The 72089-nt window shown below is 42.0% G+C and overlaps 2 protein-coding genes across 2 annotated transcripts in view; both read right to left on the reverse strand.

The window, feature by feature from the left end:
* Positions 1–11089: 11089 nt before the first annotated feature.
* On the reverse strand, positions 11090–52392 carry EFNB2 (ephrin B2). Its single transcript, XM_055335827.1, has 5 exons — positions 52113–52392; positions 29758–30041; positions 13988–14080; positions 13139–13252; positions 11090–11807 (listed from the first exon to the last, which is right to left on the reverse strand). The coding sequence occupies exons 1-5, from the start codon at positions 52232–52234 to the stop codon at positions 11419–11421; spliced, it is 1002 nt and encodes a 333-aa protein (XP_055191802.1). The 5' UTR covers positions 52235–52392; the 3' UTR covers positions 11090–11418.
* A 7303-nt stretch (positions 52393–59695) lies between these two features.
* Positions 59696–72089, reverse strand: part of ARGLU1 (arginine and glutamate rich 1) — a 24954-nt gene continuing 12560 nt past the window's right edge. The window contains exon 4 of the mRNA XM_055335910.1: positions 59696–60552. Coding sequence (XP_055191885.1) covers positions 60388–60552 — 165 coding nt within the window. The 3' untranslated portion in view covers positions 59696–60387. The remainder of the gene's footprint in view (positions 60553–72089) is intronic.

The raw sequence follows: 72089 nt of genomic DNA on the forward strand, positions 1-72089 counted from the left end.
CAGGCTGCAATTGCTCCTTCAATAGAAGCTTTATCTTCGGTGCTTTCCATTTCACCCTCCAAGCTTCTAGAACGTTTTAGGCAAATGAGGAGTCATTTGGGGGGGAGTCGCTCAGGAAGGAAAGCCCATGTCTTGCAATTTTTCCGTAGAACCATTAACACAATCTCAGACTGGTTCTGGATCCCAGTCCACCTGCCCAAAGTAAGAACAAAGACAGAAGGAACAAAGTAATTCACGAGGGAATTACTGCCTAAGTCTTACTAGTTGAAGGTTATATTAGGTCCTGGATACTTAGTACAGTTGCATTAGCAAGGTAACTGACTGTTAGTACCTTGGAGTGTATAATAACAAGGCCTCTTCTCCACTGGGAGTGAAATGTAAGTCTGTAGCATGATCTCAGCTCAAGACCACAAGTCTGGATGCATGCAGACACACTGGGACCCCATAGTAGTATTGAATACACTAATGAACATTGACACACACACACACACACACACACACACACACACACATATAGGGGCCCCTGGGTGGCTCAGTGGTTGAGCATCTGCCTTTGGTTCAGGTCATGATCCTGGGGTCCTGGGATTGAGCCCCGTGTCAGGCTCCCTACACATAACTTGCTTCTCCCTCCACCTATGTCTCTGCGTCTCTCTGTGTGTCTTTCATGAATAAATAAATAAAATCTTCAAAAATATTTTGATATTTTTAATATTTATCTATCTATCATCTATCCATCTAGATGAGCGTGTGTATATAAATAAACATTTTTAATTGGCACCAAAGCAATATAGTGTCTTAACAATTGTTGCTTAAAGAGATGGTACTTTTAATATAGTAAATCACACAAACAAAAGCTCCTGTTGCTATTAATCTTTCTCATCCCATTTGCCTCTTGTAGGTTTTAAGGGCATCACAGAATACAAATGCAAACAAACTGGAGAAAAGAGGCAGTGGAATGGAGTTGGAAATTATATATTTAAACTAGAAAAAAAAAAGGAAAGAGAAAATCGGAAGGTAATCCAGTAGTGTCTGTCCAAACTCCAGAGTGCACTCCCTTTTATACAGTGACTCTACCACCAGGAATTTACCTAATGGATACACTTGGAAAAATACTGTAAGATATCAAGGCACATGCCGTGGTAACAGACAATCCTCCCAATCTTCTGTCTTAACATGTAAATTTGAGTTCTCGTGCAAAGAGCACAGGAAGTGGTACAGGTCAGCACGGGGGTGGGGGGTGCTCTGCTTCATTCAGTTCCTCAGGGACCCAGGCTGATGGAGCCCCGCTGTCTTTGAGCTGCACCCTTTGAAACCTAGTTGCAAGTGAGGCTGAGAAAAATAGGAGAGTATGTAAATTATCTGATGAGCTCCACTGTCTCTGCCACTAATCACAAGATACTCAAGATGTATTGTGTGTAGGAGCTTAAAAACCAGACTTTGCTAGTGTGTGATGATTTAAAAGAACTGTGGCATATTACATGGTTGTTAAAAAAAAAAAAGGTAAATCTGAATGTACCAATGAAGAAAGATCTCCAAGATGCAGTATTTATTTAAAAAACATAATATAGAATAAGGGGTACAGCACAATCTCTGTAGAGATTACTTTTTAAAAATACATGCAGTTATATGCAAGACTATGTGTAGAGTATTTTTCTGAACAGACAGACAAGATTCTGTTTTTCATTATTTGAGGGATGGAGGAGAGGCTGGGAAAGTAAACATACATATATATATATTTTTCTTAAATTTTTAATTTATTATATTTTAAGGAAACATAATTTTTACCAGGTGTAGGTATGGTACTATTTTTGTCCAAAATAAAAAACCTGAAAAGATAAATTTAACAGACTGATTTTATCATGAAATCTTGTTAATTTTCTCAAGATTGATAATAGCATTATGGGTACACGAGGGGGATTCATTTTTCTCAGGTGCTAAGATGTGGGAAGGGTCATGAAGTCTGTGACTACTTTTCCAATGCTCAGCTAAAGAATTATGTGATGGAGTGTGTATGTGTGTGCATGTGTGTGCATACATGCAAGTTTGTTGCTCTGGTCTTTCAATTTTTCTGTATATCTGAAAATTCCCCAAGCATGAAGCGAAGGAAAATAAAAGGAAACAGAGTGACCAAAAGCATACTACTTAAGAGCAGAGAGGCTCAGAGATCTCCCGTCTTTCTACCTTGGGATTGATGTAGATGGAGTCCAGAGGCAGCCATATGAAAATGTCAGAAATCAGACTTCAAAATCTGAAATCAAGACACATCACAGAAAACAGTGGTGACAATGGTCTGTCCTAGAATGAGTTCTCCAAAAGGATTTCTGTTCAGGCCCATACAAAGCTGGGCGGTGTTACTAAGCAGAACCAGACTCTTCCACCTGCTTAATGACCATCATCATCCCAGTACCTGTTTGGCTGATGATGTCACTTAAAAAAATCCTGCTGCTGTATTTGAAGCACTTTTCCAAAATCTGAGTGAAAGCATCGATGATACCCTTAATAACAGTGCAACAAGGGGGCTGAAAAGCCATCTGACTTGACTCCATTTTCTCGTGAGTCTTGAGGTGGTGGTGACTCAAAAAGTGTGTCCCTACAGGTCATTCTTCAGGAGGTGAGGTATGCTGCTGTTCTGGCTACAGCCACCTGTCCCTGGGTCGTGAATGGTCACTACACACAGAGCTTTATAAGTCCTGCTCAGGGCTTTATGCGCAGTCTCTGATCGGTTTCCCACACTTGCCAGTTCCTGCAACCCAAGCCCAGGCCCCATGCTGCACAGAGGAAGCTTGAGAGAAGGAGCCACAAGGTGTACTTCCCACTGTCTGATGGAGTACATCACAGCTTCCCCTCCGGAGATGGTGAACAGTGCTTCAGCCACGTCTAGGAGACGTTTTTAATACACCAGCATGCGACTACTACATCAGTGTGAACCTCTGACATCACAGCTGCTCCTGGAAAATGGGGTGTTCTAGTCTCTTCCTGACCCTTGGCCAACAGCATGGAGGAATAAATTTGGTGACGTTAAAGTGAGATTAACACAGTCATTATTTTTATCTAAAATATTTAAGGGAGTTGGTAGGAGCTCCTTATCTTCCCTCTCCCCTCTGCAAGCACGACACTTGAAAGGCAGAGAGCAGGGTTTCTGCAGGAGCAGCCCCGCATCTGCTCGGCTGAGACGCTTATGTTGCACGTAACTTGTAGGACATTCTGGCAAACATCCCAGATGCTCAGACTTCTTTTTTTTCCTGCGTTCTTTGAGCTCAGTGCTAACTGCTGTTCGCAGACAGAAAGCCTGCTGCAATTCTTTCCTCAGAACTGGCTACAAGAAACCTACCAATTATAGCCAAGAAACAGTCTTTCAAATACACATACACATTGTAATGTGGGCTGGTAACCAATTGGAAATGTTTTGATTTGCCCTTTAAGGCCAGAGGCAGGCACTTAAAGCAAACCCCTTGGATGTTTGGAAGAGCAGTTATACTAAATTTAGCATCCTAACCAGCCAGTTGGCATGTATGTAGTGAAAGATTTAAAAGGGAAGAAATTCAACCAGCGGGAACAGAAGAGGCAGGTGGATGAAAAGAAGCCTACTAACAGACTAATAATACTTTTTTAAAGAAGATGCTCCAGGAATAAAACCTACAATGGTTAGAATCGTTATTCCTTCCTTTCCTATAGGGATGTGAGATGTGTCATCGCTATTCATGAAAGATTAGGGCTGCTTGCTGGAGCATGAGCTCCCCATAATGAGGGGTCTTGTCTTCCACATCACCACTATCCCCCGTACTTAGCACACTGCCATGCTAAGAGACGCATGTGAGATACATGAACAAATCATGTGTGTGTTCACTGGACAGAAGCTTCTGGGCCGATAGATAAGCACGAGTCTGTTTGCACGTGCTACTGCTCAGTGTCTTGCCTAGTCTGATGAAAAGGCTCCCGCTGAGGATGGTGGACACCATGCTCTTCCTGCCTCGACGTCCTTTCCCTCTCCAACCTGTGTGTGTTCACTGCTGAAGACCTACAGACACACTATTTTCTGACTTAGGGTGTTTTATAAGCTGTACCTCAAAACTAGGCACGTATAAGTGAGTTAAAGCACAGGGAGTCCCCACATTGTGACAACCTCAATGGAGGGGCAGCTGTGCGGTTGGCCTGGGGTCCTGCAAGAGCTGGGAGTTCCGGACCGAGGTGTCCCAGCTGCCACGGGTTGTAGGCTTCCTCTCAGAGTCAATGACACTTCATCAGAAGGAAGTAAAAGGATCCAAACTGTGCTAAAGTATACACATAAAACATAGAAACCTGAAGTTATGTTTATTGAAACCTCTCACATCGTTCTCAGCATCTTGAGTAATATGCAGATTAGCCAGATGATAAAGAACCAAGACACCAGATACTTAGGGACCCAAGTGAAAGGTGTATCAAGCTAGGAGCTCCTCCTGTAGCATTTTGTTTTGTTTCATTTTTTAAAAAGATTTTATTTCTTCATTTGAGAGGGAGAGAGCACAAGCAGGGGGAGATGCAGAGGCTGGGCAGGGAGTCCCATATGGGGCTCAATCGCAGGACCCTGAAATCTTGACCTGAGCTGAAGGCAGACGCCTAACTGACTGAGCCACCCAGGCACCTTATGTTTCATTTCATTTTTATTTTCTCCACTTGCTGAATCTTAGATCTAGACATGACTTTCTACCACTTTTTTTTAAGTCTTCCTATAAGGTTGCATTATGGAAACCATTGCACACAAATGATACACCTGAAGAGCAATCTTGTTGGGTTTTGCTTACAATTTCAGTGAATTTTAAGCAATTGTCTTTGATGACATTTATCTCCCCTACTGTTCTTGGACTTTTTAAGATAGGGTCACCATGGCTTTAAAAACAAAGCACACACACACAAACTCCAGTCATTATATTAAGTATGAATGGCACTTGGGAAATAATAGCCCTATTATCAAGTAAAAGATGCTTCTTCAGCCATCCAATTCTTTGCCACAGACAGAAGCAGAAGTGTAAGTAATAAAGGCGGCATGCATAACAAGGATGTCTTCCAGATACCAGCATGGAAAGAATCAAGTGCTACGTGAGCGAGTCTCAAGTCTGTGAGGGAGGAAGACGAAGTGAAGGTGGGCTCCGTTAGCTGGTGGAAGAGACTGCCACCCTTACCCACTGCTTGGCCTGTGGTGGCTTCCTTCAAAGTATTGAAATAGAAGTTGGGGGCCTGCTGCCAGTGACCTGAAAATGTCTATAAATAAAGAAAAAAGATCTACTTGACAATTATGAATAAAGGCTGAAAACGCAAGAGCACGGCTCCCAGTTCTACCAGTACGTATACATTGCTAGTGATTGGATCTTTTTGGATTTTCTTTCCATGCCAGGAAGGGGTAGGGAGCAGCAGAGCCCAGAGCCCCACGTGGGATCTTGTTGGAGGCGGTGGGTAGACAGTCAAGTGCAGCCCCAGGGGGGTGGGGTGTGCCTGTGAACCCCCACAGGTCTTCAGAGCTCAGCCCCCTGGGAAGCCAGGATAAAGAGCAGCTTGCATCAAGGCACTTCTGTACAGCTGAAAGGCTGGCGGCTTTGCTTCAAATCCTGCTGAAGTTAAAAGTGACCTTCTGTGTGTTGGAGGCCCACCCTCTCCCTTTACAGGTGAGGCTGCTGAGGCACAGAACGCAATGGGATGTGCGGAAAGACCAGAGAGTCTGCGGGAGCAGAAACAGCCGCGGGCGAGGTCTCTCACCTTTCCTGCATTTAACACATTGAGCAGCGATCTATGGTCATGCACTGTGTTGGTGTGACTTTCCTTGTGCCGTATGTGTATATATATATATACACACATATATGAGCTTTTTATTGGCTTTTGAGGGCGTTAGTTGTCTTGAAAAATATAATTAACTCCACATAGATAATTACTTAAGAGACTTCATTAATCAATGTATCACAGCATAAAAATCTTGAGGTGAATATATCTTTAGCTTCTGGGGCAGTGTAATCACTAAACAGTTGATTCCTCTACCTGATGTGTTTTATTACGAACAAACATATTATTTAATATCTTCCCCGTCACTGATAAATGCCTTTCTACCTAGAGAAGCGAGTAGAATAGGCAAGACTCTTCTGTTACAACACTGAAAATGTGTCTTCAAGTGCATCTATAGTGTAAATGCCACAAATACCATAATCCCAAATCAACTGGAAACAAAAAAGCAGCAGAACATGCAGGTTAGTATCCTTTGCACAGTAGTAATTATGTCTCCTTTTGAGCCACTTGAAGACCTACTTGCCACCCAAGCAAACAGTAGGGTAATCATCACTTTGTACACCCGCTCGGAGGGGACTTTTACTCCCCTGGGTTGTTTTTGCCTTTGATCCTTTTCTGGGTGAGATCCAGAGAGACAGCAAGGTGCACGACTGTTAGCTAGCACTGATATTTTTATTTTTTCTCCTTCCCGCTGGGAACCTTTCTCCCAGTGTTTGAGCAGCAAGTGTTTTACCAACAAGGAAAGTTTCATTACGGCGGAGTGGACCATGGCAGTCTGGGGAGAGCACAGTGGCGCAGGGCAATGACTCTGCAGGGGTGGGTTTATCTTTCAGGCAAAGCATCTGAGCGTGACAACCTCGGCCATAAGTTTCTAGAAGTTTCCTTCTCACCAGTTATAAAAAGTAACAACAAGATGAATTTTCTGTCTTTTGTGCAGCATGGCCTACCTAATTTAGGGAACTGAGTTTCAAACACAAGGTGGGAACAGTGACGATGTCTATGGTCATTTAAATTGTAACAAAGGCCACGGTGTCAGTTGAAAAATGCCATACTTGTCTGTTGCTCTCTTGTTTCAGCCCAGACTGCTCATTAGTGATATCAGTGTGGAGGGAGGCACATCCCGCTTAGTCACTGGGCTGGAAACTGCTCTGAAACTTGGACTTGCAGTGATGGGCCAGTTAGAGGCCTCAGAGTAAAAAGATGTAGTGGATGAAATTATCATTCTAGCATCACCTGAAATTGTAGGGCTCCGGGGTTTTTTTCTTTCTTTCTTTCTTTTCTTTTTATTTTTTTGAAGGAAATCATTTATTCCACAAACATTTCTTTAGGACAGTATGCCAGGAAGATGTTGCCTAGACTCCTGCTTCACAAACCAGCTTTTCATGGGGACCTCTGGGGGAAGGGCTGAACATAGAGTCTTCCCTTGCCTGGGGCTGTGATCAGCGGCTGGTCAGCCTGGCCTGGAACACCTGGCTCCTTGGCTCAGGGGCCTTTCTCATCACCCATCCCCAAAGTACCTCCCTCCCAAGGTAAGGATTAGCCCGAGGTAATAATGCAGCCAGCGCTCTGAGCACTCAGTTACCAGTAGCTGTTTCCGCCTCGACTGCGGCTTTACACTCAGTACCTGCAGATGAAGACCTCCCCCAAGGGTGGGATGTCAGGCAAGGGGAAAACACAACACAACCAGTCTTAGCAAGAGCAAGGAGACACCATTCCCCACCCTCAGGGCGCCAGGGGAACCTTCCCCAGGAAGACCAGCATTAAAAATGTGGTTCAAGTCCCCACTGGCCTCTGGCTTGCTTCAATCTGGTTATCACAAAACACGGTTTCATCAGTGATGAAGTTTTACAGAGAACATTTGACTTCTTCCTTTCTCTTGGGATTATTCCGGGAAGAACAATGAAGCTGCCTACAGCTAAAGGCTTGGCTTGAATGGAAACTGGATCAATCTAGAATTAAGTGTTGAGATAACACAAGAGCATCTCCTTCCTTCTCTCTCAACTGAATTGGTCACTGCTCAGAAGGTGTGATCTGGGTGAAACTAGAGACCTTTTCTGGTCAGGATGGCCAGGACTTTCTGAAACTGGACAATAAAATATTACTTGTGAAATGTGAGTTGAAGTTCTACAGGGAAACCAACAGGTTCATGGCCCTTTGCAAGACTAACAATTGCATTACGTGCATGTGCCGATTTGAAAAATGGGCACACAAACACCCATGGGCTGAAGGCTCCAGATAACTGTCACTATAGAGAAATGGAGTAGAAAGCAAATGAAAATAACAAGCGAAAAAGAAAAAGGAAAAGAAAAAAAAGAGGAAAAGACTTTGAAGGCGCTTTTTCCATAGGAAAAAAATATTTTATTTTTTTAAGAACAAATTCAGTTTTGAAACAGACGTGGAATGTGACCTCACGGATTTTGTTTCTGGGAGCTGACTGCAATGTGGAAGTAAAGCATACTGAAAACCTATGACAGGCTATTAAAATAAAACGAAGAAAAGAAAAAAAATATTTATAACTCAAGCATAATACTGTGTTACTTACAAATTGGACAACGAAATTTTAAATAAATATCCATGGTACATAATTACGGCACAAATATGCAGCAATTTGGCAACCTTTTATACCATTTTTTCCTCATTACAGTGCAAAGGGGGAATGACACTGCCGTTTAACAAGCTGTAGCTAAATACATTGCAAAATTCAGATTTTATACAAAACATCTTGCTTAGACTTTATAAAAAACCAACATTGCTCTATGTACACAATCTGGGTAAGAAAAGCCATTTCTGTCTTGTTTTCATGTGTATTTTTATTAAAAAGGTGAATAAGGCTACTGTAACACCCCAAATCCATATACAGTAAAATCTGAACCTATTTACAGCATCTTCACTTAAACATTATGGTGCAAATTCCAAAGTCAGGTGACTAGGGATGATAATACAAGCAAGGCATTTACAGTAACTTTCCAAAGCTGAACCAACTTCAAATAAAGGGACAGTTGGTAGATTGTCATATTCTGCACCAGACACAAAACAGACGCACAGAACACTTTCCAACTGGTTGCAGGTAACTCTTCATCAAATCATCTGATTTTTCACAGTTTAGCGTATAACCAAAATGTAGCCAACCGATGAGACACACATTTGATTTCATTAAAATCAGACTATTTCCCATATTTCCCCTTCTTGCCCCTCTCTCCCCCATCCTCAAGGTTACTTTTTGATGGCTTACAAGAAAATCTTGTATGGATGCACGGAAAGGAGAGGGTAGGGTGATGGAAAGAATCACATATGTACTGTGGCTGGTCGCCATGGCAACCCTCCACAGAACTATGATATAGATATATATAATATATATTGTAGATATATATTATACATATATGTACACATGTATACCACTCACCCACTCATACAGACACACACGCACTTTGGACCAACATCATTTTCAGGTTCAGGAAATAGAGAAGGAATGATTTCTGTGACAACTCATTTTTGCAGGTACTCACTGGAGGTTTGAGAACCTTAAAATGCTGTTGCTACATTTTTTTTCCTCCCAATTCAGAAAGCAAAGTGTTACCATGGTAACGGGACTATGTTAAAGATGTCTATTTTGCATAGCACATAAAAAGTAGGTTTCCTGTTTACTCGTTTTGTTTCCCAGAAGGGAGGGGGTGGGGAAAGGAAGAGGGAGAGGGGGCTGGAACCAGACTGGCCACCACAGCCCCTGCTCCCCCTGCTCCCCGGGACCTGGTGGGTTTCAGCGAACACTTCAGCCAGTAAGGCAAGGGGAAAACACAACACAGACACGAAATGCCGGGACATCCTGCCACGGTTCAATATGTGGTGCGGTCACATCCATTTCCTGGTGTTTGGGGCTTGCATTTCCTAGTCTAGGTTCCGTGAGATGCCTTCAGAGGACTGGGTTATTTTTGCATTTACTCTCGTTATTGTTATTTTGGGAGGGATGCTGTTTTTCCCAGAAGTAGCTGTCCAATTTTTCTTTTTTAAGCATGGAGCACTGGGACCACGTAGTTGCCACGAGTGAATTTCACATCCTCTGGCGTGATTTGTGTGCAATCTTAAAATATATATTAGTAAAAATCTTTTGCTTTCTATCCCTTGTGTTCTATATACCTATTATAAATACGTGCTATCTTCCTTTTCCCCCTTGACATCATCATTTCTTTCCGTTTTAAGGACTTGAAGAGGTTCGCCATGTGCTTCACCTAGACACAGAGCAGCTGCGCTGGGGCCGCGCTCAGTACCACCCCCCGGCCCGCGCAGCCAGGACAAGGACAGCACCACCATAAACCCAAGTGTTAGGGGGCTTGATGGGGGAGGGGCGGGGAATCTGACCTACCTTTTATATAAGAGAATGCCTCAATAACATCAATGATGATGGACTTACAGCCTGTTTGACCTTTGGCTTTTCAACTTCTAGGTCAGATTTGGCTCTCTGCTTGCTATTCTCCTAAATGCTTTCCCTGTGTTTAATAAAATGTGATCAGTATAGCAGCTGAGTCTGCTTTAAACATCATCCAAAGCAGACCGACTCTCCCACAGCCTCAAAGCTGTACGTCTTATTGCCAGTACCACAACAGTCCTGCCCAAATCTGTCATCAGTGGCCCACTTGTCCCCTCCCTCCAGGCCTGTTCCTCTACCAACAATGACCCTTTGTTCTCCCCATTGAAGAGGGACTGTTTTGCCTGCACATTGCCATTTGATCAGAGCGGATTCCTTCAAAGGCACCCTACCCCACTGCGTGTGTTGTTGTGTCTCCTACTCGCCTCCTAAAATCTCAGCCAAACCAAAGTGCTGTGCTACCTAATTGGGTCTACACCCCCTCCTCCGGACTCTCTGTTTCAGAGGCAGTGGCGGCTTACTGCATTTGCAGACAGCTCTTTCCCCCTGGCCCACCCCCGGCCACGAACTCCTTGTCTTCCAGGGCTCACAGCCCAGCCTGGCGTCTGGTTGGGAGGCTCCTTGTTAGCAAACACAATTTCTAGAAGTGTGTTACTGATTCCACTGTAGCTGTGGTTGCAGGTGAGGGGGGCAAGAGACCCCAAACATGAGTGTTCCAGCGGTGATGCAGGGTGTGGAGGGCCAGGGGCTCCCCTGCCAAGTGTGGCAGGGCAGCAGGGGTGGGCCGCAGCGTGGGCTGGAAGCCTCCCCCAGCCAGAGGTCTGTGTAACAAGTCCGGGCACTCCTCAGGAGGGGCACCCCAGGCCAAGGACAGCACTTCTGGGCGTGGCAGGGCCCCAGGGACACCTGTCTGCCCCCCACCCAGGCTCACCCACCCACCACTCGGCCCCCACCCCCCTACCTGGCCCCCCAACCCTCCCGCACCAGCTCCCCCCCGGCCTGAGTGACTGCAGCGCATGGCTTGGAGGTGGAGGGGTGGGAGGCGAGCTCCTGCAGTCCCGGCGGCAGGGGCACCTTCTCTGCCCGGCTCCCAGCGGCCCGGGAGCGTCCGTCTCCACCGCAGCGGCTGGGGCGCTACACACCAGGTAAGCTGTCCAACTCAACAGGGCTCTTCCGAGGAGACGCGGCGTCCCCCCCACCCCTGCTGCACTCCAGTCCAGGCGAGGCACGGGGGTCCTCACGCCCTCCTCGGGCAACAGCGGGACGGCAGGTTTCCTCCGGGAAAGCCAAGGCACCGCCGAGTCTCAGACCTTGTAGTAAATGTTGGCTGGGCTCTGGGGAGGCATCTCCTGGACTATGTACACTGGGTGCCCGTAGTCCCCGCTGACCTTCTCGTAGTGGGGACAGAACACACTGTCCGCAGTCCGCAGCGGGATGATAATGTCACTGGGCTCGGAGCCATTGTTGTTGCCACCGCGCTTGGGCGTGGCCAGCGTGCTGAGTGACAGGGTGGCCGTGTGCTGCGGTGAGTGCTTCCGGTGTCTCCGCCGGTACTTGAGCAGGAGCACTACCAGCGTGATGATGATGACGATGAAGATGATGCATCCTGAAGCAATCCCTGCGAATAAGGCCACTTCGGAACCCAGGATATTGTTCCCGGAATGTCCGGCACTGCTGCCGTCGGTGCTGGAACCTGGCGGGCAGGGAGAGACAGGAGCAGAGTGGTGACTGGCGGCCCTGAGCAAGGCCACACCACAGGTGCCAGCGGCTGCCAGACCCCAACAACACCCGGGACCGGTGGCAGAAGGCAACCCCGGGTCGTGTGCCGGCTGCTCCCGACCACATGGGTTATTGGTCATCCACTGCAGAGACGGGGCTGTGACGTTGCCTGGGGCCTTGTCTTGGGGCCCAGGACACAGGGACCACATCAGTGACACAGGAAGGCAGTGGTGGCAGTCTCCCCCCAGCACTGGCTTCGTGGGAATCTCAAACTGCCTGTTTTCTAAAGACAAGCCCTGCCCACTGGCACCCCGGCCCAGGAACGCCGAGGGGAGTGCTGGGGCCTGGGAAGACGTTCAACTCGTAACTCGTTTGTATTATTTGATTTACACCTAAAATATATTTGGAAGGCAGCAGAAACGCTCACACTGAACAGGCTGCCAACCCAAATGTTAAGCATGAAAAAATTGCCTGGCATCATTATATTATCCATTTATCAGTTTGTCACAAGAATTTGACACATCTTGTCACTGAAAGTTAGAAATAACAACTCCCCTCCTTGACGCTTGGGAAGAGGGGGATATATCGCTGCAGATGCTAAATTCACACGACGACCAACCGGGCGCACAGATCCCTGATATAAAACTGCTGACGTCTGCCCGGCAACCACCCCATAAAAATTTCATTAGCATGGAAACAAATACATAGCTATCTGCTCAAGGACTGTTAAGAAAATGAAGTTCGACGACAGCCAACTCTATCTGGTATTCTCTAAACTTTGGCCAAGGGATCCGTCTGGTGTTTTATTTTACACCGAAAAGGTGAAAAAAATTTCAATGATAACCACCTGAAAAACACGGCATGATGCAATATTTTAAGATGCTGCCACCTAAAATGTAGGAGAGGATCAATTGGGTTCTTTCGGGATTAGATATAATTAGATGAGGGATTAGGACATTAATTATATATACATTAACATTGGCTTTAAGCTAGTGTTGCAACCAGCACGATTAAGCGTCACCAATAAAAGTAACTTTGGTCTCAATGAGTGGTGCTCATAATTGGCACTGACATCTAATGAATTCTACTCTTCTGAATGCCAACCTTTCATGGGAATGAGTTATTCTGTTCTTACTGAGTAGTTAATAACAACTTACTAACAACTAACTGAGAACAAAGATTACCGACTTTGGAAACTACAAGTTAATCCCACTGGCATCCAAGTGTTCAGACGCTGTCCTTCCTCTTAAGACATGAGGCGCAGGGGACACCCAGACCTATCCACACACACTCATGCTGCTATACCTGGATTTGGTTTGACAAAGGGACTTGTTGTTGAACTTCTTCCATTTGTACCGGCTTCTAGTTCTGGGCGTCGTGTTGGATCATTATGCCTGGCTGACCCAGCGGAACTTGCATCTATATGAGAAAGAATAGATTACTTACAGCCCAGGGACATCTAATGAGATCTAGCTCTAAGAGCTGCTGGATATAGATATCAAGAGGCATAAATAGCAATGAACGTAAGATTCTTTATGCAAAGTACTGTGACATACAAGAATATAATTTTCCTTTTAAAACAAAACGGTTATACTAGTTATTTCAGAGGTTTAGATTGTGAGGCCATCTGTGCAAACTATAGGGATTCTTGCATTTGGCAGGCAGAGCATTGCAGATGACATTTCAATTTAAACGAGCAAGTTGATTGACTACTATACCAATTTCTAATTAGAAGAATAATTCTGCACAATAGGTTATCTGTATGTGAAAAGGCTCTGTGGACTAAAGTCTTCTGTAGTCAAGACGCAAAAATGGGCAAAATGGCAGAAACTTAGCTTTCATTCTGGATATCTTAATTGTTGAACCAAAGAGATGTTTCACTTTTAAGAAGAAAAAAAAGTGTATATATACAGATATACATATAAGCAATGGACATCGTACCTAGCTGACCTTAGTTTTTAGAGGAATCTCCAATAAAAGAAGTTTGTTACACTGACTTGAGGCAATCTGTCAGTGGCTCAAGGTACAGAGAGAGGTCTGCTTTCAAAACTAAGCTACGAGTGAGTGAAGGCAGGCATTAACAGCATTGGTGCCACACTCGCTGGGGGCTGAACCAGATTACAGTGGCTTCATGAAGCAGCAGATGGTCTTTACCTTGTCCAACTTTCATGAGGATCTTCATGGCTCTTGTCTGGCACACCCCTCCCTCCTGGTTATCCAGGCCCTCCAAAGACCCATTTGATGTAGCTGATTAAAAATAAAATGGACAAAACAAAAAAATAAAGAAAAATCAGGAAATCAATAAGCCAAGTTTACATGAACATGAAATGTCTGAAAACAATTTGAAAAATAAGAATTCACTCTTAGTCACAAGTTTTCTGAAAGTATGGAATGCTGAAAGCCAAACATAAAAAAAAAAAACAAAAGAAAGAAAAATGGGTATTGTCAACACTGCTGCACATATGCTATCTGGTTTCAAGTTCACTTCAGTGCTTTCTCCTTCCTTCAGAACCCACTGATTTAGTATTAGTCCGTACATAAAAGGGACGGCATCTTCCAAAAAGCTTACTATTTCGGAGTCCAAGTCAGAAGAGCAAAACAGTTAACACAGTCACTTTAAAATGTAATAATCATCCCACAACACCTGTTTCCTCGACTACAGATTTCCTGCTTCAAGAACAATTAGCTCGATCCAAGTTCGGTAAACACTAAAAGAGGAGACTCCCCTACTTCCCCCTTCCTTCTTTCCCCAGCCTGTCTCGAGATGAAGAAGTATGCTAGTATTCAGGTCTTCAAATTCTGAAGTTTTCCTCCATTCTTCTGTACTCGACCAGAAATAGCGAGTGTGTTCTTATTACCAAGATGGACCTTGGTCAATCTCTCAAGCAGGCCATCCGTTGCAGAACAACGTGGTGGACCCAGGGGACTGCACACATCCTCTGCTCCGTCAGGGCCTGGTGACAACCTGGGGTATGTGGGGAGGATGTCCCGCAGCCACCTGCCTCCTGTTCAGCTTGATCGGCTTCCCACTTCAAGGGGATGGGGGCGGGGGCAAGGAGGAGGAGGAGGAGGAGGAAGGACAGAGCATTGACCACTTTTAGTACTTTCTGAAAAACAGAGTATGCTCTGCTCTACTTAAACACGCTGCTGTTCTGTCTCCTTAGGACAGTGCGTCCTCTGAATGGTAACTAAAGCTGTAAAAAGACAGGCTGAGGAAGAGGATTTGAGTTATGGCTCAAGTTCCAGAAGAGAAAAGAAGGTGGAGAGTGCTAGACATTTTCATTCCTCCAAAGTTCAAGGGGCAAGGAACAGAAGTGTTTCATATACATTTCTGCAGTGTAAGTCATTTTCTGCTTTGATTATCAAAGGTCTGTCTACTAACACTGTACTTTTCAAGGCACAGAAACAAGGACAGAATTTCTGGTAAAAATAAATCCAAGACATTCTTTTAATGGGCTGTTTTCCAAATGGCAAACAAGGACTACATGCACACAGAGGAATATGCATGCTCCAGATAATTATATTAGCTGCAAAATAAGGCACTTACTTGTCTTTGTATTCTTGAGTTACCAACTTTTACTTTCACTGTTTTCCTTCAAAAACAATGGCTGCTGGTTGTGCGTATAAATATCTCTTTGCTTATCTGAGTGTTTCCTTAGAAGTGTATAGTCTTACAACCATACCTCACTTCTGCTGATGCTGGCACTGCTTCTCTGGGAAAATAGGCAGCATTTGCCATAGTAATTTCTTGGGTAAAAAGTAGACAGTATCTTCTGGTAGACTGTTGAGAAAACGTCTGGACAAGGAGTGAAATACCTAAAAACTTCATATGCCTCAGCGAATCTAATAAAAAGCAAAAAACTTTTCTTCTTCTCCGTTTCTCCCTCTGCTTTCCCTATAGTTTCCTCTCCTCCTAAAGGCAGAAAACAGTGTGGCTATCTAGGACCAGGCACTATTTTGGGAGCAGTGACAGAGTCCTGCTATAATCTTCACTTAATTATTTAAAGTTTTCTCAGTTGATCTGTCTCAGAAATGAGGATATGTTTTCATGCAGAAAAACACAGAAAGCTGAGGTCTTTATTTGGCCCATGGCTTCAAAAGTTTCATCTACCTAATTCAAATGGAATCTCAATGTTTTCTAAGTCATATGCACATCAATGTGCCCAGATGCAAAAGTGCCCTCAAATACACAGTTATAGGACTTAACTTTTTCTGGCAACAGCTTAAAAAGAGGTTATAAATAAGATCTGAAGGGTGGTGCACAGAAAAAGGGGAGGGTTCAGGTTTATCTTAACCTGGAGATAATAAGGTCAAAGACTAAGATCTAAAAGGAAAATAAAGAATGCATGAGTATCAGAACAGAGCAGACATGGTAAAGAACAGTCACCTGGGAATAGAATTCAAAAGTGCTGACTGACTGCTTCTCCTTCGTCAGTTTAGAAGCAAGCACAAGAGGTGCATGTCATTTGGGTGATTTTTTTTTCTTTTCATTTTAATTGGTAGGTCAATGCCCTTTCTGAGTAGCAATTCTTCCACATAGAACTCCTTTTGGTTTACCGTAAGTGCTGTCCAAATGACCCCCAAACATAAAGAGCTCCCAAGTATTCAAATTAAATTGCAATCTATTAATTTAGCACCCAGAGACTATGAGATGGTAGGAGGGAAATTGTGTAGCAGAATGAACCTGCTTTGCATCTTTAACAGGTGAAACATTTTTATTCCTGGGGGTAGGGGTGGGGGGAAGCCTTCTGGCCCTGAGTTGCACAGAGAAAAATGGAAGGCTATGCCTTTGCAGGGTTCTTGGACTACAGAGGCCACTGCTGGTTGGGAGGGAGATGGGGGTGGTGGGAGGAGGGCAGGCCAAGAGGCAGGAGGCTGTGATGTGCATTCCAGACTCTGCTTCATTCCCCCTTTAAATCAGCTTGGGAGCGGCAAAGGTTACTGGAAGATATTGAAAAATTCATAATGTTCACATAGCATCCCCAATACCTGGTTAAGAAGGGGATAAACTATAAAATACAGCTAGATGTTCTGTCATGAAAGATTTTTGCCCTGCCCTCCATTAGGATGACCTGAGCGGTCACAGAAAACCCCCGCTTTGAGATGTCAGCAACCAAAGGAAACTCCCACAAGTAAACTTCATAGCAAGCACAAAACAACTGAGAGTGACTTGAACTTCTTTTATTTTTGATCCCATAATGAAAATTAACCTCACTCTTCCCTCTTAATCTCCTCATCAGGGAGTGTGGTTCTCATCCTGGAGGTCTCCCTGTCCCTGCCTTGAGCAAGGACGCTGACAAGTGTCCCATCCTGACTGCAACTCCTTATGACAGTGAGCTTTGAAACAAAGCCACAAGATGAACACTCTGATTTCTGCCATAACACCCAGTCGCCAAGAAGCTTTAAAAAAGGCTTAGCAGCTGACTTTGAAACACAACAAGGAATTGCTAATGCTTGAGGATAAAAATCTATTTCCATTTCAAAAAAACAATGTTGCAGTATTTTTATTGTTGATTAAATATATTAGGAATTTTTAATTTAGAGAAAGAGTAAAAATAGTTACACCTCATTATACTTAGTTTTTCTTTTTATCTACCAGCATTATCTAATGCTGCCACAATTACAGTATTACAAATGGATGAGATTGCATTTATTTAGAAACAGAAAAACATAACACTGTTATACCTAAGCTTTTAGTGCCCAGACATTTATCCCCCTTTGGCCTAGAGGAAAAAAAAAAAGACTTTGTAAAATTAAAAATTACTAGAGAAGTTTCTCCATCTAGTTAGAAAATAGCTTTAATAAAGATACATGGGCATTTTATGGCTTGCTTTTAAAAGCTTCTGCTTTGGGGATCTAATTGCATGTAGTAAGTATACTGAAATCACTAGATTGCTCCCCTGGGGCCTGATTTCCAGTGGCTGGAGATCATTGCTCAGCAAAAAAGTACCCTGAGTTCACACTGCCTAAAAGTTCTTCACGTCTGCAAACGGCACCAGCCAACATCTGTGGTTTCCCATGAATTTGCGGGTCTGACTCACTGACATTTGTATGCTGGTTATTGGAGTAGGAAAAAGAGAACCAGTGAATAAAACTGACTAAAGGGGCAAGAATCTTCTGGCTGTGTTTTCTAGACTGTGCCCACAGAGAGGAAGTAATAGTACATTTTAACATGGCTTCATCTGATGGCTATTGCCCTGCACCCCAGGGGGCTGCACAGCAGCATCAGATTCCGCCTGTTTTGGGTCTATCACATCGGTAACACTGTGATCAGATAGAGAACTTGCTGCTGGGTTTGTGCCGATATATGAGCTTCATTCACAAAGAGGTCAGGAATGAGGGCAGCCCAAAGAAATTCTCCAGGATAATATAGAGCATCACACTATAAAGGAAAATTCTTGGTTATGCTAGAAAGGATGAAAGACATACTCATGCTATGGAGGATTATTTCAAATTATTTTACAATGTAGCTTATTGGATGGGACTGGCAGGTGCCCGCCCCCCCCCCCCCAGGATGGGGTAGATGATTGACACTCAAAAGCAAGTATTTTTTATCTATTTCATCAAAGCAGTCGACCAAAGACAGACAGGTAATAAGCATATAGGTCAGGAAAGCCAGAGTTCAGTTACCTAATAAGTATAAAAACCATAATTTATAATTTTGATTTCTTAGGGCCAGTCTTCCTATACATCTCTCCTCTTAAAGCTCAACAGACTCAGAAGAACCAGAAGCTTACTATTTGACAAACAGAGGAACTAAAGGAAGCAGAATCAAGTGAAAAACATGGAAAGTGAAGCCATGACATTCAAATAAATACGGCACACAAACCAGGTTACTGCTTTCTACCAGGGCTAGCAACTCTCTGAGTGTCTAAAGGAAAAAAAAAAAAAAAAAGGTGGAATGAGATCTGTAAGCTGGAAAACAAGGAGCCTGATAAAAATATCATCAGTTACTGTGAACATACAACCCAGGAAACTACCATCTATCTACTTAACACCATGACATCAATTCAGATTCACAATGTGTACCTTGGAAATAGGGATCCAATCTCTAGATCTCAATGCAGATTTTAATGCCTCAAGTCTGATGAGCATCCTTTCAGATACTGAGGAGAAAGATTCCAAACATGGAGATGATAATGTTCACTGAACGCCAAAAATGATTGCCTTTTTTCTGTAATTAATAAAACTTCTGAAACAGAAACAGTTGTATAATGTGCCAGAAGGAGGAAGAAAAATTCACTTCTTCTAACTTCTTTTTATGTATTTTTCTTTAGGATTTATAGTGTAAGAGATGAGGAATGTGTCATTGTGAGTTTCCAAGGGCCTTGTTATTTTCGTTTGGCAGAATGTTCAAAAAAATTCAGCATTATTTCAAAGCACGTGGCATCTCATCCCATAATACAAAATTTGCCTTATCTTTGCTATATAAACACTTCTTAAAATGGCCTCCATTTGAAAAAGGAAAAATGCAAAGGAAGATATTTTCAAAGTGAAATATATATCCACAAAAGCGTTTTGTTTTTGATTTGTTTTAATCTCTACTTGACGAGATAGCTCTCGCTGGCATTTGATTAACTGATTTTAGTGTGTGGGGAACAGGCCACAGTTAAAATACCGTCTAAGTGAGTGGGGAGGTAGGATGTGTGTATTTCTCACCCAAGGAAACATTTCTCCAGTATCATAAGAAGAATCACTTGAATTAAAACCACATAACTATGATTGTGTTTTGAAATTTTAAAGCAGTAAATCATGCATTAAGAATTAATAACTGGCTTAGCCCCAGTGACTTCTACACAACACAATTAATTAGTTTCTCTGCTAGACAGAACGATTTGGAAAAATGATTTTAAAAATAGAGTCAAAATTTAGACCTTCTCTGTTGCATTCTGCCTTTAAAATATGAATAAAGATACCAGGTATCAAATATAAATGGATGCTCTTGAATAAAATAGTATAATTTTATTTCCTCTGTTTCAAATGGTCATCATGAACAATGATAGGATATTCTCTTGTCAGCTCAGAAATAAGAGGAGGTTTAACAACCTTGAACAGTTTTAGTCAACTGTCTTTGTGCATTTGCTAAAAGACTTAAGGATACGTATTGCTTTGCCACATTTTATATTAATTTTGGGGGGAGACAGGGAGATAAAAGAGGATACTATGTGGAAGTGCCAGTATATTCACTATATCTCGTATTTCATAGGTCACATGAGACTTGGACATCCAGGGAGGCCAGCCTATTGAGAGAATAGTAACAATATAAAGTCATAGTCACCACATCTAGAACATAAATTCTCTCACTCCTTCCTCATAAAATCTTTTAACCATTAAGAACTATATACAAAGATCAAGTTAGTGACAATCATTAAAGATGCTGAGAGCCCATAGTTACCTTTGATAACACAGTCATTAAGAGTCACTGATTACATACAACCAGACTGAAAAGGATGAAGGGAGAAGCAGTGACTGAGTGTGTGTGTGTGTGTTGGGGGGGGGGCGTGTGTGTGCGTGTACACATGGGGGGGTGTGTATCAATGAAAGAAATACCCTCCAGGCTCTAGCAGTGCACTGACATTTTTCTGAGAGAGATCAAACAGTCCTAGCAATAAATTACCAGTCCCTCTTTTCTTTTGCTAGAGGCACGCTAACCACATGAGATTGATTATGGAGTGGTTTACTCTATTTCCCCTGAAAATATTGCTTGCAACACCTTAGTGTCCTGATTTTTAATGAATTCTGCGGAGGGAAAACATCCCTTTCTAAGTCTAAGATCTCACGGCTAAAAGTTAGGATGATTTATGCAGGTGGAATCTTTTATCAGGTAAAAAAATTTTCAATAAGATCTCATAAAAAAAGTTTTCATCTACTATGCTTTAAGGGAATTTATCTTATTGTCACAGCAATGCAGACAAAATTAACATCCTGAGGATGCACTAGGCAACAGTAAAGGAACAATTACCTTTATGCATGAAACTCAACCCTACTATGGGCTAAAATATACTAAAAGGAATTCTGTTTTTAAAAAAATAGGTGGCCAGATGACCACTTCAATAGAATGACCAATCTCATGTTAAAAAAAAAATCATGGCAAGAATGATGTAAGAGTTCTAAAGATAAAGCGTTATTCTCTATTGTAATCAGCCTTACGTAAGCATTCAGATTTGGAAAACTGAGACTTCCTGGTCAAGGGAGGGTGATACGATCTCATGGAAACATTTTGAATCATGAAGAAGCATGAATTGGAGTGAATTATTTCTAGCACACAATCCACCACCCACTCTCCCTGGTTTTTAACAGTCCTAATCATTAAAGTATCTGTGAGGAGACATGGAAATGTCTAGATAGCAAAGGGTCGGAGTAAAAAGCTCATGGCGGTGAGGGCGTCCATCGCACAACTTATTGCTCATTCCACTGTCACTAATCGCATGCAATGATATAAATGGCCCAGTAATTGGAAGTCGGCAGTACCGAAGTGGAAAACAGCCATCTGAGGCAGAGTTCATCTCTGGGTGGTAAGACTTCACTAGTGACTGAATTAATGTTTGCTGACAGTTTCGAATATAACACTGGGAAGGAGAAAATGCTCCACTCTCCATGGCATAAGAGTTTAGATGGACGTGATGTTATTTGCTTTGACCATCCAGAGACCAGTGGTAACCCCAATAAAATGCCCTGTCTGAATTTGCCCTACACATGAACCTTATTCCATTCAGGGGACATGTTCTATACTCTAGGAATCCAGAGCAATTTTCCACATGTTTGCTTCAATAAAAGAATACCTTCATCTCCTGGTTGAACATCAGGAACAATGAAATTGGGCTACTTCACTAATGCAAAAGCCATTTTCAAAGCAGAAGTCTCATTAGTAACACACAGCCTGGTTCCCTCTGTAACGTCATGAATTATGATCCTGCCAGAGGTGCTGTCTGCCCGCCCATCCACCCATCCACCTACCCGCCTGCCCATCCATCCATCCATCCATCCATCCATCCATCCATCCATCTCAACTGTAGCACTTGTATTTGAGACTAAGGAAATCTGAATTCTCATTGCCTCAGTTTGTATATTTGAGAAATTTACAATTTTTTTTAATTTTACTATTTAGTAACTTACCATGGAGGGGCTTGAAAGGATAACATTTTTAGAACCCCAGTAGCGTAGTCTCATGGAGAAATGGAATTGATGAAAAGATTTAACAATAAAGAGGAAGTGTGGAAGACCTGACACACTGTTTACAACCACTTTTCCCCAGTGGCCTTTTCTCCTTTCTTCCTGCTCTGTAGGATTTTTTTTTCTTTCTTTTTTAAAAAAGTATTTTACTTATTTATTCATGAGAGACACACATAGAGAGGCAGAGACATAGGCAGAGAAGCAGGCTTCCTGTGGCGAGCCTGATGCGGGACTTGACCACAGGACCCTGGGATCACGACCTGAACCGAAGGCAGATGCTCAACCACTGAGCCACCCAGATGCCCCTCCATAGGATTTTCTTAATTCAACTCTGGGGCCAACGTCTGAAGTTAGTTCTAGGTTACACGATATAAAACAGGGCGCAGGCCCAACATGTTTGAACAAGCACAGAGATCACTGGGTGTCTCAGTCATGTGGGCTTCTGTGTACTGCTGTGTATGTGCTGTGTGTACACGTAACACTCTGCTGTCACTGTGTACAAAGCATCCATGCCTGCCAACTCCCTCGAGGTACTATACCAGCCACGCGATGGAACACATATGTTTGATCTTTTGTCTCACCAGGTATGCATCTGCATGCTTGCTGACCCCGGAGCACTGTCACAGACTAAAGATGCTGCTCTAACGGTCTCATAGCTCTGGCTGGAGTCTTGACTCCTGCATTTATTTCATGGCTGTGTGAACCAGACGTACATGTAGGAACCACTCAGACTTTCTAAGTTCTTGTTTTCTTCACATTGACAAAAATTTCTCTACCACCCATTCTTGAGGCTGGAAAGTGACACACAGTATGTGAGGCCATAGCACTTCCCTTTAAGTGATACCTAGCCTGGGAGCTCAGAATTTTAGGAACAAATGTGTGACTCTTAAGGATCACACAAATAAGTTTTCTCACAGTGATCTTTTTATGTCTGTCTCATGCCTTTTGGCTATTTTTTTATAGTGCTTTATTTTGCTTAAGTTTTGATCTTCAAGGTGAATATTTAAAGGCTCTTAAGAAAGAAACTTGCTCTTTCTCATTCTCCAGAATTACTTGATTATTTATAAGGCTAAATGAACTTTTAAAAGGCTATAAATATGGGCACTAGTGATATGAACATGTATGTTATGTAATTCTAAGGGTAGTTTATTCTGGGAAATTCCTAAAGAATACCTTTTTTCCTCCCCTAAGTAATCTATCTTCATGTCTCATCTCCTCTTGCTTTGCTATTATTTGGTCCAGGTTTTAAGTCTTTCCTCTCCTTTGTCTTCCCTTTAAGAATTAGTCCTCTTATTCTTTCCTCAGTGATTTTGAGGAATAAGGAAGAATGTTCACAGGACTCTGTGTCTCACTTTAAGTGAAGTAAGCTGTCACTACTGCCTGGGTGACACCACTGGATGTGAAGAGAGTCTCATTCTATGAGAGCCACATCCTTATATAGCCAGTGACCGATCAGGGATAGATATCCCAATGGCCATGACCCCATCAGGATTGTGAGCTAGACGTTTCTCATTTCTTACTACAATCTCCAATTAAGCAGAAGCCGAGACTTTAAAACTTCTGTGTAAAGAATGTGAGCTCTATTCATAGGACATTCAACCAGGAATCTTATCGATACACTCTGGAAGAGCCTTCAGTACAGAGGAGGATTTCACATTATGTTAAAAAATAATAGAAACAACGCTTTTAATGATCAGACTAATGAAAGGTTCTTTCCCAGCTAGTCTCAGTGACAAGGCAACCCTGACACACTTTTCTCCACTACATTAGGATGATGCTGAAATTATCAATAAAAATACAGTGTTTCCTTTGTGTGCTGGGGAAGTGAGAAAAAGCCCTGGCAAGGTTGGGGAAATGACAAGTGGGGAAGTGATTATATGTACACAACACTCTTCCCGATCTGTCTCTTTTGGGTCTTAAAGAGGATCTGTTAACAAGCTCAGGCAATTCCACCAACAAAAAGATACATAAATGCATGTTTCTTGGTAAAGGAAGCCCAAGGACAAAAGAACTTTTATAACACTCCAAGAAGACAAAGAGATCTTATAATTAAGTTATGCAGCATTACTGAAACTTGTAAACTCTCTCGAGTTTCATTTTATGGACTGTTCGCAAATAAATTATGCTTTGCGAGTACATCATCCCCGCCCGCTAGCTTGCAGGAAGGCATTGCTTTGCCCTTGGTCTTTTGCATCGCACACTCTGCTCCAAGGAGACCCCTTGGGTGTACTAATTAGGAGCCAACCTTGGAAATGAGCACTTTACATGTATCACCCATTTAAACTCCTATCAACCTACAAAAGCAGGGAATGTCACCATCCCCAGTTTACAGATGAAGAGATCAAGGCAGAGACCGGTAAAGTTACTTTTGAAGGGCATTCAAGAAACCCAGATCTTTTGGACTCCAGACGCCCACCTACCACACTGATTTGTTGCTCTAAGTGTTGTGTATAGATAATCCTCCAAACACCCAAGTCTCTGATGGATGTTTTATTAAAGATGACAGCTGTAGGTTGGATATAAAAATGTGTTTAAACACTGGAATTTGGCAATCATATACAAGGTATAAGACATAAATCCTCACCTCAAAGTCAGGGATATAACTGACAGTCTGATATTGTCATATCACTAAACTTAATGGAAATGTAGCTTTTGCTACATTTATCACATAAATTCAGAAAGGGGGCACCTGGGTGGTTCAGTGGTTAAGCGTCTGCCTTTGGCTAGCTTGTGATCCTGGGGTCCTGGGATCAAGTTCTGCATCAGGCTCCCCGCAGGGAGCCTACTTCTCTCTCTGCCTGTGTCTCACTGTCTCACCTCTCTCTGTGTGTCTCTCATGAATAAATAAATAAAATCTCAAAAATAAATAAAGTAATTCATGAAAGAAAACCCATAATCATTACACAGGCCACACATTCTTATATACCTGAGAAGAAATCTACATGTAAAAGGATATTTGAAAGCTCCCACAACTATTTTTCCTGGGGAAAGGTTACAAGTTGTCAGTATATTTTATTAATGCCAGGTGCCATACCTACTCTCCAAAAGTAAGTAAATCAGAAACACAAAATGAACATAAACATAATCAAATAAATATAAATTAAAAAATATATACACACACATATATATTTGACAAAAATGCAGGGAATGGAATCTCTTCCTGTTTTGATTCTTCAAGAATAGTGTTTTGTTATATTTGTATGAAAGCATTTTAATTTATTTTGCAATTTTGCTCAGAAGTGAAGTTTATGCCTAAGAAACAGCAAGCAAGGCTGACTATGGAGCCTTCCAATTTCATATGCTTTGGTTTTTTAAATATTGTTTTAGAGAACTAAGCCAATGGCCTAGGAAATTGTGACTCATTCAAATTCGTCTGGTGCTCCTCAAGGAAGACTTTCCCAAGGCAAAGAATGGGAGGGGCAGCTTGGAAAGGACCCCTGGGAATATGGCAGGGGGTACATTCAAGGACAACCTTTCACCAAACAATTGTTAGAAATGATGACTTTCAGAGGCACCTGGGTGGCTGGCTCAGTGGTTGAGTGTCTATTTCAGCTCAGGGTGTGATCCTGGGGTCCTGGGATGGAGTCCCACATTGGGCTCCCCATGGGAGCCTGCTTCTCCCTCTGCCTGTGTCTTTGCCGCTCTCTCTCATGAATAAATAAAAAAAAAATTAAAAAAATGGTAACTTTCAGATTATTACTATTCCACAAGTCCAAGTCTTGGCTATAGACTTGAAGGAAAATATTGTAGATATTGTATTGCATAAAGCTGACTTGGGAGGGGCCCTGTGCTTGTGACCTTCTTTGTCACAGTCTGGCTGTGGCCACTGTTCACTTAAAAAGTATTAACATAATGGCACCCATTTTTCATCCATCTCAGACTCACATAATTTTGATGGAGTGACAAAAACCTCTCTGTAGGTATTTTGCAAGGTTCTGTGCTGAGGTTGGATAACCAACCTGCAGAATCTTCATCAGGTTGGATGTTGCAAAGAGCCAGCACACCAAGATTGCCGATTCATTCAGTGCTGGGTTATCAGCTCTAAAGAGAAACTGTAAACCATGCACAGAAAGGGTCTAACAAATAAAGTCTATGACACAGATATGGATGAAGGCTGGGAACACAGTTAAGAATGCAATCCTCCCATTAACTGGAGGGTTTACTAAGGTAGACCTTCCCTTGCAAATGGGCACTTGAGAACAGATAGTTATTTCATAAGCTTTTAAACATTTTAAAGACAATAAAAATAACTATAGGTTATACAGAATGCTTACTATGCTTTTAGGACAATTAAGAGTCTGAATGTCATAAAGAACAGCTGGGGGGGGGGCAGTTTCAGAGGAAATGGCACTAATATCCCTACGTTTGGATCATTTAAGATTAGGAGGTTTGATGATACAAATCAGGCCTAAGGTTAATTACTGAAATAGGTCACTTGAACAAGTCAATTCTAAACATTAAGAAAACCTATATATATCATTTTGCCACATGTCAAAGCAAATAATCATTTATGAGAAGAACTAATGAGGAAGCATATCATTTTGTCATGTCATTTTCTAAAGGAATTTAGTGGATACTTGGTAGGTTTAAAAATACACTTCCAATTAAAAATTAATATTTACTTCCCAAACTCCAAAGTATGATGGCTATATTCTAAAAATCTAGTAACCCTGTAAATCAAATTAAATGTCTTAAAGAATTCATAGCAGACCCTGTCCATTTCAATTGGCGAAGAGACACACTAATAAGGGATCCTACCCGGGATGTAAATACCCAACCATAAAAAGGTTTGGAACTGCAGACCACTATCACTGGCTATAACATCAACAGTGATAAAAGAATGTTCTAGAAAAAAATTCAAAGAGCTATAAAGTGACTTTCTCCTCAAGTACCAGCAACAGGACTAGACCTCAGGTCTCTAGGCAGCCGGCCAGAGCTCCCGGAATCAGTTTACCTAGGAAATTATCCAATACCTGGGGAGTCCATTGGAAAACCAGACTGTGCCCCTTGGGCATAGCACTACTCCACACCATCCTGTCTGTTTCCTTCCCATGACAAGGAATCAGCACACAGTGATGAAGGTGTTAATACTCATACTCCTAGCACTGCAGGTGCTTAGACAGTAAGATTCAGAGTTGAACACATGTTGTATTCTAGCATCTCCCATAGCGACATTATTCATGGTCTCAAAGTGAACTGATGACCTGAAGCGTTAAAAATAACATTTGTAAATCTGAGTATTCTCCACTATGCTATCTTGAATCGTACTATTTTAAGTCAAGTGTGACTTTTGCTTGGATGTATGTGAGGGATCATTTGATGTGGAAATCAGTTACTTTTAAAAATCTTGGAATTCTTGAAGAAGCAATGGAAAGACTCTTTAAACTATTTTAAAATGTTTTCTGCTCGTCTCTCATCTTCTTTCCAGGGAAAGCTGTCTATCAATGAGCTCTACTGGCTGGGGGCGGGAGTGAGCAATAAGCTTCTGGCCTTTCCCCGGTATCTGTGGTATCTTCCTCTGTCTGTGACACGACAGGATTTCTCAGCGGTCTGTTGAGAGTCTCCCAGTTCCTTGGCCAGCCCCTCAATCCCTGGACACTCCCCCCACCAGCAGTGTTCCAATAGCCTCTCACCATTTCACACTTGAAACTCTTGGCTCTATTTTCAGAAAGATTCTTTTGTCCCAGGCTACCACGAGGTTTTACAATAGGATTTAATAAATCCTAACTCTGAGGGCCAGTTCTGGAGGCCAACTGAGCTCAGCTACCTGCTACTGAAATAATGAGTTTTTACAAGAAGAAATCTAAGAGATGTCATTACTGTATAGGTTAATGTAAATTAAATCATGCTTCTAAATACATACCTGTCACATACTAATGCCATGTAGTTACTAAATGCTCACTTTGTTGAACACACAGATGTTAACATCAAGCACATGCAGTATCTGCATTCCTGAGTCCTACCTCAGATTGAAGCTAAACCCACCACATTTACTGCACCACCACCTGCACTGGGGGGGACGCAGAATGTGTGAAGCCGTCTTCATGAAGTCATAAATGGAAAGAAGAGGACAGAATCTATGTCTATTGCTTTATCTCCACGCAAGCCAGCTTGTGGACTTGGGTAGTACACACAGTTCTAGTAATAGGACACCAAGCACCGCAGGAGAAGTGGGTGCCCTAGGGCGTCCCCCCCACCCAGGCACAATGTGTGCTCTCTCTCCACCTACCCAGGGGGACACAGTTGTCCGTGTGGATTCATCGGGTCCCAACACTATACATCAGTGTCCCTGGTAAACAGTCTAACTTAAAGAAAGTCTTTCAAAGAAATAAGTAAACCACTAGGTTTCCAAAAGCTCCATTTATTTCACCTAATAACTATTTTATATTTTCAAAGATTTCTCTATTATTTTGTATACTTTACCACCCCATCTGCTTGGTTCATCCCTCAGAATACTTTCACTTTCATTTTATGATACTTATTCCTTTAAGTCCATAATTTACCACTTTCTGTTTCTTTGTTGTACATACTCTTGCTAAGGTACTCTGTCAAACTGGCTTCAAAACAGGTTTTCAGGCTCTGGTGTTCCAGGTTTGCAGCAAGGACAGGATAATTAGACCACTATGGACATCTCTGTTTTCATAGCTAATGCAGTAAAGAAACAGTGTATTATTGGGTACTAAATAAGTATTTAGTGAATTGCTGACTTTGTACTCTGAAGAGCGGCCACTAAACTGAGAAAGGCAGTTTCCACTGGGTCGCCAAGAGATGGGATAGCGTGCCCAAAGGACGGCAGTTCTGCATTCCCTGGTGAACTGAAGCCCATGGTAACAAACAAGTGGACACTCTGACCCAGTTATGAGCAGTTTTAAACCAAAGAAACTGAGAACAAAATATTTCACTGCTTGAGTGATGTAATCAGTCACCCAGACTGCACTCTGACAAAACCCTGGCCCTGGAACAATTGTACCTTTGTGCCAACCTGCTTTTTGCTATCCTAGTAGGCATGTGCTTGGATGTGTGCACCATCTATCTGACTTCACAGCTTTATGAAGTGGGTTGGCTCTGATATGACCTGTAGGACATACAGTATCAGTTTCCTGCAACAATGTGTCATATTATTATGTAGATTAAAAAAAATGGTAATTCACTGAACAAACCCAAGTTTTTGTCTTATTCTTCTAAATCTGGTTTTAACACATGCCAGTGTGTAATTGTGGGTTGCCGGTAACCCCCCTATCCTTTGGATCTATGAACTCCACAAGGAAAGGATACCATTACACTACCTTGCTCACTGTTGAATCTCTAGCACTTACACACAGTTTCTGGCACAGAGTAAATACTAAATTTCTAAATGCGTGAATGAACAGATGGACAGATGGATGGATGGATGGATGGATGGATGGATGAAGAGAAAAGTCATCGCACAAGATTTACCTACAAGATCTCACCAATGGTCCTTAAAAATGTTTTTGTCAGTAGAGATGCTGAGTATATTCATATATATATATGTATATATATATGTAGTATAAAAGTATAAAACTCTAGGAGGTTTCTTCCTCTTTGGGTATTTATATTATTGAGTACTATTGGTACAGGGTCCCTCATTCAATTAAGGTTTCATAAAAAAAAAAAATCAATTTTCAGCAAAGATTCTCACCAAATTATTTGCCACAGTAATAATTTAAAAAATTGATACAAACCTATTTAGCTTATCCTAATTTCTATAAGATAAATAAAATTATACTTACATATAATGTAATAATCTCTGTTCTTCTGAAATTCTAAACCCCAGAGGTTAGGGCTGAACTCTTGAAACTTGATAGTGAATTTTACATCTTGGTCTGGTCTGGCACAGTTGAGAAGAGGGGTGTTTTCTTTCTTAATAGTACATCGGTCTGCTTGGTCTTTATCAACCATATAAACTTTATAATATTCATACTGGCCAACAGTTTTAGAGTCCACTTTGGGGCAAATAATATCCAATTTGTCTCCTATCTGTGGGTATAGTACCAGTCCTTGTCCAGGTAGAAATCTAAAAGCATAAAAAAAAAAAAAGCCATTGAGTCGATTAACAATGAACAGTTTTAATTAATGATAATTACAATATAGCCAGACAACATCAATCATTGCAAAGTACAATTTTATAAATCCACATTTGTATTTGCCACGAGTATCTCAGTTCAGATCAGCATGGGATGAATGTATTTAGGAATCACGCTTTAAAGAAAAAAAAAAAAAAAGAGAAAGACAGGAACCACTCTCCTTACTCTATGCAGTAGGATCAGTCAACCTCCTGACACTTCTTTCTACCACCCCCTTGCTTGTAATATTTCAGTACTCCTTTGTATAAGTTCACAATAACTTTTCCTAGGTGGTGAGTCAGACCTTCACACCTGTTTGTTATTTTTTTTTTTTAACCATCGGCAGCTTTAGTTTATTGGGCATATTGCAGAAAGACGGCGTCAATGCCAGAGAAGAGTGGGTGCACTCACACTTCGCTGTCCTGTTAGTTTCCATTTGCTGCTGATGTTAATTAACAGACAAGTTTCATCAAGAATGTTTCAAATTACTTATCATAATTAGTCAGCCACTGATCAGACAATGGGTTTTTTATTACACCGAACAAAAGAAATGTCTTACAAACCCATAAAAGATAACCAGAAATAATTCCCTGTAGTATTGATTCAGCTGCACGATGAAGAGCCCCCAAGTGCAAGGACAGCAACTATCATCCCTGCTCCACAAACCTTTTTTTCTGCCTTGTGATGTGTTTGCTCCAATTAATTCTCAGAAGCAAATCTTTAGAACTAGGATGACTGATACAATATCCCCTTAATACTTTACAGCTAAAAGCTTCCCTCTCTCTTTTCTCTCTCTTGCTTGCCATGCTGCTGAAAGATCTTTCCTAATGGGGAGTTTCTTTGAGAAACTGAAACAAGAGCTTTCTAATGAACATCCATCTACAAGCGCTAACACTAACAACACACTCAGAAACCCAATCTCGGTCCTCCCTCTGTGAGCAGCCAAGCCTGCAGGCTCATTAAAATATTAAAGCCCAAGAACAAAGCATCACGTCTGAATCTTTCCAATCCTATCCCTTTATTTAACCAGGGAAGCCCACCAGCCATGACAATTAATGGGTCATAATTCACTGAGAGAGAGCAAGCGAGCTCCTGGATGATGGGGCACCCCCAATTTCAAACACAGACCGAGGAAACAGGTTATGATTTATGCTAATGAATAGTATTAATTTTCTGAAAAGTGCATGAGGTTGTGATGAACCGTCACAGAACATAACAAATCATAGTATAGATTTATATTAAAAACCAATACTCCTTATGGTAGGAAAAATGCATGCTGCATAGTGGTTTGTGATCATCTATGGGAATGTATCATTTATAATCCCAAAGAGAGTGTGGTCGCCTTCTTCCCCCCGCCCCCACAGCAGCTCCTTTAGCAAGGACACATTCACTGACAGAAAAAAAGAAACAAAGAATCATTTAAAAAATCTTTCTCAAAATGAGTATTTTTTATAATAATGACAAATTTCAAACAACCAAGTGTGTACCCTTGAAATCTTTTCTGAAACTTTTGACAAATGAGGATCACCACTACTGAGAGCCTTTCTGTGACTCTATTGGCCATTTATACAGTTTTGTGGGGGAGAATGCTTCAAAAATTCAACTCCCAGGGTTCAAATCCCAGAATCCACCCCGAGTGCCAGTATAGTCTTTCTAGGCACATCTGTTTTTCTTACAGGTAAAATACAACTCTGGGTTCTGAGGGATGGACTGAAGACTGAATCAGAACATTTGTGGATTGAAGCTTTGTCATCTTTACTCCTGCTCCTCACAGTGATTCTGTGCATCCTTATGGTTAAGAAGTGGGGACAGGATGCCTGGCAGTCAGTCCAAAGGAAATGTGGTGGACATTATACTGCTCATCTTCCTAACATATCCTTTCCCCCATGTTTTATTCCTTGACCTTCTTAGGAAATCTTCACTGCATCTAAGAACCAGAGGCCAATTCCTCCCTGGGGGTGCCCACCCCATGCCACACATTTTCTTTCTTAAATCTGTTCCTTTGGGAGCTGGCAGCAGAAAAAGCAGCACATGTGAGCTGTGTTAGAAGTATTCCTAGACCACAGCTAAGGTCTGCAGCCTGCAGGCCTGCGTCTGCCTCCTCTCAAAACTCTGATCTTCACACCCATCAACTTTTACCTTGGACCTTTTCTCCAGGGGTTTGCCCGGACTTTAGAGATCAGGATCCTTCTCAGCCAGATGGACCCATTTTCTTGTGCATCCAGTCAATTTCCTTAAGGAAATGCATCAGACCTGCCCCATTCCCTCCCAGCCACATACGATGTCTGCATATCTTAGAACTCTCCCACATCACACCCCATGTGTTAACGTCTGGCTCCCTAAGCTCTTTCTTCATTCAAAATGCTCCTTAGATCCTGTTTCCTTCATGAGAGGGCTCCCCCGCTCCTGCCCCCTCCCCCCTCCCATTTAACCAAAAGGTTCACAGGAGATCTCCTCCCCACATAGAAGTAACTGCTTATGACTGTCTCTTCACTCACCAAATCTGCGTTACAGCTTCTTCTGCTGCTGCTGACAGGGCTGAGGTCAAGAACATCTGACACATCACCAGCCCGGCTAGGAGGACCACTATGTTTTAGACTATTTTCAGAAGACACAAATCCCTTAAAAAGCGATAACTGTCAGTGATGAGGGAGTGATGTATGGGGAGGGTAAGCCATGGGGTGGCTTAGCAAAATGAAAGGGAAGAGGAAAATCTCAAATTTCAATAAACATAAATGATATGCTCATAAAATAAATCCCGATGAAACCCACTGTTTCAAATGCTTTGCAAAGTGTCTGTTTACTTTTCAGAATACATTTTGGCAAAAAGTAAGGCAAAGATTTGATGCTTTCCCCTGAAAAAGTAATTGTTTCAAGAATTCCTTAAAAAAAGAACGAGCACTTGAATGCTTTAAAGGTTTACTTAAGCATATATATATATATATATATATATATATATATATAACATACATGCTTACATATAACCTGGTTTACATATGCTATATGATTTACATATAATATATAAAATATATATAATATATAAACACACACGTACAAACTTGTAAGCACACCAGTCATTCAATTGATGAGATTATAGTTTCTCAGCAGATAAAGACTGTGGCTGAGCTGAGAGCCTGATTCATGTATTTCTTGCCTGCCATTACCACTGTGCACAGTCAAACCCCTTTGCTTCCCAGGAACCTTCAGTTTCTAAGGCAACATGAAAGCGAAAAGACTCAAGCACATAATAACAACTAAAGCAATCCATTTTGTGCCGGATGCTCTGAGGGACCAAAGTATAAGATCCTCATCGTCAAGAGCGTACAGTCTAGCTCCTGAGGGCAGGCAGGTCCCATGTGTCTGGTTCAATACTGAATGCCCAAGGGCTGACATATGGTAAATGCACAATAAATATATTCATTGAAAAAATATGGAAGAACAAATGGAAGCTAAGATATACACAGATACATTTAAGTCAAATTATGTGCTATATATAGGCCATTTGCAGATTATAGGCATGTAAGAATTCTGTAGACAGGACCATCTAGTGTTGGGCCAGGGGTGTGGGGGAAGGGACAGGATTTCTCAGACATCACTCTAGGGCATGATGGGTGTTTCTGGAGAGCAAGGAGCAGTGCAGAGCTCTTGACCCATTCTCTCTGGAAGGATCTGAGAGTATGGCAGTTTTCTACAATCCCTTCCTATCTAAAATGCAAGGCAGTTAGCTCCTCCAGAACCACTAAGAAAAACACTGCTGCTTCAGAGAACTTATTCTCAGCTAAGCACTGATCAAAGCCCCTTCTACCACATTATCTTGATTTAATCACTGCACACGTACATAACATGCAAAACAGATGAAGACCCGCTGTGCCAAACAACAGGAGACACGAAAGGAAAAGCCCCCTTTCTTTGCACACTTTTCAGTTCTCACTGCATCACATTAAAGCATAAATCTGGTTTTGTGAAATGCAATTTTTTTCTAAATTGAGCTTTGCATAGATAAGCCATGACGTTAAGGAGAATGAAGAGAAACTCAATGGACATGCAGGCTTGCAAACATCACATAGGGTCTAACTATGCCAACCATGTGCCTACAGTGGAGGCTGCTCCAGAGGCAGTCACCTGAGACCACTGCTCACAAAGGTGGCCATCTGGTAACCCTACCTTGCCCCAGGAGGCTGAGAACCAATATGTGAGGAAGAAACTGACTATACAAAATCTGTATTTAGTGCTACAGATGGTCTCCTGACAATTTATGAGAATTCAAAATGTAAATGAAAATAAAATGGGGTAAATTTCTTAGTAACACTTTTTTTTTGAGTGTCCTATGTTGTTAAAACCAAGTCAGTAACCACAGACCTAAAACATAGACAAATCATAACTGTTTTTGAAGCTAGGTCATTCATATTGGGATTTTATTACCTCAAGATTACTGAGAGACCTTAATAAGTCAACTACACAATATAACTATGCCCTGAATATTTTGTAACATTTAGTAATACACGTATCGTGTTTTGACTTAGGAAGTATATAAAAAAAAAAAAACAGAAGAATTATGGTGGTGACTACTGGCTAATTTCAAATTATTAACCTGGCTACCCATGGTGGGGGTCACATACATTGAAATAACATTTATCTTCTAACCAAAAGGAGCAGAGTTACAACCCATACCACACAGGTAAGGTTGTTTTTGTCAAATGCTACCTAAACAAAGAGCAGCAATAGGCATCATTTCATAATATCTGCTGGTTTCCAAAACAAAAACCAAAGAAGACTTAACAGTGCTTCGTGTCCTGTCTAGGCCAGAGAAAAGAGCCAGGCCAGTTTCCTTTCAGAGCCAGGCTACTGAAAGGCAGGGCAGTCACCCTGCTGCTGTTCTGAGAGGGAGAAGCCATATTCTCCTCCTCTATCAGGAGATGGTGGCTCAGGGCTGCTTCCTGGAAGTTAGTGCTGTGACTTGGCTGCTCACTGCAGGGCCTCCCCTGAATGTAAGAGAGAATTAACTCCTATGGTTTTCCCCAGTGAGTCATTTCCAAGCAAGACAATAGATGGGATGACTCTGAATCAAAATATAGAGACAATGTGAAATAAAACAGTTAACCTGCCTAAAATGAATTGATTGGACATCAGAATGTTTTTATCTTCTGATTACCTATTAAGTGTAATCCAAGTTTTTAAAAAAGTTATTCACTACACCACACTCTTAATACTTCCCCCGGGGAAAACTTTGAATCAATCTAATAACCTAAATTAGACATTAATATTTAGTAATCTAAATTAGATCTCAAATAACCTCAATTAGACATTTCAACTTCATATTCATTATTGTAGCAACTATTTATAATACAGTCCTTATGAGTGATATTCTGTAATTTTTTTTTTTAAGATTTTATTTATTTACTCATGAGAGACACACACACACACAGAGGCAGAGACACAGGCAGAGGGAGAAACAGGCTCCATGCAGGGAGCCCGACCGGGGACTCAATCCTGGGTCTCCAGGATCACGCTCCGGGCCAAAGGCTGCGCTAAACCGCTGAGCCACCCGGGCTGCCCGATATCCTGTAATGTTTTAATCCATACTAGGAATCCATGCTGTACAAAACAAAAACAATAACCTAGCACAATGCATTTAAAGCATAAACTAGCCACTGAGGAGTTCACAGATCATAATATATAATTTTCTCTGACAGACCAGAACATCACACGTGTGATCTCAGGTCCGGATTCCTCTGTTGACTATCACTGCATTACCAGGTCTTGGGGTGCTTGAGAAATCTGACGGAGGCAGTGGCTGCTCCAACAACTTCTGACCCTGGCCAGATGGAGGAGGAGAATCCATAGGAAGCCAGTAGCTGAGGTGTTTAGGGATCACGGTGTAGGGGGGAACCAGAACTGCACTCCCAACCTCACTAAAAATGCCCCATTTCTTCTCCTACCCACTCCTGCACCTCAGGACATTCAGTGACTTCTTATGCGTTTCTTCAAAGTTGTCCAAAATTAACCTAGAAGAATGGCCAGATTGCTGAGGGGCTCCCTGGATGCTTGATGCAGTCAGTGAAAATGTACAGGAGTAACAGGAGGCCTGGTTCTCCTGAGGGAGGGGATACACGGGGAGGTAAGTGATTGAAAGATAAGCCAGATCACCATATAAATAGGAGCAGCTCAGTTAAGTGGTAGCTGAATGCAAAGTATTTTGTTGACACAGGATAAAAAGAGATCAGAAGAAGAAGACCTGGACAGGAATGACCCATGTCTGTGTCCAAACAAATGACTGGGTTGGGCACACTCCCCTTTAGCCAGGCATGATGACAGTGCTTCTAAGTTAAGTGTCAGCTTAGATCCAGAGCCATTTCTATTTACTACTAGGTACATAAAAATCTAAGTATCTAATATTTCTACAAACTTATGGCGGGTATCATGCATCTGAGAGTAGGACCCTGGTCTCCTGTAATAGGACAGTGCAAATCCAGCCAATATGGCAACTTGGGAGACAGGAGACTCACCCCCATGTTCTACCTGTGGAGCAAACTGCAGAGCAAAATAATTCATAAATGAATAGACGCTACTTTTTTTCCATGGAGGATTGCTTTTATTTTTCCTTTCCTTTCAAAGTTTCATCAGAGCACTATTGTAAGTGCGTGGCTAATTTCAATTGAAAACATACACATATAGACGATACATGGTGTGTGACTGCTTATTTTCCCAATGACACAGAAAAACATACACAGATGATCAAACTTGAGACCTTTTTACCTGAGACTGCTTTGAGCTACTGGATGGTGGACCTAGGGTGATTTTTCACTTTCTGCATTTTTCAGAATTTTCTACAATAAACATTAAATGCTTTTGTGATAAGACAGAACAGAATCTTTCATGGACACTTTCAAGAACAAACGATACCACATTCCTGAGCAATCTTTAGAAATTCTGGTTTTAAAAAGAAGCACTTAAAATAGGTAAAACCTGTAGATGTTTTAACTTTTTGCTGCAATTCCTTAGGAAGTAACTAAAGTGATTATGATTGAAACTGTGGCCTACTTAACAAATCAGCTCCCGAGTTCACAAAACCCTAGTAGATTACTGTACAGCTAGTTTATTTGAATAAGTGAGAAAATATGGGATGGATACAGTTTAGGCCTAATCACTGCACTGCAAAAATCTGGAAGTTGGCTAACATTTCAGGGGATCTGAATTCTAGTTCTAGGAGGTTTACCCTAGCAGTTGGCACCAAAAATCACGTCCTACCACAGAATGGGTTTATTTGCAAGCCAGTGTTCTATATTTAAGCACATTCTGAGTTTACTACATTTTGGAAAACATGCACTTTTCCCATAAAATGCTTCTATTTTTATTTTAATTAAATGTCCAAGGCTGCAGGGAAGAGGAGCAGTCGGTCTGTAAATCAGTCCGAAAATTGTCAATGAGGAGGACTCTGCAGGCTTGGCTGTCACCGGTTGGGTTTTCTGGTTTCCTCCTGACAAAAGACAAACATTGCTCTGGATAAGCCCAGAGCCACGACCAGAACCTCATCATGCACTGGGGGCCTTCCCTGTCTCTACGGGGCTAGAAGAGAGCATGAACACAGAAGCCCAAGGTTCCTTTCAGAAGCACCCTGTGCACAGGGGAATTAGAAACACTGCAGAAGCAGGACTTGAATTTGCATGTGCATATCATAAACAGACAGGATACCCCTCTCCTCTTAACTTCCGTTGAATGCTACATTGCTGCCACAGCTTAAGATCATCTCTCTAAGTGCCCCCAAAAGAAGAGTTTGTTATTAAGAGGAATAAACAGAAGCACGGCCCACAACAGACACAGGCAGTGTCGACCCTGAGAAATACTTGGAAAAAGTTTCCTTTTTGTGGATAGCACTTTACTGCCCCCTTTTGCACTTTCCCATCAGAACAAGATTCTGCACAAACTTTCTCTGAAACCAGAGCGCAAGTGGGGTGTAGCTACAGGGTGTCAGCTGTATCCAGAATCAGGTCACCAGATACCACTGCTTAGAGTGGCAGGTAATTACCTGAAAACTTGAAGCCAGGGCACCACCATCTTCTGAGTGGCTCTAAGAAATAAGGTCATAATTGGAGCCTTTAATTGACATTTTCTGCTTTAATTTGAAAGTGTACGGGTGGTGGTTTGTACAGGTGCCCCTTCTTTCACACTCTTCACAAACAAATATCTGCAACATGAACCTGATTTATTCAAGGGAAAGAAAAGGGGCATAAAAGCAGGGTATAGAATCTGAGACCATTAACGTGTTATAAATCTGAGAGCTAGGGGGTGTATGGGGGGGGCGTTTCAAGCTTCACACCAATGACAAGCAAACTCTTCCACAAAAAGAAAGATGAGAAGCACAGAAATTCAGAATGCACTGTGAGCAGATGGGTGCTCAAACCAGTTTAGCAACTTTGCAAGGTGAGGCGCGACAGTATTTGTGCCTCTTCACCCAGGCATACACTTGAAGAAAGTATTAAACTCCAGTCTAAAGGGAAGTTTTATTTATAAAATCCTAATCTGCAGAGCCAGAGGCCTCACTCTGGCCAATGACCTCGACTTGCAATTGACAGTCTGCGTGTAGCTGCTGTGTACACTTGTATTTAAACTTAATCCATTTCCTTGTCATTCTACAATTACTGTACGAGTCAAAATAATATTAAGTTTCACAGCCTACAATGCTGCACAACTGAATGAAAACTGACTCCTTTTGATGTTAATCTTTTTTTTTTTATTTGCGACATAATGCTCAAACATTGTTGGCTTATGCAAGTTTTATTGTAAAATGCTCAGAGACAATATTCTCAGTAGTTTTAAATTTTCATTGCCACTGTGGTCCATGGAAAACAACACAAGTTCTTTAAGTTTTATCTGTTCTGCTGTAAAAACAAAACAAAACAAAAAACAAAAACCCTTCCAATGAACAGAACAGCCTACAGCAAGCTGAGGTTGAAACAGATAGCTTCAAACACTGGTCATGAGGAGCGCCGAGCGCTCTACAGGACTGTTTGAATCACGACGACAGTGTACACCTGAAACCAATATGACACTGATAACTATACCAGAATTAAATAAAAAACTTAAAAGAGCTTTGCATCTGTAAGTCAGATGTTCAGTGCATGATGTACATATAGCACTATTTTCTTTGCACAGGTTCACAGAGACGAGGTGATCTCTGCTATGCAATTAAAAACAAAAAAACAGAGGTTTTTATTTATGGAACTGATCTAAGCAACCCTCTTTCCCCTCAACACTTCCAAAGTGAAGTTCATTGCCACATAAGGCCAAACCGGGGGGCTTAAAGAAGGAGGCTGGGGTGCTAGATGCGAAGTGGGACGGCAAGAGCGAAGGAAGCCACTTGGGCCAACTCCATCATGCTGGCTCATCCACGCTGGCCCCATTATCAAAACAGATATTTCATAACCCGTGGAGGCTAGAGACGCTGCAAACTTCTTTCCCAACTCTGAGTTGTTTGCACCTGTATGGTCTTGTTCCCAGTCATGCTTTTAGCAAGAGTCTATAAAGGAAGGTGGAACTCTTGTTATTTATAGGTGAGGCACCAGAGAGAGAAAGGTGGCTTTCATATAGCAGGAAATGCAAGGGGCACTTCCAGCTGGTTCTCTGTTGTTTCAGATAGAAATGAGCAGATCCCATTTGCTCATCTGCCTGAGTGGGAACATCACAGGGCTGAAAGGCACACGTAACTCACAAAGGGAGTGGGCTGGCACCTTACACGCTGGAGGGAATGGCACTGCGATCTCCATGCACAGCAACGTCACACTAGAGTTTGGGCGTCTCTTTTCTAGCCAGCCTTCCCATTCCTTTCATTCCTATCATCACATTTTTTTTTTTAATTCCAAAGAATCTTGCCAGTTTAGAAAAACAATTCAGCCATGTTTTATGGGTGAATGAAACTTCTCCCCTTTGGTGGAGAAGCCAGCACTGAAAGAAAGAGGCACACTACAGGGGTCCAATTCCTGATCCTCAAGCAGGTGTAGATCCCTGGGAAGGAGCCTGAGTGCTCCCTGCTGGACTCCAAGGTCCCCCCACCCCCAGACCTTGCACACAATAGGTGGTCCGTGGATGTTAGTGCACTTATAGAATGAACACTTTGATAGGTAAGGTTGAAGAAGAGACCAAACTGCTAGTTCTCTCCTGATATAAGAACAGATTCTCCCTGCCAGTTGAGGATACATCTGCCAACATAGTTTACAAGGCTGTGTGCAATTACTTTATAACCAACCACCTAATCGCCTGCGTCCCCCACATTTCCTTCTGGCTCAGGGACGGGACTGCTGTGGGCATAGGACAGAAGACATTATCCTGCACCTCTCATGGCTTTGGGACAGCCCAGAGAGCAGGGAATAGGAGAGGGACGAAAATTAAGGAGGCTATACAACAGCCAGGTCAGCCCTGCTGATATCACAAGAGTCAAACCTAGAGACTTCCACAGAGATTGCCCCAAAGCTGTATCTTATAAAAATGTGCATGGTGCACCACTGTAACTGTGGACAGTATAGCTCCTGCTCGGTCACCAGAAGCAGCTTTGATAGTTTCACCAAAACGCAAAAATGCACAGAAATTAACACTCTTAAGTTATTCAAACAGGCTGCTACACAGATGTGGAGAAAATAGGAGGAATGCTGTGGGTCCTGAGCTCTAAAAAGAAGGAAGACCAGCCTCCAGCTGGCTCCTTGGTCAACAGGTAAACAGACACTGAGTCCCGGAGAAGATGCAAGCAGAGAGGCTCATTCTGGAGTCCAGAGAACCCCAGGCTGCCTGGCTTCCTGAAACAAACTGCTCCAAACTTGCAGAACATCAAAAGCCAGATGGGATATACTGAATGAATCCACAGGCAAGAAGCCAGAATCCCAGTTTGCTGTAGAAATAGGCCTGGACTTGATTTGAGTCTTCTCAGCTCTGACAAGCTGGAAGCTGGCAAAGATCCCAAAATCCAAAATAAAATGGCATTTAATTGTGACTAGACTCTAAAAAAGATGTCATACTATCTCCTTAGTTTGACACATGCTCAGCACCTAACCAAATGCAACTGTCCTCGAAAATCTGACCTTTCTTTCTCCCAAAGAAATGATCAAATATCTAAAAATTTAAAATGAAAATGTTAACAGTCAAAGGAATCATACTCAATAAATGCATTAATACTATATACCTTTATAACTGTCTAGTTCCCATTGGGTAAAACCTTGTTATCAAAGATTCAAAGGATCCATTTAAAATTGCATATTCATCATAGGAAAGGTTATAAATCACAATTGACAAGGAAAGAATAATACCTCAAGCCCCCCCCCCCTTTTTTTTAAACCCACTTGCTTATGCACCATTTTCGGTAAACCATATGCTTATTTTAGTTATTCGATTTCTAATTACTCTGTGCAATAGCATAAGAGAGAAAGGCAAAGAATTAAGAAGACGGCTCCTGGAAACAGAGTAATCAGGTTCAATCACAGACTGTACCACTGATTAGCTGTAGGACTTTGGACAAGTTAATTAATATGACTTGGTTTCCCCATTGATACTTCTGGAAACATAAAAGCACCTCCCTCAGATGGTATTTGTTAAAATGTTAGATCAGCAGCTGGCATAAGTAAGCTCTCTATATGACTGTTGCTAATTAGTGTCCACCAGGTGGGTAGGTTTCTAAATAAGAAATAGCATGTAACCTTAATACAAAAAATGCTACTCTGCCGATCCCTACAGGCCGCATTCATATAACTATTCAACACCACAATCTCTCACCGTATCCCAACTATAACACACAAAGTGGATTCAGTCCAGGCTCTCCTCAGTCCATGGTGGAGAAACAGATCTCTCCAGTGTCATGTCACAAAGCATCGGGGGCAGTGAACAGAGCGAGAGCGTCCAATTTGTAGCGGAGGGGAAAAGAGAAAAGTGCTTCACCTAGCAGAGAACCCTTAAAGATTAAGTGTGGCAGCTGAACAAAATACAACACAACAAACTTTAAAAGGTGAACATGCCATGTTGTAATCTTTATTAACATGTCATTTTTATTTATTCTGCATCCGTATATGGTAGGCAAAATGAACCATAGACAGGTGCACAGATATTTAATTTTATTAACAATAGCTGACATTTATTGCTTCACTACACCAAGCACGGAGCTAAACTCTTTTAATCCTGACCACAATTTTATTACTCTTTTATTCAATGCTATTAGGTTACTGTCCCCATTTTAGAGATGGGACAAATAAGACATAGGAAGTCGTCCTCCTAGTTACACAGTAAAAAAAAAAAAAAAACAAAAAAAACAAAACAGCGATGCTGGGATTGGCCTCAGCCAGATTTCAAAGCAGGTACTCTTCATCAAACTAAAATAGCACTTGCCTGGTCATCTTTGCAAATCAAATTGCCTGACCTTTCCATTACCATCACGTGCATCTTAAAAACCAATCGGTACTAATTCTCAAGAAAGGTAGCTGAGATCACTGGGTTAGCTATCCCACAGGATCTATCTGCCTCATTTGTGGGATCTGTCTTTGAGCTATGCTCAGACGTATGAAATAATGTGGAAGCTTCCCGACATGACATACACTTGATAGACACAGACTGCTCTTCACTGAAATGTTACTACCTTGAATTGCTTATTAATGTGCATTTCAGAGATCTAGTGTGATGGTAATTCCACCAGGCCTTCCCTGTCCCCACTTTAGGATTTAAGTCTCTTCAGGGTAGAGATTGTTCTTCTATCATCAGAGCCTAGTAACCGGCCTCACAATTAACAAATGCTTGTTGAATAAATCAATGCTTTATCTGCTGTCAATGACCTAGATGATCCCTTATGGCTTTCAACAAGGCAAGAATGGGGCAGAAAAAAAAGACCACAGACTTCTTCAGAGATCCCAAAACAGCCTTACAGGTTGATGAGCTAATGCTGAGCTGTTAAAAAAAAAAAAAAAAAAAAAAGTTCATTTAGAGCAGTGGTTCTCAAGGTGTGGTTTCAGAGCAGTAGGCATCAGCTGAGAGCTTATCAGAAATGTCAATTTCAAGTCCCACCCAGACCTCAGGAATCCGGAACTGGGGGGGGTGGTGGTGGTGGAGCCCACCCAAACCGTATTTTAACAAGCCCTCCAGGTGATTCTGTGCCCTAAAGTTCTAGAGCCACTGATCTGGGCCAGGGAGATCTCTAGTAACTGGTGACAGGTTAACACACCATGGGCAGCCATAATTATACATCTAGATTGTATCTGTTCACCAGACTAATTTCTACTGGATGTTACCACTAGCTAGTAAGAAGAGACTGGCAACAGCTCCTATCCCTGCTTTTTAGGGACAGGATGGCAATGATGGGGATTAAGCCTTGCATATGAATCATGACCGTGCAGTGTATAATGTTCTTTCTATACTCTAGGTATTTAACTAAAGTGCTGGGGGATTACAGAAAAAAGATTTAAAGAAATTATGTTTGATCTATGTCATAAAGAGGGCATTTATCTAGGGGAATCTGTAAACTTTATTAGACAGTCCATTATAATGAAGATTCATTTTCACCAGACAAGAGGGGACGTGTGGCTTACAAGAGCTTATTTTCATCTAAAATGTACCCCAACTTTTGTCCTGGTTATGTGAAAACTGGCACTTTCTAACTTGTTTGGCAGGAAGATACATTCTGAGCTGGCCCTGAATATGATTGTCCCAGGCCCACTCATACGACAGTTCTGGTTCAGGCCAATGTTGTCAGGCTACAGTGAGCCAGCTTAGCTCACAGGAAGAGCAAGAACCAAGACTCAGAAGCACTTCATCATGCTGTGCCTCAGGTCCTCAGCTGAAACACAGGAGGCTGGAGAGATGCTGGAGAGGAAAAGGCACACTTGAGACACTGATAGGTCTCAAGAGGTTAGGTATCCTGCAGGGAGCGTGGCTGGGGAACATCAGGACAGTGGGCAGACGGTGGTTGTTGTACGTCTCTCTCTCTCTCTCTCTCTCTCTCTCTCTCTCTCTCTCTCTCTCTCTCACACACACACACACACACACACACACACACACACACACACACACAGTAGGGCACTGCACCTCACGCACATGCCCCAAACTCCCAAAGAAGCCAAGCCTTAGGACCATCCGTAATCACATTCCTCCAATACATACACGTTGACTCTCCTGGTTTCAAAGACGAGAGTAGCACTCATAATTATTCTGGGGTGATATGGAAGGAATCAGTACAAAAAAAGCACAGGGTAATGCCTTCGAGGCAATAGGGACTTGCCCAGCAAGTACTGGAAGACCTATATAACCAGGACTGTAATCAAAAGATGCAGCTGAACTTAAATTGAGAAAATATACTGGATTGTTTAATCACTTTATATAGGAAATATGAAGAATCTATAGTACTGAAGAAAAAAAAGTTTTCAAAGCAAAGCAGATCACCAATGGTTCATCTCAAGCATCGTGAATGTCTGCCCACGACTAAGTTGTTAAACCTTTACTTATCCATGCTTTTAGAGAAACAAAACAGCAAACTATGAATACTGCACTAAAATCCCTTTTCCTTCATATTCTGCATAGAGAACTACCGAAGGCAGAAACAACTTTTCTTTAATGCAGCGTTCTCCTACTATGTTTTGTTTTGGGCTGTGTGCCTGTGTGTCCGAGTGTGTTATAATCAGCAAGTATGGACTCACCAGCCACAAAATGCTGTGAACTAGAATTACACGTTTGGATTTATATAGGAAAAGTAAGAGAATGAGCCACTACTGATTCTCTGAGGGCACAAGAGAAATAGGTTCACCCAGCATCCAGTGTACATGGAAAACACTTCACCGCCGATCACCTACTTTTTCCACTGGTGCCCCAGATCCAACCATCCTTATCTCCAGCACTTCTGCAGTACGTTTCCGCAGGTAGAACGAGAAGCTGAATGCTGCAGGATGGCTGTAAACAGGAGGCAGAGCTCCCCTGCTTCTTTCTCTAATCACTTTAACCCCGTTCCTAGTAGAAAGCGGGAGGCCAGGCCAATTCAGCTTCTTCTTTTGTCATTTGCCTGCCATAAATATGCACCAGTCTGCATTTGAAAAGCTGAAGGAGGCCGCAAGCTTGCTGGACATTTATCATGCTCTGTTCCCTGTTAACAAGCAAATACTTTAGCTGAATGGGCCATTAGCAATCATTGTCAAATGTAGAATGCAAGGTGCTTGGATGTGACCAGCTTGTAAATTAGGGGGTGTCCCTTCTCTTTGGTGAATCTAGATCAGGGCTATGGATCTTTTGATACAGATTACTGAATCAGACTCAGAAGGAAGGTAACGTCGCAGGCACTGGATGTGGCTAGTGCATGTACAATAATTTTTAAGTGTTTTTGGATCTATGAAAGCTACATAGTAACGAGCAGAAAAGCAGGCAACAAAGGCGCTAAGTCCTAGCGCCAAACAGAGGGTCCAGTCAGCAAGTCTACAGTATTAGGAACCAAATCAACCCAATGAGTCTGCAGGAGAATATTGAGGTTTTGATGAAGATCTCACTCACTGAACAAGTTAGTCTAGAAAGGCCCCCATGTCACTGTAAAGAGAACAGCATGGAACTCCCATGGTCTACTCTATCAAGAAAGATCCTGGGGGTGTTTGTAGCATTCAGTGTTGTCGATGTCTTAAAAGAGTTTCCAGGCTCTCCTAAAGAAACGCTGAGACTTTTTTAAAATGCCAAATAGGAGGCAATAGAGCACATATTTCCTTTCTGGCTTGACCTGATGGTGGATGTCACTCCACATGTAACCCAATCGGGTTTCGATGGCTTGTTTTGCTTGATGACTAAAATGGAAAACGTGGAAGGCACAAACAAGTCTAGTTTATTCGAAAGGTTGTTGGAAGACAGGAGGCTAATCAGTAAGATTGAAGGGCACAGTGATTCTTTTTTTTGCTTTTTTTTTTTTTAGTGGAGGCCGGGCAGTGCTGACCTTCCACAATCCTGTCTTTACGTGACAAGCGCCCATCCCATCCCACTCAAAAGTTAAGACTCACATTTATGAGTAACGTATTATCTAAAGAGAGCCCATTGATTTGGTCATACTGCACTACTGCTGATTGGAAGGAGAACAAAATCTCCCCCTCAACTTTATTTATTTGAGTATACACTCTTTTGCAGGGTGGGAAGGACAATCCTCGCAGAAGTGCTCTCTGGTGAGAGGACAGGTAACATTCAGCTTTGCTTCTCCCACGCGATGAGAGAGTGCTGGGTCTGAAGCATGACTACCAGCCAAAGGTCTCTCTCTTTCTCTCTCTCTTTGCATGTAGCTCCAGCCCTACCTTCCCAGCATGGCCCTGCCCAAAACCCAAAGAGATTAAGGCGAGGACCGCCAAGTGTAGTTAATCCTACAGAATGGTTGTCGCTGTCAGGCCAGGAGTTAAAAAGGAAAATCTTGCAGGCCTTAACAACCACAGTGATCTGAAGTTTTAATCAGCCCCCATATCTCAACCTCTAAAAAAAGGCAGCCAATGAAATCCACCTTTGCCATATTATCCGCCACCAATGAGCAAGAACTGAGCAGCTTTTCTTTCCCGCTTGAACCATCCTGGGCCACAAGTAGGGCTTTCATACTTTCTAATCCGAGTTTCCAAGTCTGTGTGGTTCTCACATAATAGCCAAAAGCCCGGAGCAAGGGCCTTCGCTCCTACCCCCTTTTCAGAGACGTGTCATTTCCAACATCAAGCTAATCTATATGTTGCCATGGCTTCCCCCCTTTATCTGCCTTTCCATCTTATGAACTGCATGGATTTACCGCATTATTTTTATCTGAAAGACAGAAAATGGTGGTTTTATTGCCATACAATCAGATTACTGGTGCAAGTTTCTCTATGCCTTTTTACCATACTTCAATCAAAAGGGATCAGTTTCTTTATACTCTGCCCTTGATTTACATTACATCTGTAAAGACGTAGTCTGGGTTGTAATCCCCTTATTAACTATGACCAGGGTTGATTTGCCTAAAAATAAAAGCAAATTGTGTCAGACCCTTTCACTTTGTTTTTGATTCGGAACTACAAAATGGATTACTAAGGAAATCTTCAGAGTTCACACGGCTGGCGTAGCCCTGAATTTAAAACAAGAATTAAACAAGTTAAACAGGGGGCCATGTCAATGGTTTACGTTTTCCATCATGGGAGAAGGGCTGAGTTGCTTATGTCTTTGTATTCTTTGGCTTTGCAGAGACAATGAAGCCACAGGAGTTTTTCCAAGCTGTTCGAACACTGTCCCATTCGCCATCCTCCCTTCTTTCCTTTTCTTCTACCCTGTCCCAGCCTCATGCTAATCCCACCCCTTAAAAAAAAAAAAAAAAGGGTGGTGTGTGTGTTGGGGGGGGGGGGGGAGCTCTTCTCTGAAAGAGCTAATTCCTGGCCAGAAGCTTATAGTTCTATGGGTTCTGCATATTTTAATCAAAATATTTTAAACAGTTGAACACTCCCATTTAGAGCTCTCCTCCGCTACACAAAAGCTGAGCTCATAAGCAAATCTATGTAGATGTATGATAAGTGACCTGAAAAACAGGCTCTTTATGTCAGCAGCTAACGAAAGCAGAGATTAGGCAGACAGGAGTACCATTTTCATCATTATTTTTTTCTTACAAGAGCCCCGCTTTGTGTCTACTTTGTGATGGAACAGTTTAAGAATAAAGTTTTCATAAAATGTTCAAGGAATAACCCTCCCTACAGGAAAAATTATGTCCCTTTCGTTGAGGGTCTACACTCCGTATTTCCTTTCTCTGCCACTCCCATTCCTATGACGCATCACTGCAGTCATGCTGGGATCTCAGACCGTCTCCCATCAGGCACACGCTCTGGGAAACATCACAGTACGGTAGATGCCACACTCAACCTCCTGGGAGCCACCCCCCCACCCCCCCCCCCCCCGACCAAGTTGGTGGAAAGCAAAGGTAGCAAGGATTTAGTTGCTCCGACTGCAACGTCCCTCTGAGCATAATCACCACACTGATCCACCAACCAAAGGATCTCTCTCAGTAACTTTACTGACAAGAGGTTTTGCAATAAGTAATCAAAATATACTGATTATTCTTCAAGCTAACTCCATATGGAGAAACCATTCCAATCTGTGCTCTTTAGATGGTCTGGGGATGATGGCTAATTCACCTGTCCTAACACACTTTGGCCTAGACACCAGCCAGAAACGGTTCAAAATTTGCAGTCATTTGCATTTCTTTGCGTCGGTAGGACAAGTGTCAACAGCTATGCTTTGTGAAAGATTTAGAACCAAGTACTTAACAAATCATCTTAACCTCCAGCTCCCGTTCCTGAGGCTTGAAGCTGTAATTGCCGAGGTTAAAAAGTGCAGTCCCTAGACACACGATTCCCAAATAAATTCTCTTCTCGCCTGAAAAGAGGGCGAACAAGCCTGTTGTGAGATATCGCTTTAGCTCCGTCTTTGTGCTCTCCCTGGCTCGGTTGTCCTCTGAAACAACGACAGTCCATTACCTCTAGTTTATCATCCTGACAAAATGTGAGGAATGTGGATGGGAAAGCAGTAACAATTCCACCCCTGGTGCTTTGTGCTTTTTTCTCTCTATATTAAAACCGACAAGATTAACCCAAACGCAAACTGTGGAGCATAGTTCAAGGGGCTATTCAATCAGTGTTGAATGTGCATTTGTTTACCTACAAAAATAAGAATTTCAGACACAATGGAAGGCAGGCTGGCTTATATATGGTGTTGAATGGGCTGTTTAAACAGCACTATCCATTGTAGTTTATTTTATCAATCTCTGACAGGTCCGTATTTATTCAGAGCCTAGCTGTGGTGGGGCCCACATATTATAGGTTATCTGGATATTATCCAGCCATTCTTTTGTATCAAGTCAATCAATATCAGGAATTCCGTATTGTGCAGGGAAAAAATTACATGGGAAAAGCAAAACGCTTTGTTAACTAACTAGTATATGGTGTACAGGGAACAGTACCCCCAGACAGAAGAAATTAACACTCCATTGAAATTTCCAGCAAAGTCAGTGCAATTCGTTGTAGAGCATCATACGAATACAGCCTTGCTCACTCGAAAATGGATTTTTTTTCTTTAGAAGGGGCAACTATTCATCATGCTTGGAAAAATTGTTCTACTGAAATGTTAATTGGAAATGAAAAGCCAGGCTTTGCTATTCTCTACTGAGTTGAAAAGGGGGGCGGGGAGGATAAAAAAGAAAACAGCTTCGGCAACCTAGGACTACAACTGAGGCAACACCACCGGAGCCTGTGGACGCGATATGAGTAATCCACCTCACAGGGTAGTTGCTAATGTTTCAGCACACAGAACTTCTTTTGATTGCTGCATCAACTCTCTGGGATGGGAGCAGCAGACAGTGTGATTAAAGTAGTTATGGAGACGGTGAACTTACAAAGGATTTTCTGGACGCTGCATCCAAACAGCTGCTCCTGTTCCCTACATTGACCACCTGCTAAAAAAGCTGACCTCTGAATGAAACAAATCTAATTACCGATGGCTGCTTCATTACAAATGAATTGTTCCACAGTTCCTACGAACTGATGTGAAACCTCAATTGCCTCTGATCACCCTCGTGCCACATCGTATTCACAGACTGCAACTTTTCCCTGGAAATAAATACGCAACTTCCCCAAATAAAGCAACCCCTTGGCACTAGGGGTTTTTATTCATTCTCCAACTTAGAAAAGGCTCTTTCATATCACTCCTCCAGGAAGAAATCTTTCTGATCTCTCAAGCTAGCATTCAGCTGCATACTTTCTTAAGCAGACCTTTTCCAGGGACAAATTATCCAGTCCTCCACGCAAGTCATTATCATGAGAATTTTAAAAGAAATTCTACTCTTGAGGACCAGAGCAATCACAGCAACAGAAACCTCATCAGTGCAGGGAGGCAGGCGTCTCCAAAATGCAGGCCTCCAGCAGGTCTTCAAATCTGGGGCCGCCACACAGAAAAACGGAGGAATCCTGATTGATCATCAGGATGGCAAGTAAAACATCAGTCGTCCCCCCCCCCCCCCCCCCGCACACACACACCACAAATGCATTAGGAAAAGAAGATACTAATGTGGTGGAAACAGTTACGGCTCTACCTCTTCTTCCAAGTGGGTATTTCTAATCTTCCTCCTGATTACACACCTAGTAGTATTACACAGAGATACCTATACTGAGTTGTGCAATGGAAGGGTTAATGGGAATTTCTTCAAACAAGATTTAAATGTAAATATTAAATCCTGGCGGAAGGGGTGGGGGCAGGGAATCAGGCTCCCTAAACAATCCGTCAGCGAAAGTGTAAAGTGGAGCGGAGCAGAAGGCCGGCGGGAAGAGGTGAGAGCTGGCGCCGCGAGCATTGCGCGTGGAAGAGTGACCTCTGTAGGCGCAAAGCGAACACTGGCTGGCCTCTCGCAGGCCCGCCCAGCCCGGGAGCCCGGGAGCCCGGGAGCCCGGGAGCCCTGGAGCCCGGGGGGCCCCCGGAGCCCGCCTCGCCCGGACGTAGGCTGCTGCGCGCAGGTCCAAGCCCCGCGCTTCCCCGCACCAGCTGGTGCCTCACAATTCCGTATCGGTGTTAACGATGTCACTGCAACTACTTTTCCGGTAAATACAGATCTTACATCAAGGAAAAAGGCTAGTCCATGCGAAACCGGGCTGCACGGAAGGAGGTCGCATTAGGGGACTTTTAAATATGAGCGGTGGTGGGAAGTACCATCCAGCATCATGCTAAGGCTGCATTTAATCCGATTCAAGACTGGGACGTTTCTTGCCCCTAACTTAGGGAATTCTCCGTAAAACGCGTTGGTGAATTTGAAATCTACGACTTTTCAAAGGATGGATATAACTCTTTAATTAAAATTTGACTTGTAAATCAATTCCCCATCTCTTTACTACTAAATCCATGGCCAACTTACTTGTCCTCTAAAATCAGGCCACTGATTTTCCTTCTGATCCCCAACGCTTACTCGAGGAGCCCGCCAATGTCTCCACACTTTTTCCAAGTTTCTCAAGGCTAAAATTCCATGATTCCGTAAAATACCTTTGGATCTGACTAAAACTGTATTCCAACAAGGAGCCAAGATGCAAAACTGAATGCGCAGGTAACTAAACAGAAGTCGCGGCCGTACCTACTTAAGGACGAATCGCCTTTTCTAAATTTTCAACGTATTGTTTGGGTAGCTCACACCCAAAGTTCTTCTCCACCAGACCTGGCTTTCTCCCGGCTACCCTGTTTGATAAAAGCAAGTCAGATCCAAGGGTCCCATTCCTTCCCAGGCTCCCCAAACGCCAGGCTTCGGTTGCTGTGTCGACTGGGCAGGGCCTCAAGCTTCTGCAAAAGCCGCCCTTAAAATCAAATAAGCTGTCTGGACCGCACGGAGTTCAGCGCCACTGGCTCGGAAGAGAGAGGCCGACGTGCAGAGGGCTCTCCGGGAGCGACCCAAGGCCCGTCTCCCCGCCTGGGAGGGGAGGGCGGGCTGCCGCCCGAGGTCTCCGGCGGGGCTGGCGAGCTCCCCGCGCACACCGGGGCGCAGGGGGCGGCCGCGGCCCGCAGGCTCCGTCTCCTGCCCCGGACGCCTAGTGCCCGCCCGCCTGCGGGGTCGGCCGCGCTCGGGCGCTCCTGGCGAGCGCAGCATCCCCGCCTCTCCCCGCAGCCCGCCAGCGCCCGCGCGCCCGCGGCCGGCCCCGCTCGCGGCCCTGCTCTCGGTGCTCGAAAAGAAGGGAGGGTCGGGGGTCGCCACCGGACACTTTCCCCAACAGGACACCGGAGCCGCCAGGGGCCTTCAAGCTAAGCCCGGGAGCTCACGGGGAAAGGGAGGCGGGGAGAGGACGCCGCTTAGAGCCCGCGCTCCGGCTGGAAAGCGGGGCGAAGAGTTTCACCAGGAAAAACGTGGCAAGGGTGGGGGACAGGGAACCTGGGGTGGGGTGGGGTGCGGGTGGGGTGCGGGTGCGGGGGCTCCAGAAACGGACTCCGAGGCTCCGCGGCCCGGTCCTCCCTCCCACCCGGCCGGCGCGGCGGACCCCAGGCGGGGACCGAGGGGGATCGCGGACGCCACTTACTTGGAGTTCGAGGAATTCCAATAGATGGGCTCTAGAACTATCGACCTGGAAATCGCAGTTCTGCATAAAACCATCAAAACTCCCCAACAGTACTTCCACACGGAGTCCCTCCTGGCGGCCATGGCCCAGCCGCTGCCGGCTCCGCACGCTCCGGACGACCCCAATCCTCCGCGCGGGCGAGGGGCGGACCGCACGCGGCTCCGGGACGCGCCGAGCGGCTCCAGCCGTCGCCGAGGTCGGGGCGCTCCACGCGGGGCCCTCAGGGCGCGGGGCGGGGGCGGGGGCGGGGGCGGGGGCGCGCGCGCGGGGCGGGGGCGCGGGCGGGGGCGCGGGCGGGGGCGCGGGCGGGGGCGGGGGCGGCGGCGCGGCGGCGCGGCGGGCTCGGGGCTCCGGGGCGCCGCGCCGGACGCAGCTCTGGCGGCAGGCTCCCGTGCGACTCCAGGGTGCCGGGCGCGGGCGGCAGGGAGGGCGCGCGGCCGGGACACAAAGACCGAGACGAGTCGCGCGGGCGGCGGGCGCTGCGCTCCGAGCGGACCGCCTCGCACTATAGATCCAGGGGGGCGGGCAGCGGCCCGAGCGCGCGGGCGCCGCGTCGGCGCGGTTCCATGTCCCGGAGCGAGGGGCGCAGGGCGGCGGGCGGCGAGCGGCGAGCGGCGAGCGGCGAGCGGCGAGCGGCGAGCGGCGAGGGGCGCCTCCAGGCGCGCGGGAGCCTCCTCGGTCTTCGCGGCTCCCGACCTGGGGGAGCGGGCTCGGTCCCCGCCGCGGGCGCCGGACGCGCGCGGGCCTTTGTGTGCGGGGAGGGCGCCGGGACCCTCTGCGCGCGCGGCTCCTCGCTCCGGCCGGCGCCGCCGTCCCCGCCGAGGAGAGTCAGCGCGGCCGGCGCGCTGTCAGAGCACTATAAACGCGGGGCCCCGCCCCGTGCCGCGCCGCCCATTGGCCCGCCGCAGGGCAGCCGCGCGCCGGTTGGGCGGCAGGCCCGTCCGTCATCCGCCCCCGCCCGACATTGGGCGCCGCGAGGCGGGGCGCCGGCTGACAGGTGAGCCCCGCCCCCGGCCCCGGCCCCGGCCCGGCCCCGGCCCCGGCCCCGGCCCCGGGCGGTGGCGCAGGGGGGAGCTCGGCCCCGGCCGCCGCCGAAGGCGGGTGGCGGCGGGGGTGGGGGTGGGGGTGGGGGTGGGGGTGGGGGTGGGGGCGGTGCCCAGCGCGTGGCCCCGGCGCCCCTCCGGCAGCGGGGTGGGGGTGCCGGGCAGGACGGCCGAAAGGGCAGCGGGGACACGCGGGGCCGGCTGTGCCCGCGCCCGGCTCGCGCCTGCATTGCCCGCCAAGTGCCCCAACTCCAGCGGAGGGGCCGCGTCGAGGGCGAAACTTTCCCTGCGGAGCGGAAGGCAGTGGGTGTCCCCGCGGGTCCTCCTCCTTTCGGTGCAGCGTCCCCTGTGCGAGGCAGGCTCACGGCCCGCACGCGCGTCCCTGCGCTGCCCGCAGCCCAGCAGGCCTCGGAGCGGGGTGTTCGGCAGCGGGTTTCGGCTCCCATGGGCGGCGGGGCCCGGACCCAGGTGAACGGGGCCGAGGGGTGCTAGGCGACTCCCGGGGCCGAGGCGCTGGCGGGGCTGCCGGCAGTCCCTCCCCACCTCGCCTCCCGCCGCGGGACCTCCTGGCCTCCTCCTTAATTAGCCTCGGAGACACGCTCTCACAGCCCCAACAGCCCCAAGGTGGCCGAGAGTTTGGGGGTGTCGGTGACACCGGTGACACACAGCGCCCAAACGCAGAGGTGGCAGGAATTCTTCACTGGGATTCTCGGCCGGGGCTGCCCGGAGGACGCCTTGGACGAGCGCCACGCGACGGCGGCTTCCACGGACCCACAGCGCCCACTAGCGGCCGGCCCGCCCGCGACGGACAGAACCGGGAGCCCAGCGGCGCCAGGTCCCGAGGAGGACCTTCTGGAACGGCTGGCGGCGGGGAGCATTTGGCAGAAACAAGTCACTTCGACTGTTTGTACGTCTGTGCAGTCCAGTTTGAAAAAAAGTGAAGCACGTTGTATACCTACAACACGCTTGGGGGAAAAAAACCGAAAACAAACCTGTCCCTCCCCTCCAGGATTGAACGTTCAGATGCACTGAACCAGACAGTATTCCTACAAAGTGTATTTCTTTAGCTGAATTACCTACTAAACTCAGTGTCTGGTGAAATACCTCATTTAGAGGACTTGTCAGTAGAACGCTGGAAGATTTTTATGGCTAAGTATTCCGTTGTGGAAATCTTAAACATGATCTAATGTACGTTTCAACCGGGACTGTTAACATTTTGTCAGGACTGGTTTGCTGTGCTCACAGACAGTGAGGCACGGGAGGTACCGAATACATTCATACGAGTCCAGGTAAATCTTTGAGAAGAAAACAACTTCATTTCCCCTAATTGCTGGTTTAAAAATAAGCGGGCGGCCACTTTTAGGAAATAGTTTTTTTAAAAGGCTCAGATTGCAAACCCGTTTGAAGTCAGGGACTGATTCCCAGGACAACACCAGGAAGGGGGGGGGGGGCAGGTGGCATTATTCATGACTTTGTCACAAGGGTAAAAAAAAGGAGTGGCTTTTAATATGCCTAAAACATTTAAGGAATTCGTTTGAAATTTAATGTAAAGCTAACTTAATGAGGTTTTAAAAGAAATAAAATGGAGTATCTCAATACCGTGTTTCATATTTAGCAAACTTACTTTGTGAAGTTTAAGCTGTGACCTCTTAGCTCCTACATCCTCCAAGTAAACTAGAGGAAATAAAGGAAATTTGCATTGTCTGAAAATAACTCGGCTTCCATTTTTAGTAAGTCAGATATTCACACACACCCAACGCTTCTTTACCTTGAGGAAAATGTAAATGTACATGCAAAAACTGCTTCTTTTTAAACAAAGTGTGTATTTGATCAAAAAGTAAAACCCTACACAAGGATTCCTACTGTATTAACTACAGTGTGAATATTCATCAGCTTACTTCCAGTAAATAAGGATTAATTTATCTGTAAAAACTTGGTGAAAAACAGCAGCAACCACTTCAAGATGATAAAATGTTCCACTATTGTTTAGATAATTTCAGTTTGCCTGACCTGTGAACTAAGGAAAGAGGGAAGGAGCACCAACCACTCCCGTCCTAATGCCTTAACTTCAGACTCCCCCCAAACTTAACTAAGTCTGTTACAGAACTCTTACCAATAATGTAAAAATCAACACATATTTTGTTGTTATAGGTGTATCTGTATTCTTAAAGCAAGCTCAAGCAATTGTGAAAATCTAAAAATACTTACAATATTGTATTTATTGAAAAAAAAAATCCGTATGAAATGGAACAACACAGTTCAAACCCACATTCAAGGGGCAACTGTAATTAAAAGCATCACCTCAAGCCATTTATGTCTACTACTGCACGTATAATGCCAGGCAAAAACTGTTAACATCAGCATGTACAAGACAAAGTTGAAATTTTAATGTGTGCCAAGCCAAAAAGAACCTATACATCAGTTTAATACGTGTTTGTTATTTGGACTTCATTTTTATGACTAAATTATCAGGAGAAATGTGGTAATTTCTGAAAATTCGTAATTTTACCAGCACATCTTTAACCACACATTAAATTAATGGAGTTTCATTTCATTTCAGCTGAGCAAGTTACTTCAACTGTTTCTAAATTAAGGAAATTTCTAAAAGTCAGATTAATAAAAATTTGGGGAATTTCAGATAATAGTTGATAGAAATATAAATTTGAATAAATGTATAATGAGGTAGCAAATGTGGTGAACTTCAGTTTAAAAAAATAAGATGGCAACCAATTTTGCCCTACTAAATGCACCTTACTGAAGTCACACTCCTCCCCCTTTCAATTCCTAAGCATGCTTTTGGTCTTTAGATCTTATGGTTATTTCTTATATATTCCTTGCACACTAATGCAATAATTCTTAGATGTACTTTGAAAGACATCTTTAACCTAATTTTTCTGTAAAAATAAAGAACAAAAGCCTTATCTAAATGCAACATTACAGAAAAATTACTGAAATTTGATATACATGGTAAGTAAATGTTGTCCAAGCCATGAGTTATGTTAGCTGTTAAGACTGTTTCCTGGTATTGCATGCAATTTATTTCATAAGTCACTGAAGTTTTCAGGATTCTCCTGCAAATACTACTGCTCAAATTCCTCAAAGGGAAAAGACCTTTTAAAAGAGTTAAGTCTTTTCTTAGTAACCTTTGCCATACACTCCTGCATCATCTTTCTGCTTCTAAAATTCAGGTTACACACTGAAACATTTAAATTAGCATCTACTTATACTTAGGGTTTGGTAGGAATAGTATTAGTTACCACTTTGGGCTCTTGGTCAAAAGAACATTTTTCCCTTTGGGGGAAGTTTGGTGACAAGTGACCTTATAGATTCTAACAAAGTATTTTTTTTTTCTAATGAAGTATATTTCTTATGAAACTAAAATATCATTTTCCACTACAGTAATAATTTAAATCTCTATAATCTATTGTTACTTCTGTATTATTAATGCAAAAGCAGCATCTCTGGAAAGAAAGTTATGGCTCCAACTATCTCAAGCACTTGCCATGAGTCTCATTTCCTTATTTACAAACCAACAGGTTTTAGAGGACTAGCCAAACTCCCATCTCCCCTCCAAATCGGTTTAGGTAGTTTGGTGGAGATAAATAGGTAACAGCTGTGCAATTGTGGTTTTACCACTTATTAATACTAATACTTCAACCTCCCTAAACAGGATTCCCACTGTGTGGACATATAAGGTATATTGCTAACAGCATCATAAGGAGATTAACAGATAATGGGCCATAAAAACCATTTTTGTTCCCTGCATCCCACTTTTTATTTACAGTGCGACATCCAACACCTCTTAGAAGATGCCCCATTATGTATTCCTTTGTTAATTCCTTGCTACCTGTTTTTCAAACCATATTGCATTTCCATAAACCTGGAAATGAGAAGAAAACAATGATCATCCAAACATATACAAAAGAACCAACCTAACCTGTTTTATTCAAATGCCTGTAAGCCAGGTTTAGTTGTACTGACATTCTTACACACACAACACATAATCCCCAACCAGGAACTCCTGAGTGATAGCAAAATTGTTGGATCACTGAAAATTTTACTCTTTAACTTACTGGATTCAAAGTACATATAAAAAATACAACCGTTCCAACATCCTCTGATCCAACCACTGGATGCGCTGGAAAAGAACAGTTACTCTAGTAACTACAGATCTATATATACATATATATATATATATATATAATCACACAATGTGATCTCATCATCTGAAAATCAATGACAAAATCTGCTTCAGAATGTATCGTGCAGTGCATGAGCAAATGTAAGTCTTCTACATGACTGCACCAATAGCAACTCTGTAATTACGGACAACTGCTTGTTTTAAAAAAAAAAAAAACAAAACCAGAGGAGTAAACAAAAAAACAGGACTAAAAAGATGAAAAAGACTAGGCTAAATGGTCAATTCAACATATGAGAAAAAGCAGGACCTACTGCTTGGGCTTCAACACCCACTGGAGACTCCTAGTTGAGGCCTTCTCCCTTCAGTGGTCCTTGCACTAATAACTTTCTGGCATGTGAGTGTTCCTAAAGCTCCTACAGAGTGGCAAGTCTCAAACATTAAGATATCCTGTCTTCAGAAATTCTCATGGCCAATAATCCGAAACGGATGGTTCTGTGTGTAAAGGAATAGAAAATTCAGATAACTGCAATCAGGAGCTCTAGTTTATAGTGTATAGACATACACTAGGCACAACTACATGACAGGTAGTTACTAGAGAGAGCTGACTTTACAACATCTTCATAATGGAAATGAGCGAGCAATAAATCTTTTAACTACAAACCCCTTCCCCTCTTTGCAAGCATTAAAGAGTCCTCACACCAAGCTAATTTAAAGGTTTTGTTTATACAATGGATAATTCTGCAAACTCCACAATAAAAATCCAGTGACTACATATTTTAAATACTGTAATAAAAATGAACAAAGTCATTGGTTAATTCTATGATGTATAAGAATAACCTAAAAAACAAATTCTGAATAAAGGCATAATTAATAAATTAGGGAACATATGAACTGCTAATAAACTGGGAGAGATTTTGAACCTTTATAATATGTACAAAAAGGCAGCTGGAAACAAATGAAGAAATCAAACTACTACACATTGTTGCAGCACAGAAAAGATTGGGTGTATTTTATTAACAATTACATCCTCTTTCCTGTAGCCCGGCACAGGAACAATTTCGATAGCTGATGCGAGTTTCCAACAGCAAGCAGATACTGTGATGTCACTAAGCAACTTACTGTGATTTCACACCATATGCGGCAGTAAGAAATTCTTTAAAAATTAAAAGGCACGCATAAGCTAATTTCAAATATTACGTCCAGGCTACTCTCTTATAGATACAATGTTTATAACACTTGTAGAGCAAAACAATTTTTAAATAAACATTTCCCAAAACTTGAATAACAGAACCTAAGAACAATGGGTCTGCAGCAAAAAAAGTTACATCAAAAAAAAAAAAATTAAGAAATAAGAGCTAACCTATATTTAAAGTTGTTTTTTTTTTTTTAAAGATTCATAAGCAACCTATATTCTTTAGGTAAATAAAGTGATTGTTTTAGAGTAATAGGTATGTTTATAAGTTCGTTCTCACTATAGTTCATGCCTACTTAAAATTCTATCTTTAAAGATATTTAAACTGATAATTTGTTCCTTACCACAATTAGACTCACTGAAGAGCTCAAACTAAAGCAACAGCATTTTTCGCAGCATGCACACACAAAATAATCTACCATTTAGTCATCTCATTAACTTATGTTTTCACTTGGAAAGATTGATCAAATGGTCTCAAAAATAGTGGAGAACATTTTCTCTACTCTGATGACATGTTTATGCATCTCAGGTAGCATTTTTATATCCATATCGTTTTCTTCAATGTTTTAATACCAGTAGACTTAAAACAAACATATGTAAAGATAAATGAGGCAGATTCTAGTGTTTAAGAGTCATCCATAAAGTATCACATGCAGAAACAAAACAAAATCTTGTAGGAAGTTTAAATGTGTTTGTCCTCGAAATAAACGTGCAGGTACCCTACAACGAAGAGGATTTGACTACCTTAGCCTTTTGTGAAGTACAAAGCTAAGTTCTTTCTGATGGCCCACTTTGAAAGTCATCTAAGATTTTCTAAGTTTTCAGAAGCATTTTTCTAGTCTTTATTAAGTATAATTTGTGGTAGTAAATACTTATATCCTAAAACAGAGGCACAGGATTGAGATTTTAATTCTTCTGGGTGCTTAGTCTTTCTTAAAGGTAATACTGATGTCTTAATTGCCATAGCAGCATAAATTAGGTATTAGGTATTTGTAAAAATAGCCATTAAATACTAGTTCATGAGTATATTTAATGTACATATAAATCCTATGTTAAAAGTATAAATGAGGAAATATAGCATAGTTCTATGATTTCTAAACTGTTGACCATCAAAAAGTAAACCACCCTCAAGACTTAACAGAACTTTAAAAAAAATTGCTTCGACATATGAATTTAAGACTTTACTTTATTCAGCAAAATCATTTATTTACACAATGGGGAATGCTGGTTTGACTTTGTCAATGAAATAAAAACAAACTGAACAGAGACAATACTGAACTGTATATATATCTTGTACCAGAGCTGACCGACTGTTTCCTTACCTGTATCAGGAACATCAAGAGCAACGGTATCACAAGGACACTGGTTAACAATACACCACACAGGTCCAGTAACACCCTGGGAGCTTCCAATGCAATTTCCAACTTTTTCTTTTTTTATAAATATATAAAAAAACAAAAAGTCAGCAAAACCAGCATTATGATGTAATAGGCAGAGTATAACTCTGAAGTCAATGGGCCAGTAGAAACTTATCAGACCATCCACAGTTTACAAAGTGATCTGCTCTTCTGCGGATCACTAATGAAGAATCCAAACAGATGAAAAATAGATCACTTTCTAGAAGACAATAATGATCTGATAAGGATCTGACTTAATGGAAGTTAAAGGGGGGGGGGGAGGAATGCAGAGCATAGCCCCTATTAGAACAAGCTAAGTTTTCCAGATTTTCCAAATTAAAAAAAAAAAAAAAAAAAACAAAAAACAAAACAAAAAAAAAACAAAAACAAAAAACCACTTCAACATGAAGCTACCATACAAAGTTTTTCCATTTTTCTTTGTAAAAAGTTCAGAGTTTGCAGTTTAATCCTGGGTCTTTAAAGAGAAGGACAGTTTGGGCCTGGACTTGCCCTTGCCCAGGATAATTTTTTGTTCTTCTTTTTGTTGACGTTGCCGCTCTTGTTCTAGTTTCATCCTTTCCTCATGAATCTTTCTTTGTTCTTCAACAATTCTCAACTGCTCTTCAGCCTGAAAGTTAAAAGTGAACATTAAAACTTTCTCTGAATATCATGTCTTGTACTAACAATACTGGGGGATGACAGCTTACAGACGACACCATGTTGAATGAAATCTGCCTTCGTGCACACACAAAGCGATAAAGCGATCAAGGACAAAACACCGAGGAATTAGAATAGAACTCCTTACTAATTCTACCTATAGTTTCTGATGTGGTTTTATGAAAATATGTTTTAAAAAAATCACAAAAAAAACACATATTTTGAAAATGGAAATTTCTAAAATCCTGTCTTAAGATCAGAATAGATTTTGCCCAATTACCTATTTTATCTACACTTTCAGTGTGTCACATGAAGACTGGCAATTACAAACCAAGGCATCAATGTACTCAAAGAACAGGTTACCTACCAATTATTAGATTCACAGTTAAAGACAAAAAGTTAAGGAAAAAACCTCTACTGGGGCTACATTACATTGTCAATATATAACCAAGAAATACTAAAGACACCTTTCTCTGAAGACAAAAAAATTCACAATCTTTCAACTCGCTGACTAGAGAATGCTTTTCCGTTTCAGCAGATACTGGTGTAGTTAACTTTGGCAGTGCCTCAACTACCTCACAGTCTAGGGAACCAACTCTCTTCCTGGGCTGTCTATGCATTTTCCATCTTTATCGAAAAAAATGTAGGCCATTCTCATTCTCCCTCCTCAAGCTTCTCCTTTGGCCTCCCAAAAACTCCATGCTCACTTCCTTATTTCTCACGGAGGTGTAGCTCTACCCCTCCCCTCTCCCAGGAACATGAGGCAATGAGTGCCAGCTCCTGGCATCTAGTGGGCAGAGGGCAGGCATGTTATTAAAAAATATTAAACATCCTACAATGCACAGATCAGCCATCAGAACAAAGAATTACCCAACCCCAAATGTTAATTGGGCCAAGGTTGAGAGAAGCTGCTCTAACCTTGAGTTTTTAAATCTCAGTGATCACTGTTTTCCTTTGTTTCCCATCTGACCTTCATCTTAAAACATTCACTGCATCCTCTAAATGCTTTCCTATTTTCAAAAGTCAGATTTTAAAGTCATTGCTTCCATCTCCATTATTTTACTAAAATTATTTTCTAGATGGTCAGAACTACAATGCTTAATGATCTCTTTATTCATTCTTCTGTTCACTTGAACTTATTAGTTATTAGGTCTTTTAAAAATTTTCTCCTCTCCCACATATTCTTGAATATGAGACACTGGCTGTTCAAAACATTCAGGTTCTCCAACTCATCACTCCTGTTTGTCTCCACTGATATGTTTTTCGCTCAGAAATAGTAACATTAGATGTGACTGCATTACAGGCTTTATGGTGAAGATGGGAAAAGCAATGGACTCTGGTATACAACATAAAGTATTTTTAAAAACCCTGGCTTTTAAAATACATAAGTAACATGAAGAGGTTTATTTTACTTTAGGATGGTGGTGATGTAGACAAATAGGTAGAAGACAAATGGTGGGGCAAATCCACTGTAATCCAGTAAAGGTCAAAGATGAGGAAGATCAAATTTAAAGAGAAAGAATTTGGTCGGCAGGCAAGATGGAAAACCCAACAGAGAGGTGAAACAAATCTTCCATCTCTCAGACTCTTTTCCTAAGCTACAGCTGTCGAGTAGGTATAGTTACTGGACATAGACCAGGGAGACCTCCAGGTGCCTTCGAAATTCAACATGTCCAAGATACCCCTCAAATCTAACCTTAAAATAAATCAGCTCTTTCTACTACCTTCCCTACCACCACCCACATTCTGTAACTTGTCTCCTCCCTCTTCCCTGACACAAGCAGACAGCCAACCAGTTGGGTTAATCCATCCTTTATGTTCCCTTTTCCACTACAATGTCTCATCTGGAGCCCCATACCCATGGCCACCACACCAGTGCAGGGTCCCAAGTCCCTTAAGAGACCTCACTGAATTTCCTTGTTCCCATCCCAGTCTCCTCATTCACCCTGCAGAATGCTACCAGTCTCACCATTTTTGGAACATTGTTCTATTCTCACATGCCCTTAAACTTCCCGTGACTTCCACCATGTATAGAATATGGCCCCACTTCCCAAATGAGCATACTATTTAAGACTTTCTATAATCTGGCTCCCACTGTGTATAATTTCTCAAATTGTGCTTGCTTTTCTATCCTGCCTCCCCCTCTCCTTTTGCTCACACCATTCTTTCCTTCTACTGAAATCCTACCTGTACATCCGTTTCAAACCACCACTTTTGTGCTTAGACTTCCACTGATAATCATTTAGTGAATTCATATGCCAATTACTTTATCCAGTTTTAACAAATCATCATACATTTGGAATAAGAGCTTGGCAAGTCCAATTAAATCAAGGTAAAGAACCTTACTGTGTGTGTCCATGTGCCTGGGAAACGCTTACAAATATAAATACCCAGATTCACTGTTCCCTATTGTTCTAACTAAGCCCTTAGGAAAGCAGATTAGAATCTTGAAAAAGAAAAGGCTTGGACATCACAACCTAACTCTTAAGAGAAATCTAATTAAAATTACACAGTAGTTTTCACCCTATCATGTTGACAAATTCAAAAGATACACAATACTATCTTATGAAAACTACTTCGGCACTAATTACCAAAGTTCTATCTTCATTATAATGCTTTTACCCCCAGCAAATGAATTTCCTGGAATATATCTTATAAATAACATTTGCGTAACATGCAAAACTGAACAAAGTTTTCTAATGCAACACAGCTTGCAAAAGACTGGAAAAAGCCAAATATTCCCCAGTATGGGACTATTAAGTTGCAGAAAATCTGTATAATACTGTGTTTAAAAAAAAAAAAAAAAAAACCACACAACAAAAAATAGGAATCCCTAAATCTGAAATGGAAAAATCCCCAAGTTATACTGTTAAGAAAAGCAAAGTCCCAAATAGTATATATAGTACGCTGTTTCTCTGCAAAAAAGGGAGAATTAAAATACACCTATTTGTATCTGCCAAAATCTCCATTTTAAACTCTAAACAAAGGCAAAATTGAATATACCTTTGGACATGGCAGTGAAAAGTAGGTGGATAGGGAAAAAGAGATATAACCCCTTTATTTTTCTAAAGAATAAATTTGATGTGATTACATTATCTAAATTAAAAACGAACCAGATTTTTTAAAGCAAAGTCATTTCAAACAGATAGGAAATACTAATTTTGCACTGAAATTAACTTTAGATTGGGTAAAGAAAAAGTTTCAAATTCATTCAGGTCTACAAATATGTGCGTGTGTGTGTGTGTAGAAGGGGAGCTTTAATTTCTCTGGTTCACCCTTAGTACTACTAAGCATATATTGCCTATTGTAAGTATCTGATAATGAAAGGATTTTTAAAAATGAAGTAAGCAGGGGAATATCCTGTCTTTTTTTTTTTTTTTTTTACCTGTCTTTATGTACAAACATTTGTACTTTCTTCCATTATAGCTTTAAATGAAGCATAAACGCTATTCAATCACACTGGGACAAAAACAGACTAGTTGAGCAAAACCCAAAGCCATCTACTTTATTAATATAGTGGCTCTCAAATGATGAATATCCATCTAGAAGGTTTGACCTTCTACCTTAATTTGCTAGGTGATCTTCTAAACTCCAGCATCACTCTGTAATCTGTCTGACATGCCATTTCCTTTCTGATGACCACACTCGTCGGAATATCCACTACTCCTCTACCCTTGTGTTGTTTCAAATGTGTGTAAAAGAACTATTCCAATGGGATGGGGGTGGGGGAGACACATATGTGCATGTCTATTCATACATATGAACAATACTAAGTTCTCCTACAAGGATTACATGGGGACCCAAGAGAAGCTAACATCCACAATACGAAAGCCATGAAATTAGAGTGGGCCTTTCTAGCCATTAAGTCCAGGACCCTCACAAAGTTGACTTTTTACCCCTGCACCTCACTCAGAGAGTGATTGGTGAGATTCAATACTATAACCAAAATATACCATTCTAGCAGAAGATCTACTCTCCCAATACCTTTTGCCCCACCTGCCTTTACCCAGAGGTTCTGGTTCTGTTATTAAAATTACTCTTTGGGGGGTGGGGTGGGGTGAGCACCTGGGTGGCTGAGTTGGTTAGGTATGTCTGCCTTTGGCTCACGTCATGATCCCAGGGTTCTGAGACTGAGCCTGCCCCACATCAGGCTCCCTGCTTAGCTAGGAGCCTGCTTCTTCCTTCTTCCTCTCCTTCCCACTTGTGCTCTTTCTGGCTATCTGTGTCTCCCCCTCAAATACATAAAATCTTTGAAAAAAATTACTCTTTTCCAAGCATTTCTTTCTTACACTGTCTATAACTATACATCAAGGTGATCCTTAGTAGCAGTTTCTTTCAGCAAATAAAGATGCTGAAATCTACTACTCTCTACTTAAAATATATATGGATATATATTTTACAAAATTTTAAAAATACAAGGAGAGAAATATTTATCAGAAGTGATTACAGAAATGATAGGAAAGAATGAAAAATATTTCAATTAGGAAATATTACCACTACTCAGAAATATGAATTTCTGCATTTTAACCTTCCCAGAAACACATCCTGTTCCACTCTGACATTTATCATTTTAATTCTTTGATTCATCTTCCCTTCTACAACTAGTGTAATGTATATCTACGTTAGATAAACAATGAAAAAATATTTAAAATTTTGATATAATTAGTTCTGATGCTTAGCAAACTATGGATCAAAAAAAATTTCTAAAGTTATTAATGTACAAGGTTAAAAAAACTTTCGAGAATTAAAAAAAGCAATCCCCACCACTGGCGATTTGGTTATTCTGACAGTTACCTCCTTATAGTATATACTATCCTTATGGGATATTATTTGCTATCACCTAAAGAGAATTCATACCACCAGCCACTCCTCCTAGCCCCTTTCCTTCTCAATTTAGTTACCCAATTGTTAAATATATTTATAATCTTGAATATATTTTTGGAACTTCAACACTGTATAATGTCTCCTGAGAGCCGATATTATCTGGAGTGGAGACAACAACCTCAAGAAGGGACTGAAGTTGAGATCAGCATGGGATATTCAACACAACAAAGAACCCCTGTCCTCCAGAGCTCTGGAGATAATGCTGCCAAAGAGCAATCTCATACCTTCAGGATTTTATCATTTATGTCCCAAAATTTCAGAAAAAATGATCTCATCCAGATATGGTTCTTTGCATCTTCTATACCCTAATTTTTTTTCTTTCAAAAAAGTTGTTTGTCTTGGGCATTCATTCCCTTTGGTGGATATTTTCCTAAATGCCTGCTGACACTTGGTTGTCAGCATGATGACATCTTCTCTGGTTCCTATACCAGATTTTCTCTCCATGCTCTTTCCTCCACTTTCTTCCTCTATACTCCCCTCCTCCTTTATCGCTCACCAAGTTTATACTGTCTCTAGTTTCTACTTCCACCTTACCATTTAAGCCCCATCTTCTGACGGGCTTTCAATGGGTTTCTGGTTGACATTCTTTCCTTCAAGCCACCCTATACAATGCCAATACACTAACATCTAGAAAGTTTTAAAAAAAAAATGTTGCTCAAAATACATTAAATGAGCTTATCTTATCAATTGAAAACAAGCCTCTCACTGACTAAACATCCTTCGGTAACTTCACCACCATTTCATTTCAAATTAAAATATTTAATGAACATTTACAGTTGGCGCCATGCCATATTTGTCTGTTTCTTACAATGCGCACATATATCAGAACTAACCACCCTAAGTACTGAGCTCTTTCAACTTATACACGCTCACTTTAGTATAAATGCCCTATTCTTTTCCTGGTTGTATTAGTTTCCTATAGCCACTGTAACAAAGTACCATAAACTGGATACCTTAAGAGAACAGAAATTTATTCCAGAGACAAAGAAGTCCCAAATCATTATCACTGGAACAAAATCAGGGAACCTATGAGTCACATGCGTAATCTCTTCAGCCCTAGCAAATGACTGTCCAGCCATACCCTTGGCCTTCTTTCCAGAATTTTTCTAACACTAAAACTAACTTTAGCATTTTTTGTAATCTAAAAAGGATAAAATTTTCTCCAAACATAAAGTGCTCATTCCTTTATACCTATCAGTTATTTCCCCTATTTATCTCAATAGATCTCAAATTTTACTATCAACAGCCAGAGGAAAACAGATTGTACTCCACAATTTACTTAGAAATACTTTCAGTTACACATGTAAGTTCAACACTTAAAAAAGCACCTTCCACATAACCATAAGGCACAATTCACCTGGGTTTTCTACCTCCTTCCCTTTAGTTTTCAGTACCATCCTCATTTGTGTCTAAGCCCTGACCTTTAAAGTCCATATTTCTATGAACAGTCTTTTTTTAAGGCAGCCTAGGTATTTTCTATCATGTGCCTCAGAATTCTTCCAGGCTCTAACTATCCAACTTCAAAACTACTTCCACATTTTTAGGCAAAAAATTTCCACGAACTATATAGTTCAAAATAACATAAAATTATTCTGGATGTTGGAAGTCCGAAATCGGCATCACTGGTCCACAATCAATGTGTCAACAGGGCCATGCTCCCTCAAGAGGGTCTAGGGGAAAGTCTATTGCTTGCTTCTTCCAGCTCCTGGTGGCTGCCAGGATTCCTCATCTTCTCACATCATTCCAATCTTCAAGGCCAGAATCTTCAAATCTCTCTCTGCTCTGTCTTCAGCCTTCTCCTGTGTGCATTGTGTGGTTAAAAAAACAAAACAAAACAAAAAACTCCCTCTGCTTCCTTCTTACAATGGTATGTGAGTGAGGTTGTTAATCCAGGATAACCTCTTCAAGATCTTTAACCTAAAAAGGCCCTTTTCTGGGGGCCACAATAGGTAACAATCAAGGTTACCTTTTATATATAATATGGACATATATTATATATATTATGTTTATATATAATATATATAAATAATATGGACATATACTACATAAATAGTTTTTGTTTGGGGATGGAGGGGCATTCTCTGGAGATCCAGAGATATCTCTTAACTGCCAAGTGAGATCTGGTTTAAGTATGTGGAACACATTTCACATATAGTCCACTTGGAAACATGGTAAATCTTCCTATTTGGCAAGTGGGTAAGGAGAAAACTATTTTCAATAGTAAAGAATAGAAATACACTGTAAGTCTCAAACTTATGATTTGCTGATAATTTAAAATTTCAGGGACAGCTGTGTGGCTCAGTCGGTTAAGCATCCAACTCTTCATTTCAGGTCAGGTCACGCTCTTGGGGTGGTGAGATCAAGTCCCACATCAGCCTAGTGCACAGCATGGAGGCTGCTTGGAATTCTGCCTCTCTCTCTGTCCTTCCAGCTTGTGTGCTTACACTCTCAAATAAATAAAGAAAACTTAAAAAAAAAAAAAAACAACTTCAAAGAATGTTTCCCAGTTAAGATTAATTTTACCTTATCATTATAATGTAAACTTTTTAATTTTATTAGAAGTTGTCAGTCTCTGATTATAGTTCAGGTATTTAAATGCAAATTAACCAGGTTCCATTTTACTACCAGCTTCATTCACCAATTCATAGTTTGAGGATCATTTTTTTCTACTGATACAGCCTCCTGGAAGGACAATTAACTCCACAATACCTGTTAACTTTTCTTAAGTCCGTCTCACTTTCTGAGTAAGTAATATTCTTACACATACCACAATAGTACCTGCGCTTGGCTTTTCCCAGGCACATCACAAAAAAAACTTGTGTGGAAAAGAGGAGCAAAAAAAAAAAAAAAAAAAATTTAGGTACTATTTTTAACAATTTTTTAAAAATTAAAATTCTCTATTGTATCAAAACAGCCTTTCAAGTATTTGAAGATAGTTGTGCACTGCCAATACTAACCCAGAAGTATAATCCAATCTGCCAAAAGGCCAAGTCCACTCAAGCCAAACCACATGTGAATTAGTTCTTGTTTGATTTTATAAATTAAGCATGTCTGTTGATTAATATTCTTCTGCCTCCTTTTGGACAGATAAAATCAAGCATCTTGACAAACAATTTGGCATGTGAGCAAAAACTACCTTTGATCTGGAGCACCTTGTAAGAATTCACATCTGAGAGAGCCCATGTGGCTAAGCTAATGAATTCCTTATTACGATCATCACTGCCATCAATCTGAACTTTTGTTAACAAGGACCAACTTAAAAGTCCATTCAAAGTGTGGTTTAAATTTACTTTCTGTACTAATTATTTTTATGTGATCACAAAAGTGATGTTAGTTGTATTAAAACAAACTAGAGAAAAGTATAAAGTTACATATAAGTCTACTGCCAATTAGAGATAACTATTTTTAGCATTTTGGCATATTTTCCATCTACTAAAATGTGCAAATATATTTTTCAAGTTACCAGGATCATAATGTATACATAAGTTTTGTATTTAGCTATTTCTCCTGTATTACCAAATACTTTTTGACTACAGGAAAAACCAGCTGTAAGCACATGTTATAATTCATCTAAAAACCTTCACTACTCTAAATTATATTGTGAGAATCTTTTTTTTATTACCGTATTTGTATCTGATTCAGTTTTCACCAGATTCTTAGAAATAGATTTAAGGTTCCAGATATTTACTGATACAGTGTCATTTTCTAAACTGGTCATAGCCATTATAAACTACCTCCATCACCATATAAAAAAGTCTTCTTTATACCTTATTCTTGCCAACACTTGGTGTTAATGAGGAAAAAAAAAGTCTTTTTATTGGTATGTAGTATTACAGAAAATGAAAAGGAAGAGATCATTTCTTTGTTTTCCTACAGAAGTTGGGAGACTGGGATATATTTTCAAGAATTTATTAGAGCACTTTTCACTTGTGTGAATTCTCTTCTACATCTCCCACTTTTCTTTTTCAATTAGGGAGTTGGGTCTTCTTTACTGACTTGTAAGAAACTGTTGTATTATACTTCCATGGTTATAATGTTTAAGAAATCTCCCTCAGGGTACTAACTTTTCTAACCTATCTTTAATCTGCTTTCAAACTGCATCAACCATTACTTATCTCACAAACTTCTTACTCTTACAGAAAGCTGGTTTACTACTATAGCTACTACTGCCTAGCCCACCATCCTGAGAGCACCTACACTCTTGCCTTTTTTCTAATGCTACGAAATCCCAGAAAGGCCTTTGCCAAGCTTCCTCACAGTCCTGCCCCCATCATAAATTCAATTCCTAACTGGCCACTGAGGCTTGGCTCATGGGCATCTCTTCCAGGAAGATTTACCAGGCATTCCAGGGCGATTATGTCAATTGCCCCACAACATCCATACCACTACCAAATACCTCCATATTACTTGTTAACTTTTCTTTGGATTGTCCTTGGGTCTACCATTAATACATTAAATACTTTAAAAACTTAACGTCTTGTCAATTTTTATCTCCAAATTGCTTTTTTACATATAATAACTTCTCAATATAGAGTATGTGAAGTTAAGGTTGGCTACTCCCTCTCTTCCTCCTTTGCCTTCTAGAAGTAAGAATGCATCACATGAACCAGTCCACATTTCTAGCATATTTATTATGTCATAAAGCAAACAAAACTGCTGTTGCAACAAGAAAAACTACCACTACTGACATACTCAGGACAAGTCCCATGTTTCTAAAATACTAGCATACTTCCCTCTCTTTCTTAAATATCTATTCTTCTAAAGGAGTATTCAATATATTCCACGTAATATTTCCTAATACATGTGTAAAAAGATTAAAGAACTTGCTCAAAATTGAGAGGATGAGGAATGAACAACAAAAATGAAAGAAATCTCTGTATGTGCCTGGCATCTTTATGCAACAACATTTTCTTGACTTCTCTGACTTTCCCTGCAAGTATATGGACTCCCTACCAATAGAACCAAGTAAAAATTAATTTTCTTTAACATGGACAATAATTTCTTAAAACTTCCAACTTTATCATACACAGGAAAAAAATGAGTTACATTCAAATCCTTACCAAATATTCTCAAATTCAAACTCCTTTTCTTCAAGATATCTTTTCACTAAAGTCTTACTGATATAACATGCAGTCAAAACAGTGTCACTGTACAATACAGTCTATCAAAGTCAAATGTTCTAGAATAGAGCTAGTCTAAGTATGGCCCATGAATCAGCAACAGTTTGCAAACCAGAATGGATCCACAACAAGATATGCAGAAACCAGGAGTGTTTTAGAAGCTTTTATAGCCACTTGACCTCATTTTTCTAATAATTCATCTTAATTATATCTTGCAAAAGTAGAGGTCTGAGACAAATCAGGATTAAAAGAACAAAAATTGGCCAATTACCACCACTCGAGAAGCACTGCTCTAGAATAAGCTTGCTAATCTTTTCCCAGTAATGACACACAGAAAGTCCTATTTTTAAGGTCCACGTGGGTAAACAAAAAAAGCTGCCAAGAGGAATATGAAGTGCCCAACCAAGTTTCTCTAGGCACCCCGACAGTTATCAGAAAGGATCAGAAAGGATCTTGGCAGGGCCTAACAAGTTGAGGAGCTCTCTTCTAGAAGTCACAATCTTGGCATTTCAGGCCACCCAAAAATTGAACTACTGCGCTACCCAATCTTTTATCATGTTCTAAGAGAAATTCTATTCCACCAGCTTGGAAATTCTAGTTCAATGTTTCAAATACCAACTACACTGTTCCTCCCTTCTGGAAATATCTATGCCTTAAAAACCCACACTGTATTTATCTTTCAAAGCTCAACCTTCTAAACTAAAATTAAGGTTCACACTTTTCATTTTAATTCCACCTACCTGCACTGAGATTTTCATCTTATGCAGAATCACTAAAAAAGGCATTATCACATACTAATTAATGAACATGTAGTGATACATCTTACAATGACTCCTCATCCATTCGCAGTGCATCATCATTCAGAGTGCTTTTTCTACCTTAACAGATTTTAAGATCTTTTCATGGGGAAAGCAGGATTAAGTCTTTCCTTTCATTACGTTCATTAGCTAAGAATCCACAGTGTCACGCTAAGTTGTTTAGGGTATTTCCAGTATTGCTTTTCCCTGGGGTAATAAGCTATCTTTAAAAATATCATGCTTTAGAACTTATTGCCCCATAATTTTAACTTTTTACATTCTTATCAACTACAAGACACGTTACATACAGTCTACCTTTGCCCTTGTTCTCACTGGGATCCACTGTCAATTAATTCTTAGACCAATTCAGATCGTTTCCTGTGCCTTTATAAACTCACAGAATTTTTTTTTTTAAATCGTTTACCTGGAGCTTACAACTTGCTTTCTCCCTGGCAAAGTAGGACTTAGCAGCAAATGTCTTCCTATGACTGTATCTGTATTATTCTCAACATATTTCTAACTAGACAAAAGTTTTCCAAGATGTCTAGAACCAAGAGTCGCACCCTAGGTCCTGTCTCTATTCCTGGGCACTAAATAGCACTCATCTCCCATTCAACCTAAGTACATTTTCTTCTATCTCTGACTTATATTCTGCTTGAGGAAGCAGAATTCCTAGATGGTACCTTCATAGGGAAAAGAAAGCTTTT

The sequence above is a fragment of the Nyctereutes procyonoides genome, unplaced genomic scaffold, assembly GCF_905146905.1.
Source record: "Nyctereutes procyonoides isolate TBG_1078 unplaced genomic scaffold, NYPRO_anot_genome, whole genome shotgun sequence".
NCBI lineage: Eukaryota > Metazoa > Chordata > Mammalia > Carnivora > Canidae > Nyctereutes > Nyctereutes procyonoides.

What these genes read in the sequence shown, in the direction of transcription:
- EFNB2 (XM_055335827.1), bottom strand. Translation starts at nt 52,234, where the DNA reads ATGGCCGCCAGGAGGGACTCCGTGTGGAAGTACTGTTGGGGAGTTTTG. An exon ending in CCTCATGAAAGTTGGACAAG is followed by an intron (nt 13,253 to 13,987) that starts GTAAAGACCATC and finishes TTTCTCATATAG; the next exon opens with ATGCAAGTTCCGCTGGGTCA. An exon ending in CTTTGTCAAACCAAATCCAG is followed by an intron (nt 11,808 to 13,138) that starts GTATAGCAGCAT and finishes CCTGCCCGCCAG; the next exon opens with GTTCCAGCACCGACGGCAGC.